Source organism: Ostrea edulis, chromosome 4 (assembly GCF_947568905.1).
Source record: "Ostrea edulis chromosome 4, xbOstEdul1.1, whole genome shotgun sequence".
Taxonomy (NCBI): domain Eukaryota; kingdom Metazoa; phylum Mollusca; class Bivalvia; order Ostreida; family Ostreidae; genus Ostrea; species Ostrea edulis.
The window spans coordinates 92,583,307-92,639,863 of record NC_079167.1 but is presented as its reverse complement, the minus strand read 5'-3'; the positions used below and the strand labels follow the sequence as shown (position 1 = coordinate 92,639,863).

At 36.0% G+C, this 56,557-nt stretch overlaps 4 protein-coding genes and 1 long non-coding RNA gene across 7 annotated transcripts; all 5 read left to right on the top strand.

Annotated features, from left to right (window-relative positions):
* The first annotated feature begins 4,100 nt into the window (after positions 1–4,100).
* Positions 4,101–8,612, top strand: LOC130054451 (hematopoietic prostaglandin D synthase-like). Its single transcript, XM_056164355.1, has 5 exons — positions 4,101–4,481; positions 4,591–4,683; positions 7,852–7,967; positions 8,164–8,268; positions 8,391–8,612. Exons 1-5 carry the CDS (start codon positions 4,349–4,351, stop codon positions 8,553–8,555), a joined length of 612 nt encoding a protein of 203 aa, XP_056020330.1. The 5' UTR covers positions 4,101–4,348; the 3' UTR covers positions 8,556–8,612.
* A 6,124-nt stretch (positions 8,613–14,736) lies between these two features.
* LOC130054452 (glutathione S-transferase-like) lies at positions 14,737–20,215 on the top strand. The gene is made up of 7 exons (XM_056164356.1): positions 14,737–15,111; position 15,576; positions 15,967–16,050; positions 16,295–16,387; positions 19,495–19,610; positions 19,819–19,920; positions 20,051–20,215. Exons 1-7 carry the CDS (start codon positions 15,064–15,066, stop codon positions 20,213–20,215), a joined length of 609 nt encoding a protein of 202 aa, XP_056020331.1. The 5' UTR covers positions 14,737–15,063.
* Positions 20,216–26,525: 6,310 nt separating this feature from the next.
* On the top strand, positions 26,526–30,763 carry LOC125668705 (hematopoietic prostaglandin D synthase-like). The gene is made up of 5 exons (XM_056164354.1): positions 26,526–26,724; positions 26,835–26,927; positions 30,003–30,118; positions 30,315–30,419; positions 30,542–30,763. Exons 1-5 carry the CDS (start codon positions 26,592–26,594, stop codon positions 30,704–30,706), a joined length of 612 nt encoding a protein of 203 aa, XP_056020329.1. The 5' UTR covers positions 26,526–26,591; the 3' UTR covers positions 30,707–30,763.
* Positions 30,764–30,975: 212 nt separating this feature from the next.
* Positions 30,976–33,759, top strand: LOC125664577 (uncharacterized). Of its 3 annotated transcripts, none has more exons than XR_008802770.1 (5): positions 30,976–31,099; positions 31,645–31,743; positions 32,553–32,689; positions 32,963–33,076; positions 33,334–33,759. It is a non-coding gene; the product is annotated as an uncharacterized LOC125664577 (long non-coding RNA). The 3 variants fall into 3 exon arrangements; XR_008802771.1 differs by having other exon boundaries at positions 31,042–31,114; XR_007365997.2 differs by lacking the exon at positions 30,976–31,099 and adding an exon at positions 31,127–31,263.
* Positions 33,760–40,732: 6,973 nt separating this feature from the next.
* On the top strand, positions 40,733–46,371 carry LOC125668704 (hematopoietic prostaglandin D synthase-like). Its single transcript, XM_048903056.2, is given in 8 exon segments — positions 40,733–41,377; position 41,831; positions 42,224–42,307; positions 42,552–42,644; positions 45,664–45,720; positions 45,723–45,763; positions 45,972–46,076; positions 46,207–46,371. Coding segments are annotated over 8 exon segments (594 nt in total). The 5' UTR covers positions 40,733–41,329.
* Positions 46,372–56,557: the final 10,186 nt, after the last annotated feature.

Genomic DNA, 56,557 nt, shown 5'->3' with positions numbered 1-56,557 from the left:
ATTTTAACACTGTGTAATGCATGGTCTTGGCAATGGCATTTCCTATTCATGTGTTTTTATTAAAATAGCTGAGTATTTTTTGATGAATTATGGATTGAAATAACATATCAATATTATTGATCAATTGACAAGAATAAATCTAGTATTCTATTGGGAAGCACATGAGACAGATTAAAATGGAAGGGTTTTAGCCTCTCTCCACAGCAGTGTAAGAGGGGCTAAGACATTACTTGAATTTTGTTTTTCAATTTATCTTATTTCTTTGGCTAGTTATGCTGCATAATTATCATGGCCATAATTCAAGTGCAATTATTCTATGCAAATACATGTAGTCAAAGTACGCAAATGCTATATTAATCATTTCTATTTTTAAAGTAAAATCCGCCAGGGTCTTTTAAATCACCGGAATCTTCGCCTAGAACAACTGCCAGTATCACTACACTTATCCTGGTTATGTCACTGATTATGTAATACTCAGTAATTAAATTTCAAACAAAGGGTTACTGGTTATAAAGAGTTACAAAATCATGGCCAGTTTCTTCCTTCAGTAATGCATGTTCTTTTGTTTTATTTGTTAGCATTTCTATCAAATTTCTGTGTTGTGGTTTGTAAATGTATATTTTATACATGATAAACATGAAGTTTATTCATAGACTCCACTCCACCACTCCACTCCATAAATTACCCCAAGCCCAGCTGAACAATGGCAGGGCCAAGGTGACTCAGGTAAACGATGTGGCCCTTGAGCCTTGTACTGCCTTCCATAAACACAATATGGATTACAGTCAGTTTTTAAAATCATTCTTTAAATTGGATTAAAACTCTATTGTAGAATTTTTTAAATTTTAACTTTTATATTGCACATTGGAAATTTCCCTATATTTCCTTTGCAATTACGACTACTTCATAACCAACTTTTGAAACACCCCCCCCCCCCCACTGAAAATCAAATACGATTTTCATTTTTTCTTCTTCATTCATTTTAACTCTTTAATGCATGCTTACCTTATATCAAAATTTGAATAAAATCTCTATTGTAGAAACGAATTAGGTCTGTCACCCTTAAGTTACATTGGTACTAAAATTAGATGCATGTAAATTAACACAAGTGAACTTTACCATGGTATTCAAATCGTAGCACTAAAAACAAAGATATCAGAATTTGTAAAACTCCTATCGTGATCGGTCACTGGTTTCTCTAAATTATAACGTTCAATTCGAACAGTTGAGAGTCTATTACAGGAGTGGATTGTGTACGTGAAAATCACACATAAACAGTCAAACTCACACAGGAACCCGCATCGTTTCATAATTAAAATAAATATCAAAATGGAGACCCTACCCAAGTTGAATAAACGTGACACAGCAAATTTGACTTTAACATAAATAGCAGATGCGAGTTAATGGTCAGAAACTAAATTCAAGCATAAGAATATTATTATGAAAACAACACAAACAAAGAAAACTTGACATATATATCTACTTTATATATATATATATATATATATATATATATATATTCGTTTATTTATTCATTATTTGCGTTTTATCTATATGAAATAGAAGTGTGGATTAAAAAATATGTATGTGCAAACATTTAAGTATATTTAGTATAGTCTAGTTTAAGATTGGGTCGAAATTTTGGCCTTACAAAATTACAAAATCACGCACAAAACTTTTCTATTTTCTCACATTTGTAAAAGTCAGCTGTGAGTGATCAAAAAAAGAATTCAATTGTTGAGAGTCATGTTCTAGATCTTCACTCCATGAATGATCAAGGTGTCAGAGATCAATCAATCTAATATTGAGAGAGAGAGAGAGAGAGAGAGAGAGAGAGAGAGAGAGAGAGAGAGAAAAGAGGTATTTATATTTACAAAATCTTCTACTTATTCATATAAAATCTTTCACATTTAGAAATAATAGATTTTGCCACTCTATTCATTTCACTACTTTATTCAACATTGACATAAGTAGTTATTGCGATACACAAAGGGACTTCCTAAAGAGCCTGGGGGGGGGGGGGGGGGGGGACCAAGGTTACTATGATAGGTTTGATATGAAGCATTTCTTAAGAATCCGTTCTTCTAAAGATCCATTTTTCTAATGAATTTGACCTTCACTAGTACTACATTTATCACGTTTCGTATTTCTTGTTCTACAATTCAACCTTCACTCTGTAAATATTTTGCAATTAAGCTAAAGTATGGCCACCTGAACGTGTCATACTTAAACCGGTAAATGGGTCACTGAATCCTACGTGTTTTGAACGTTTCAAAACAAAATGTAGGACCTTATATTATGACTTAATCGTTAATATCTTGATATTAAGTGAGATTCATGATCAATAATTTAATTATGGTGAATTTTAATTTATTACGAGACAAAGTGACGAGATCGTACAATGAATGTTTCAAAATAAGCTTTCTGATGTCATTAATTAACTCTACAGGTGTCATGTTAACCCAGAGGTTAGAACGCTTGCTTCGTAACTTAGGGGTCTCTTGGCTGTTCCTTTCCTACGCGCCCGGCATTAAATAAAAATAGAAATGAAAGTAGCGGTTCTTTCGGAAATCCACATGTTTATGAAGTTATAGTTGATATTATAGCGATTCGGTTAAGTAATGATAAATGTGTAGTTTTCAACTTCTCGGGAACTATGCAATAAAATAGAACCATGTTTTCCTTGCTATAAACTTTTTAAAAATACAGTAAAAAGCAAAGGTAAATAAGAGTAAAAGTGTTACAGTAGGTGGTGTAGACCCCTCCTAAATGTCCCATCTATTGAGATTAAAACGGCATCCTATCGTTATAGCTTTTATTACTCTGCAGATTGTCAGAAAGGGATAGGGCTGATATAGCAACTGACGGTAGAAATGCCCACTGCAGATTACCAACTCAAACAACGAAAGTTTATTTGATAGATCCGAAATCTTCCACACTACTTTGAATTTCACTGTTGTGACCAGCGAGAAGTCAGTCGGTGACTTGGACCGCTAAATGTCCGAGTAAAACTGAGCAGGTTAAATCGAGAGAACGATGACGTACATCTTATAACGATTTTATGTAAGCCATTTCCAGTGACAGTGTTAATATTCTTTTTTATGAAACCTTTTTGTATGTATTTTCTGTAGTTTAATCATGATTTTGTGTAAACCAGTGCTAGAATTCATATTCCTTTAATGAAACGAATATATATATATTTTTTTACACTGTTTTAGATATGTTCAATTTTTAATTGTAGTTTATTGTTGTTTTCATGTAAAGCGCTTAGAGAATTTTTTATATATTATATAATGCGCTTTATAAATACTGTAAATAATAATAATAATAATAATCTGTTTTTTTTTAAAGCACGTGTGGCTTAGATTTTGGCGTATAAGTAGTTAAAACATTAATCTATGCACGAAGACCGGTAAATTACGCATGTCGCACCTAGTTTCTGATTATTATTTTTTTTTTTTTAGACATTTGAAGCAAGTGGTTAGTTTTTCATTTATCTGAGTCAGAGTTAGACCCCTTTCAATATTTATGGTATCACAGAGCTCGGGCCCAAAGCGGGCTTAGCCCCTGTGGTTTATAAGAAAGTCACAAAGTAGTAAACTAAACTGGTTCCCCGTTCATTGGTGCTACACACAAACAAAGGGTAAGCGGTACTTTGATTAGCCGAAATGAGCCAATTTCATTGGCCAATTGATTTTCATATCGCACTGAAGAGATTCCGAAAGGTAGCACCGCAATCTAATTCAATTCAGACCTCTTAGATCCGCGTCGTATACTCTTACGCAGAGTATAATGCGAGGATCTAAGAAGTCTAATTTGAATTTGATTGGGTAGCGCCGTTGTAGCTTTCTCGAACAGCCCAAATCCTGCCATTCGGCAAACTTTGGCAGATTACGGTAACCTACATCTAGATGGAATCGACCGAGGTGATCCGAGTGAAATCCTGGCTGTCAAAAATTGGCGCTTACCTGTTGTACACGAGAGAAGCGAGGTCAACAGGGTACCAGTTTAGTAGTAAACACACCGACCCTAACAGGTGCGTGGTCACAACTAAGTTTTGACGCTTAACGCGCTCCATACTAAGTCGATATTTCCAAATATCGTCAAAGTTCACCCAACCGAAAATGTCCTATTTCGAGGCCTCGTGTTTATTGTCCAGAAGCATTGAATGAAGTTTCACACCAGGTTATGTGTTGCAAAAGTCTTTTGAGATATTCCCCTGTGGGTCAGTTTAAATCTATATAAGTATTTAAACAAAGCATTTGGACTCACATTTAAAAGTCGAGCAGTCCGATTCACATTAGCAGTTAATAAAGCTACGTGTAATAGAAGATATTAGGAATTCAACATGACGAAATATACTTATCATTACTTCAATATTAAAGGACGTGGGGAAGTTGTGCGCTTAGTATTTGTGGCTGCTGGTGTAGATTTCGATGATCGCAGGATTGAATTTCAGGATTGGCCAAAGGTGAAACCAAGTAAGAAAAGTATTCTTTAATTTTTTATTTAATTTTGAAGACACAAAAATAAGTTTGCGTCTGAAAAGAGCTATCTAAGGTGTTTTAGTTTTGGATATTTTTTTTTCAGCCACACCCACTGGTCAGTTGCCAATTTTAGAAATTGATGGTAAAAAATATTTCCAGAGTATGTCTCTCGCCCGATACATAGCAAAGAAAAATGGTAAGTTTTCGATACCTACTAGCAATGAACAAAACAAAAATTCTATTTTTTAAATAATGTTTTATTTCTCGGCTACATGTACATGTTAACATTGAAATGTAAATATTTTGCACAGAAATTTTCTCAATAACTTGCACATTTAGCTCACGAACACAGATTTAACCAAAAAATTGTTAATTTTACATCCCACGAAAAAGAAACATACAGATGCATTCCCCGTATCTAGACATGTACTATATTATATATATACAAAGTCATAATACTGGCAATCGTCCGATACATAGCTAGGGGAAATGGTAAGTCTAGAATACATACTAATATCGACCGAAAAATTCTTAGACATTTTTTACATACTTCAGAATTACGTTTTTCTATCGTTACTTTGTGGTTTAATCTATCGTGCTGATCAAGCTTTAGCAGTTGGTAACGGACAAGATGTCTTTAAATCACCTCCATCTGCCTTTGGGAAATGACCTTCAAAATCAGTTGTTTGATTGTTTGGGATATGACCTTCAAAATCAGTTGTTTGATTGTTTGGGAAATGACTTCAAAATCAGTTGTTTGATTGTTTGGGAAATGACCTTCAAAATCAGTTGTTTGATTGTTTGCTTTACGTCCTTCGAGACTTTTTCACTCATATTAAGACGTCACCAGCTGTAGGTGAAGTACCACAAATTTAGACCTACACGTATGCTTAGCGCTAGGAGCCGTGGTAGTAAGGATTCTTTAACGTGTTAACGCCGTCGTGACACGGGACCTCCGTTTTTAAGGTAATATCCAAAAGACCCATAATTCTCTTTTATAAATATCGAGTGTTTGACGAAGGAGAGGGACTCGAACTCACGACTTCCCGGTTACGAAGCGAACGCTCTACCACTGGGCTTAAAATCGAAATTCCTGTGTTAATAAGATAATGGCTATTGGCATCATGTAAAGGTCAAACTTTGTGACCTTTCACTCAAACTTGCTGATCAGGACGCTTCTACATGGGGAAAAAATTCACGAATCGGACGTAAAACAATCTGCAAACATTTCGTGAAACTAACTTCTCGTCACACAATGGGGAACATTTTCGTCAAATTGACTTTCAAGAAATACATATCTAGTTTTGATTTCTTTGTTTCGAAGGAAATAGGCTCAGGTGCCTAAGAGGAGTAAGTGTCCTCTATTGATCGGTCAGACCCGTCGTGAGCCATCTATCTTGATCAGCTAAAGTAATACGGCCTAACAATCGATATGAAACACGGCAGGCAGCATTTGACCTAATGACAGGTTATATTGGTAAATTAGATTGTTATAACGACGAAAGAATTTGCGAAATGTTGAATTTAAAGCAGACTTTTGAAACCCTGTAACATAAACTTATTTGTCAATAGCCTACCTCGATTTAAAAGCTTGGACGACCGTGTTTAGTTTTGTCTTCCCTTCATACTTCTCTCCTTCCACCGCGGGATGAAGCGTGTGTAAGAGCCCTTGAAAAAAGTACTTATCGCGTTTTCTCGTTATGGTGATAATTCCTCCTGTATTTTCATTGAAAAGGACATGTTTTTAGGCTTTGAAGAAAGGTGATGACGTTTTACACAACCTCACCCACATTAAAATACTGTAGACATATTTGATTCCACAGAATCATAATTTTGCGGATTATCATCTTTGGTTTGTCCGCTGGTACCAGATTTCACCGTGTTGCATATGGTTTACATGGACATAGATTACATACTACAATAATTCCGCGGATTTTTGTTTTGGCCGCGGACTTGGCGGAAATAAGTAAATGTTAAATTATACCTATGCAGTAAGTTAAATTCTTTTTTTTTTGGAAGAAAAATTCCAGGTCATGCAGCTTTTAATTACAGTCTCATTAACAATGGTTAAATCCCTAACTAAATTAATTAAAGTAAATTTGCTGTCTGCAAAGAAAAATACCAGAAATTCTGATCATTCACATTTTAAAAGACATACAAAGATTTTCATTACTGAATCACAATTAAAATGATCACTAAAAATAAGTTAAAGAAAATAATCAGCCAAATTAAGATTACGTAAATAAAACCTACAGTTTGATTACTACATTGGTTGTTTAATCAATAAAAACAAATAAATTCTTGATCAGCGTTCCCTAGGCATGAAAATGTGTTGGGCCGTTTTACCGGTGCAACAGTACGCTTCAGGGTCGGTATATAGTACTGCCCTGGCCCAACATATTTTCATGCATGCCTTTCGTGGACAGTAAAACCACTGGGTTTTGAGAATCACGGTTTTTAAATACACACTCGAGACTCACCTTGGTCATGTTGCTTGCCCTTTAAAAGAACGAGAGCTTGTAAAGCTGTGCGGTGCTCTTTCGCCATTATCATTATCGGCCAAATCTTCCGCACATTTTCGTTCTATGTGTTTTCGACCTTTTTGTCCTGATTATGGACACCTTTCCTATGATTCTTCATAGTGAATGTTTTTGTGTGTTCCTAGTGTGTCAGGGCAATATAGGGTATAAGTGTCAGGTCAATATATGGAATTAAGTGTCAGGTCAATATATGGAATTAAGTGTGACCATGCAATGTAAAACAACCTGAATTCAGAGATACAGACCGTTGAAAACCCAACACTCAAACATACATACGGTATATGTTAAAGTATATTTTTTTTTGCATTTCGTTTAGTTGTGTAACTTGTGCGTTTTTTTAAACATATTATATTGTTTGTTTTGTGGTTTGAAATCTTTTATACATCCACGAATGACCGGTCATGGCAGTTCAGTGGTAGAGCGTTCACTTCGTCACCGAGAGGTCGTGGATTCGAGCCCCGCTCCTGCCATGGTCGCGTCAAAACTAAGACGTTAAAATAGGTAGTGATTGCTCCTTCGCCAAATGCTCGGCAGTTAGAAATGATAATCACGGTTCTTTCGGGTATGAACTTAAAAATGGAGGTCCCGTGTCACAACAGGCGTTGGTACGATAAAGGAACCTCACTGCTACGGCCCTGAACGCTAAGCATAGGTCTAAATTTGTGGTACTTCACCTACAGCTGGTGACGTCTCAATACGAGTGAAAAATTCTCGACGGGACGTAAAAAATAAATAAATAAACACACATCCATGAATGGGACTTCAAAATTGTCTTTAAGAGCTGGTATACACTCCAATAATTTTGTTTACTTTTAACTATACAGGTTTGGCTGGAACGAATGACCTGGAACAACTTCAGATTGACCAGGTGGTAGATAATGTTCACGATCTTCACGAGGAAATGATCGTTCCGATTTTTGAAAAAGACGAGAAAAAAAAGGTAAATATAAACTGTTTGTCTGTAAACACCGATTTCCTGTCATTTGAATAATACATATTTGTATATATGAAAGATAGTATATGTATCCGAATACTTAACACCAAAAATTTCTGCAATATATTTGGTTGTCGTGCATGAAGCTGATGTTATGATTCAGTTTCCATAGTATTCCTCAAGCAATCACGTGTTATTTCAGGCGGAACAGACTAAAAAACTAATGGAAGAAAGCATCCCGCGTGGGATGGGGTTTTTGTCGAAAACTCTGAAGGATAATGGCGGGCAGTATTTTGTAGGAAAAAAGGTAATTCAGATGAAGATCGCAGCTATCATGTAATTTATTGACTATAAGTAGGACGACCTACCATTATTCTAATACACTACATTGTACAATATACTCTAGCGAAAATGATGTTTCTCTTTCAGCTCAGCTTAGCAGACATATATTTCTTTGATGTAGTATCTCGATTTTTGGAGAAGGATGACAAAGTATTAGATAAGTTCCCCGAATTAAAAGCTAACCTTAATAAAACAAAGTCTCTACCCAAGATCGCAGATTACCTCACCAAACGACCCAAAACAGATCTCTAGAAACCAACACGGCAGCGTCATTTTGTTGTAACTTGTAAATAAATATTCAATGTATTATTTCAAGTGTCTTTTTCATTCAGGCCATTTAAGGCTTTTCCGACATTGCTCAGGTCAAACCGTACTGATTGTTTTCTCTTCGAAAATCGTCAAATATTTCTACCCAGAGAAGCCATTCGTACCTCACCTACAACAACCCGAAGCACACTCACGGATCACGGAAATGACCATGTACTTATAGTTGTCTCCCATAGGTATGGTACGAACGAGAACTCCGGGTATATAATTTTACTTAAAGTATACTGGAATCAAAGTACAGAAAGTATCAACACGGGGATTATCATGCGCATATGTTATATTATGTAAAAATGGTTGTATTGATGACATTAAAGTATCTGTCATGTTGTGGTACTCCTGCTACGTTAATCACAGATCTAGATAGGGTCCAGACCTCGTCCCCGCGGATCTAGGGGAATCCAGACCTCGCCCCTGGAATTTGCGAAGTTTAAACCATATCATAAGTCATTAAAAAAAATAACTATTGCAATTGTGGGCTATAGTAATGAGCACTGAACCAAAGCACAAAATTATCACGCAGCAAGTGTGTACAGACTTTTAAAGTGATGACTTAACAACGATGCTGATTGGATGAAAAATTTGTTTCTTAGTCATTAAAAATTTCGTCCGGAGTTCATCTGCTCTAAGCACGTGGGACTACTTTTCTCTGAAAAGCGTCTTCCCCGTTCTAATTTTAGCGCTATTTATAGAACGGGGATTGTAAACGAAATGTATTCGTTTTTTTTTTTTGTTTTTTGTTGTTGTTGTTGCAATTGCTACCAAAAATAAACACAACCAAGATATTCATAAAATACATATTTAAAGAAACAACACAAGTCATACAGTGATGACGTGGCAGAATTGTAGAAGTAGACAGATTACACGAGTTCCCGGGTATGTATCGTCTGCTTAACGAGTTCGATCACATGATGGAGCAAGCGGCGACTTTTAATCTGGTAAATATTAATGAAATTGAAATGCGTTATATCGGGCGTAACAAGGGCGATTTAGATGAAAAGGTGTTGACCTTTGTACTTGATATTGAAATGGAGCCGAGTCGCATTCCACCATTCCTACTTCACAGCCAGTGTTCAACGTCTCCTCCGACACAATGCAGCATATATTCAGTCGTCGCTTGTTCTCTTTCTTTATATCTAATTCAGCTTTTAACCACTAGGTTAGAGCGTTCGCCCCGCATGCGGTAGGTCGGGGTTCGAATCCCGGCCGCGACAGACCCAAGTCGTTAAAACGGGTAGTGATAGTTCCATCGCCAAACGCTCGGCATCAGGTGTGAATGTCACGGGTCCTCGGAGATGACCTTAAAAACGGATGACCCGTGTCACAGTAGGTGTTGCACGTTAAAGAACCCTCACTGCTCAATGGATGTAAGCGCCGAGCTATAGGTCTAAATTTGAAGCCCTTCACCGGTCTTGGTGACGTCTCCATATGAGTGAAAAATTCTCGAGCGAGACGTTAAGCAAGATACAATCAATCAATTAAACACTGTACCTTTAATTTGGCGTATAATTCATTTAATTCTGTCCAGTAACTCTACCTGACCCAAACGCACAGCCAGTTTTGTTGTTTTCATTGTTACTTATGTGTATTCCTACGCGCCATTTCAAAAACGTTCATCCATTTTTTGACGAGAGAAACTATATGTTTTTCTATTTTAAAAACATAATTAAATAATAATAAAGAAAACTTATAATTCAGTAGAGCATTGATTAAGTTTTCTATCCAAATTCTGTTTGATGCATGCATAAAAAAAAAGAATTATAAGTTTAAAGACGTTCGCACCTGAGATTTGGAGTAATGTCATTTTGGGGGGGGGGGGAAGTGTATTTTTGATTTCTACATTAAAGGAGAATTAGGAAATTTAAAAGAAACACAGGGGTTGTCCCGCAACGCTTGTTATTGAGCTACAGTGTACTAAACTTCTAACACTGCAGATAAAAAAAAGTTTAATACGTCTAGTAATGGAAATAAATAATGACATTTTTGCACTTGATATTAAAAAAATCCATGAGTTTGAAAGGACATATTAGGAGTAATGTCAATTTCTAAAATTTCCCATAATTTTCAAGGTCTTGTCTTAAAATTTAAAATAGAACTAAAAGGAATCCGGGTTAGAGACGAAATTTTTAAATTATTGGCAAAAATACTGAATTTTTAAACAAAGTTTTTGGTAAATTTAATTTTAAACGTTTTTAAGAATCGGTGTTCTGTTTGGAAAAATAGATCAACCAAATTAATAAAATCGAGTGCAGTTCACATGTGCAATCATAATTTCTTTTGCAAACGTTTTTTCAAACCCAATTTTGGTCCTGCCCACAGGCCTTCCAAACGTTTGGGTAACCTTGATATTTATGATAAGAGAAACTATTGCTGCTCATTTTACAGGTTACCAAATTTTTGGTGATTAAAAAATAATTTAGAAAGACATTGTACATCGCGTTCTTCAGCTTTCGACTTGCATGTGACTCATCTAAATTGTCACTAAATTTCAGTATTTCAAACTAGTTCCAAGTCTCAACTACTTATATCATAAATCATAAAACTGAAATATACGCATAGTAGTATAAAAATCGAAGATATATAGGATGAAAACAGATACGGTAATATCACGCAGATTTAGAACTTTTTAATTAATCAATCCTTCCGCCACAAAATATAATCCCTGCAAAACCCTTTCAATATTTAAATTGACACAAATTTTTCAACTGGATAGGGTTCAATGATAGATATGTAATATGTTCGCACCTATGGGATCAGTATTGAACCAGTAAATACTTAGTTGTAGCATCCTGCGCAGGTGTGCTCAAAAGCTCAGGAGCTAACTTCCTTAAATCAAATAAATGTGTACTGGAACGATTTGCTTGATATCCTTCATTCATTTACAATATTTGCATAATGACCGGTGATTGATGTAACAATTTTGTTCCTACTGAGTTTTTACCATGGGTTAGGATTCGGCCAATTAATACTTTATACCTTTCAACAATTTCGACAATTACAAACGTTTGGACAATTTAAACCTTTGACTGACAGTACTATAGGATCCATATACTACTACATTGTCATAAAGTCATTGAATTTAGTACATTTTAGACCGTCCCTACTTCGTTCATTATCAGAAATCTCCCCCTCCCCCCACAGTAGTTGTACAATTATCATGTACGAAACCGAATATCATTTCAATGAAATCTCAGTCACGTGGTAAACCTGATACAAACTAAGCTTCATTGCTTAAATGAACTGAATTCTTACTTAATTTTTTTAAATTTGCAAGATACCTTTCTGACATAGTGCAGATTTAAGTTTGTCAAAATGATAGCCCTGGCCCCAGGATCATGTAACAAACTCAGACTTAAGTCAAAATTTCAATCACCTGTAAAATGTTCATTACTTTTGAACTGAAACTCTTAATTTGCGGACACTAGAAATTCAATGAAACAATATTGAATAGCAATTTTATTTTGGAATGATTGACTTCTGAATCATTTTATCACAATATTCAGATTTTGACTTAAGCTTAAGATGTTTCATGATCCTGGGGCCAGGGGTAGATTGGGGCCACAATAGGGAATCAAAGTTTTACATGCGAATATATATGAAAAAATCTTCTCAAGAACCATTGGGCCTTACAATTTCAAAGTTATATAATTCCAATGTTATTTATTACAATTGTTTTGATTGGACAAAAATAAAGCTGAACAAGAGTTTATACATCAATAAACCCGAAAATGCGATGTATTCATACTCGCCTGAAAACAAATAACATAGTGCGGGGAAACTATTCAAATTTTTGCAATTGTTAATAAAGTGAATGAATTGGAATTATAAGAATCAAACATTCTTTTTGAAGAATTTATCGATGTGTAAACTCCGGACATTTTACTCACAAACTTAACATAAAAGTGCTTCGCACTTTTATTCAGTTTGTGAGTAAAATGTCCGGAGTTTACACATCGATAAATTCTTCAAAAAGAATGTTTAATCCTATAATAACAGCTTTTTGGCATAGTGCAGATGAAAGTATGTTAAAATCATGATCCCCGGGGGTAGGGTAGGGCCACAATAGGGGATCAAAGTTGTACATGCGAATATGATAGGAATTTTTAAAAATATAATTTCTTAAATCACTGGGCCAGATAATGAATCTACGTGGAATCTTCCAGCCGCAGTGCAGAATTGAGGAGGGGGGGGGGGGGGGGGGGCTCCGTGGCCGAGTGGTTAGAGCATCGCGCTCAAAATCACACGGCCTCTCACATCTGTCGGCGCCGGTAAGGGTGAAAGTTTCCCAGTTTAGTTTCGGAAGGTCGGTGGTCTCTTCCCAGGTACATTGTATCTGGGTTCTCTCTTCCACCAATAAAAACTGGGCGCCACCAGATAACTGAAAAATTGTTTAGTGTGGCGGAAAACATCTATCAATCTATCAATCAAAAGTCGTAAAAAGATTTTTTTTAAAATTGTCAGTGTATTTTCGCTTTTATCTCCCCTTGGAGAAGAGCATTGCCCCTTATTTGAACAAACCTAAATTCCCTTTACCCAAGAATGATTTGTGCTTAATTTGGTTGAAATTGGCCAAGTGGTTCTGAAGAAGATGAAAATGTGAAAGGTTTATGACGACAGACAACGGAAGTTTTGATCAGGAAAGCTCACTTGAGCATTCGGCTAAAATGTTCTTGGAAAACTGAAACTATAAAAATCAATTTATTGTCCATGTAGTCAATAATACAAATTGCGTTTTGAGTACGCATATCGAAAGCGACTTAGAACCGCTTACATTTATTATGCTTCATTCTCCACAAAACACCAATGAAAGGTGAAGATAACGAACAGTGATCAATGAAAGGTGAAGATAACGAACAGTGATCAATCTCATAACTCCTACAAGCAATACAAAATAGATAGTTGGGCAAACACGGACCCCTGGACACACCAGAGATGGGATGAGGTGCCTAGGAGGAGTAAGCAACCCCTGTCGACCGGTCACACCGCCGTGAGCCCTATATCCTGATCAGGTAAATGGAGTTGATGATATCCCTACAGCTTCTTTTAGCCTTGTTGAAATTATAAATCTGATAACACTCAAAAGTTTTGATATCAAAATTCTATATCGAAAAATATTTATGCCCCATGAAATTGGAAAAATAAACCTCGCCTTACCGACCATTTGCAAGAGAAGGGTGAAAATAACGGAGATCAATATCAAGAATATGGAATTAAGAAGCAGGCATGGATTCAGATACTTGTGAGGAGTATGCCTCAGATCTCTACACTATTATGATCAGATTGATAGTGTTTAACGTCCCTTTCGAAAATCTTTCACTCATACGGAAACGTCATGATGAGGTAAATGGATTGATTGATTGAATAGTGTTTAACATTCCTCTCGAGAATATTTCTTTCATATGGAGACGTCACCACTGCCGGTGAAGGGCTGCAAAATTTTGGCCTATGCTCGGCGCTTGAGCAGGGAGGGGTCTTTATCGTGCAACACCTGCTGTGACACGGAACCTCGATTTTTGCGGTCTTATCCGAAGGACCGCCCCATTTAGTCACCTTCTACGAGCGACGTAACACCTGGCATGAAACACATCAGACTGCAATCGACATAATGACAGGCTATATTTCCAAATGAGATCACCATAGCGATCATGGTCCTTCGGATGAGACCGTAAAAACCGAGGTTCTGTGGCCCACAGCAGGTTTGGCACGATAAAGATACCTCCCTGCTCAAAGGCCGTAAGCGCAAAGCATAGGCCTAAATTTTGCAGCCCTTCATCGGCAATAGTGACATCTTCATATGAGTGAAAAACTCTCGAGTGGGACGATAAACAATATAAAATCAATCAATCATAACGATCATGGAATTTAAGATATGCTTACTTTAAACGAGATTGTTCTAAACCCCTGGAACATCAACTTTTGTGTCAATAACCTACCTCGACCACAGGTGCTATATGATCCGTGATATGACATTTTTAAAAACGGTTTCTATGCGAGATTTGTGTATTCCATTGAAATATATAAACTTTGAAGTTACATATTTTATGAAAAATACGTCCGAAATACCCAAGGAAATGAACATTTAAAAATACAAGAAGGAGGGTACCGGAAGTCCTGTCCACAAGCACCTGTGGCCTCGACTTAAGAATTGATAATACGCAGAACATGCTTTTGTGTATTGAATCTGTTAAGAGATATAACCACAATATGCAGGTGATAATAAGACATCCCTATCCCTTTTTATTGTCCAGATGCATTTGAATGAAATTTAACAACAGGTAGTGTGTTGCAAAAGTCTTTTGAAACATTCCCCTGTGTGTCAGTTTAAATCTATATAAGTATTTAAACAAACCATTTGGACTCACATTAAAAAGTCGAACAGTCCGAGTCTCATTAGCAGTTGATAAAGCTACGTGTAATAGAAGACTGGGAATTCAACATGACGAAATATACTTACCATTACTTCAATGTAAAAGGACGTGGGGAAGTAGCTGCAATAATGTAGCCCTCTCTGATTTTTTTATTTTTATTTTTTTTTTTTTTTTTTTTTTAGGGAGAGGGCTACAACTTCTTAGGATCTCCGTAATGGTGCAAATGCGGGCGTGATTCACCCCCGCAACATTTGCGCTCATTCTAAACATTTCCTGACTTTCTTTACGTAAATAGAATGATATTCTATGTTTCTTAGTCAATATATAAATTTACTACCTGCAACTTAAGATTTGTGAGGCTCTATTCTACCGTTTTCAACAATTTCGATAAATTCCAATTTCTCGATTTATATTTGTGCGCCATGTTTGATGTACTGAAGTTTCAACTTCCGATTGCCAAGTCATTTGCATATGCCATATAAGGTAGTATTTACATCAATGGACAAGTATGGAGGCGAAAGCTATTTCGTCGGTATTGAAAAGGTTTGAATTTAATATCAAGTTAAAAACCGAACAGCAGAGTGTAAATTCTTTCTGCAACAATATGATTTTCCTTTAATTGTCGAAGTGGCTCGAGTAACTACATTTTCGCGCTGATTGTCAATGTTTAGGTTTTTCATTAGATCCACCTACGAGATCTCGCGATAACAAGCATGGCGGAGCAGACGAAGAATTTTGCATGCTGTACATTATATTTAATGAAAAACACCTTTATTAGACATGCCCGAGCTCAAAGTTGGTACTCCTTTTGGTGTAAACAACATTTGGGACTAATGCACAGAGTTTATTATCGGTTATTCATAAAATTATTTTGCACCATTACGGAGATCCTATGGAATTGTAGCCCTATCCCGAAAACGTCAGAATAAAAAAAAATGAATAGGGCTACATTATTGCAGCTAGTGGGGAAGTTGTTCGCTTAATATTTGTGGCTGCTGGTGTAGATTTCGATGATCGCAGGATTGAATTTCAGGATTGGCCAAAGGTCAAACCAAGTAAGAAAATGATTCTTTAATTCTTTATTTCATTTCGATTTAAATATTTATTTTATTGTATAATTTATAAATACATACATACGTGTATATAGATACAAATGTAGATAAATAGACACACAGTTAGATAAATAGATAGGCACACAAAAAAACCCTGTGCCCGAAAAGACCTTTCTGAGGTGTTTAAATTTTTGTTATTGTTTCATTGTTTGATTGTTTAACGTCCCTCTCTGGTTATTGTTTTCAGCCACACCCACTGGTCAGTTGCCAGTATTAGAGATTGATGGTAAAAAGCATTTCCAACGTATGGCAATCGCCCGATACATAGCAAGAGAATATGGTAAGTTAAGAATATTATTAGTATTGAATGAAGACCATTTTGTATGTATTTATGTATTTTAGAATTACAAGTTCCTCTCGTTCCTTTGTGATCTAAGCTATCATACAAAGCAAGCTAACCACATTGCTAACGGACGAGGTTATGTTTGTAAATTACCAAAAGTAACTATAGAATGCGTTAGCCCAGAGGTCAGGGCGTTTGTTTCTCCATTGAGAGGACCGGGATTGATTCTAAGTCCCGGTGCGGCATCCATCCTCTGACGTCTAACGTAGGTTGTGAATATTCCTTTACCAAGCGCCCGGCATTTGAAGTGAAGGCCATCCGTCTTTGGGATATGACCTTACAAAGGAAGGTACTGTGTTAGTACAACATTTGTGACGCTTCAATAAACTTGCTGACGCTTCTACACGAGTGAAGGATTCTCTGATGTGACGTAAAACAGTATGCAAATAATAGAACCCCAATTTACTCAAATCAACTTCTCATCACGCAATGGAAACTTTTCGTCGAATTGAATTATAACGTATAGTTTTGAAATATTTCCTTCGAAGGAAACAAAACTAGTATCAAGCAATATTCAAGTTGATAAGTGAATATTTACATTCCTAATCAATACTGTCCCTTTAAAGAACATTCGATTCTATTGTAATATCAAATCAACTTGCATGTACACGAATGGACACTAGGTATTAATCTCTCACAGCAAAAGCCAATAAAAGCAGTACTATCATACGGCTGTAATGTAACACAAGCATAGCAACGCGTGTCACCAATCTTCTTCAGCATATACGGTCATGTCGTTAAGTATGCGGATCTATGCATGGTTAGTAGATCACATGACAAATGTTTTATACCCTCATTCAAATTATGAGTAATCAAATTCTTCATAAATAGTAAACATAATTATATTTATCAACTAAATTCGCACACGTGATTATGTATTTACATAGCACCATGAGACAAGAAAGTGGTATGTAGAACGGAAGTAACTCATTAGTTATATTGAATTTACGACATAGAGAGTTGTATAATAAAAGTACGACTCTGGTTAACTATGCTATTAAACACATGATTCAATGATATATTGTGAACTACTTTCAATGAACCTTATAAATCATATAAATAATATTCCTATTTCTTGATCGGGTGAACGGAGTAATCTGTAGTCAAAATGAGTATGCAAAGAACGGCTTGGCAATTGATATGAAACAGGTCAGACAGCATTCTATCCAACGACGTCAACAGACATGAATACTGAAATACGAACACCGATGTCCTTAACGAAGAGTGATCAATCTCATAACTCCTATAAAGGTGAAGATAACGAAGAGTGATCAATGTCATAACTCCTATAAAGGTGAAGATAACGAAGAGTGATCAATCTCATAACTCCTATAAAGGTGAAGATAACGAAGAGTGATCAATCTCATAACTCCTATAAAGGTGAAGATAACGAAGAGTGATCAATCTCATAACTCCTATAAAGATGAAGATAACGAAGAGTGATCAATCTCATAACTCCTATAAAGGTGAAGATAACGAAGAGTGATCAATCTCATAACTCCTATAAAGGTGAAGATAACGAAGAGTGATCAATCTCATAACTCCTATAAAGGTGAAGATAACGAACAGTGATCAATTTCATAACTCCTATAAAGGTGAAGATAACGAACAGTGATCAATCTCATAACTCCTCTAAAGGTGAAGATAGCGAAGAGTGATCAATCTCATAACTCCTCTAAAGGTGAAGATAACGAACAGTGATCAATTTCATAACTCCTATAAATGTGAAGATAACGAAGAGTGATCAATCTCATAACTCCTATAAAGGTGAAGATAACGAACAGTGATCAATTTCATAACTCCTATAAAAAAAAAATACAAAATAGGGGAAATACGGAAGCCTGGATATACCAGAGGTGGGATTTGTCGCTAGATTTCGTTGAGTTACGCCTGGCTAACATGAACATAAATTACATTTATGTATAACTGATATGAAAGTACGCAACTTTTTTGTTGCAGCGGACTATGTGGAAATAAGTACTGCATGCAAAAATATACTTGTACATCAAGTAATATTCTTTGTGTTTTGTCTCATTTCCGATGGTTAAATCCCTAACTAAATTAATCAAATTTGCCGCCTGCAAAGAAAAAACAACATATATTATTTTTATTCAAATTCTAAAATACTTACAAACATTTTCATTACTGAGTCACAATTAAAATGATCACAAAGAAAATAAATAAATAGAAAAATATGAGCCCAATTAAAATCACATAAATAAAATAGCTTACAGTCTGATTGCTGCATTGGAAAATATAAAATGAAATCCAATCAGCGTTAGTTCATCCATGTAATAGTACGCTTCAGTGTTTGTGTATAGTACTACGCTTTCCTACATTATTACCTAAAATATTTTCATGTGTGCCTTTCGTGGAAAGCAAACACATTTGTTATTATGAAACATGATGGAAAGTGTTTAAATACACATTCAACACATAAGTTAAGTTACCCTTTCAAAGAACGAAATCTAGTAAAGATGTGCTGCTATTTCGCCATTTTGGTTTATCGATTATTCCGGAAATTCACGCTCCATGTGTTTGTTTAACTTTTTCTGATTTGAATTACAATTTCATACAATTATTCATGGTGTGTGATCATGTGATGTAAAGCAACACAAATCATTGAACGCTCAACACTTCAATATAGTCCTATACTGGGGAATCGTTTTAATTCGTGGAGGCCAATGTTCGTGGGGAAGCAAAATTTTTCTGGTTCGTGGGGACGTAATTTCGTGGATAAGCGATACGATGTCACTAGGAGAGATAACACTGCTTGGTTTTTAAAAAAGTTTTCGAGGACACGTAAATTCGTGGGTAAGAGTGACCCACGGAATCCACGAGCATCAATCCCCCACGAACAATGATGATTCCACGGTATGTATTTACATTTCGTTTGGTTGGCTTCCTTATGTTTGTTTTAACGTTTTGTGGTTCGAAATTCGTTTTGATACATTCAGCTATATTCAGACTAAAAACAACTGTCTGTAGCACTTTAAAAGATCTGATATACACTGCGATAATTTGGTTTATGTCCAACTATACAGGTTTGGCTGGAAAAACAAACATGGATCGGCTTCTGATTGAGCAGGTGGTAGATATTGTTCACGATCTTCATGAGGAAATGATTAAGTCGATGTTTGAAAAAGATGAGGCAAGAAAGGTAGGTATAAAAGATAAAGGGTCATTTATTGTTACATGAATAATACATAATTATATATTCTGATATTCATTTGCATATATGAAAGATGCTAGATGTATCCGAATACTTATCAACAAAAATTCCCCCAACGTGATTGGTTGTTGTGTATGAAGCTGATGTTGCAATCCAGTCACCATAGTATTCCTTAAGCAATCACATGTTATTTCAGGCTGAACAGACTAAACAACTAAAGGAAGAAAGCATCCCGCGTGCGATGGGGATTTTGTCGAAAACTCTGAAGGATAATGGCGGGCAGTTTGTAGGAGTAAATGTAATTCAGATGACAATTTTAACTACCATCGATTTCCTTCATGTAATTTATTGACCACGAGTAAGACGATCTACCATTATCTTTATATACTTGTTGACATACTCTAGCAAAAATGACATTTTTCTTTTAGCTCAGCTTAGCAGACATTTATTTCATGGATATAGTATCTCGATTTTTGAAGAAGGATGACAAAGTGTTAGATAAGTTCCTTGAATTAAAAGCTAACCTTGACAAAACAATGTCTGAACCCAAGATCAAAAAGTACCTCACCAAACGACCCAAAACAGAGGTCTAGGAATCCGCAAGGCAGAGTCATTTGGTTGTAATTTGTAAATAAATATTCAATGCCTTTCAAGTGTATTTTATTCAGGCCATTTAAGGCTTTTCCTACATTGCTCAGGTCAAACCGTACTGATTGTTTTCTCTTCGAAAATCGTCAAATATTTCTACCCAGAGTAGCCGTTCATACCTCACCTACAAAAACCAGAAGCACGCTCACAGATCACGGAAATGGCCTCTTACTTATAGTTGTCTCCACTAAGTATGGTACGAACGAGAAATCCGGGTAGAATTTTACTTTAAAAAGTATACTGGAATGAAAGTATTGGTACGAGGTAAGTTATAACACTAAATTAGTATGCGCACGTTTTAAGAATAACCTATTAATGACCTTAAACCTTAAAGTATCTGCAATATTCTGCCACACTTTTAACGTACCCGGTAGTCATTCGTCATGAGCTGATGAAAGGTGAAGATAACGAACAGTGATCTATCTCCCAACTCTCATTTAAGCAATACAAAATAGACAGCTGGGCAAATACGGACCCCTTTTGCACACCAGAGATGAAACCCAGTGCCCAGGAGGAGCACGTATCACCTGTCGACCGGTCACACCTGCCCTGAGCCCTATATCTTGATTAAGTTAAACAGAGTTATCCGTAGTCAAAATCAGTGTGCCAAAAAAGATCTAACAATCGATATGAAACACGTCAGACAGCACTTGACCCATTGATAGGTTGTATTGAACTAAATTTGGTAAACTAGATCGTTATAACGACCATAAAACTAGCGAAATGCTGACTTTAAACGAGATCGTTGCAACCCATGTACCATCAATCTGTTTGTCAGCAGCTTGCCTCGATTTAAAAACTGACCATACTCAGAACAAGCTCTTGTGTATCGAATCAGCCAAGAGATATAAACACCATATACAGGGGACAATGGAACACCGCCACACAAATACCGGTATGGGAAGCCGACGACAAAGAAGCCGAAATCACCACGCCTGCCACAAAGCCGAGCCGCCAGTCTGCCGCCAACATCTATTTTCAACAAAATATCTAAGTATGAAGCAGACGTGAACGACTCTGTGGTGTCTTTTATTTCGAGCTCACAGGGAAACATGTATATTGAATGGACATATGAATGAAAGTTATCATTGTTAATAGATAAAACGTCGTCAATGTATCTAAATATCAAATTGAAGGCCACAGCAAGACATCTTTTCTTCCCACGTAGATGTTTTTGAATAAAGTCTGCTTCATATGAATATAAAAATAGGCCAGCCAACAAAGGAGCACAACCTGCACCCATGTGAAACCCAACAGACTGCCGGAAGAGCCGATCATCACAGACCACGAAGATATTGTCAATGAGGAACTGTAGCATATTTTTTTTATTTCAACTTCAGAGTGGAATCAGAGTGATGTTTAACAATATAATTTTTTGGATGACTGGCCACCAGATACGAACACCTCCGCTTTTCATTTTTGCTTAAGAAGCAACTGTCTATGATATCAAAAAGCTCAATCTTTAATTTGTCGTGAGGAATTGTCGTGTAAAGTGCTGAAAAGTCATACGTTTTGATGTTGTTGATTTGAGAAAAGTTTTGCAATTTCAAGTTCACTAAAAGTTCTTTGGAATTTGTAGAATCCACAATTGATTTACACCACTTTTGGCAAATGTAGTGGGACAGTAAGTTTGGAGTTTCTCTTTCACAACTGTTAATATTTTCGTGAGGAGGGGAAATAGGGGCTTGGTAGAGCACTTACTGGGTCCAGCAATGTATCTAGAGGAGGTGGGGATGTCTGGATCTCGCCTCTGGAATTAACATAAACCATCATAATTCATGAAAAATAAACTATTGCAATTGTGCGCTATGTAATGAGGACTGAACCAACTCACAAAATTATCACGCAGTAAGTGTGTGCAAGTTCTGAAATGGATTTGTTTGATATCTTTCATTCATTTACAAAATTGGCATAATTACCGGTGATTGATGCAACAATTTTATTCCTACTCAGTGTTAAGTCATGGATTAGGATTCTGCCTATTAATACTTTAAACATAAAAGGTGAAGATAACGAACAGTGATCAATCTCATAACTCCTATAAGCAATAGAAAATAGAGAGTTGGGTAAACACCGGCCCCTGGACACACCAGAAGTGGGATCAGGTGCCTAGGAAGAGTAAACATCCCCACCCGACCGGTCACACCCGCCGTGAGCCCCACATCCTGATCAGGTAAACGGACTTATCCATAGTCAAAATCAGTGTGCAAAGAACGGTCGTAAAATCGATATGAAACACGCTAGACAGCATTTGACCCAATGACAGGTCACATTGGCAAACTAATTTGTTATAACGACCATAGGACTTGCGAAATGCTTACTTTAATCGAGACTCTTGAAACCCCTGTACCATCAACTTGTTTGTCAGTAGCTTGCCTCGATTTAAAAACTGATCATACGCAGAACAAGCTCTTGCGTATCGAGTCAGTTGAGATATAAACACCATATGCAGGTGATTATGGAATATTGCTACATGAATATGGGAAGTTGACGATGGGGAAGCTGAAATACAGTTGAGTTGTCAGTTTGCCGTTAATGTCTACTTTCAACAAAATATATATGTATGAAGTAGAAGTGGACGACTCCGGGGTGTCTTTTATTTCGAGCTCGAGGGGATATATCGAATCGGCATATGAATGAAAATTATTGTTCTTAGACAAAACGTCGATATATCTAAATGTCAAATTGAAGGCCACAGCAAGAGATTTTTTTCTTGTCATGTAGAAGTTTTTGAATAAATTCTGCTTCATATGAATATCAAAACAGGTCAGCTAGCAAAGGAGCACAATTCATGCCCATGGTAATTCCAATAGACTGTTGGAAGACCTGGTCACCAAAGGATATTTTTTATTTCAACTTTAGAGTACTTGTGCATGGAATAAGAGTGGTGTTTAACAAAATAATTTTTTGAATGATTGATCACTAAGTATGAATATTTCTGTTTCTATTTATGTTGAAGATCCATTTTTCTAATGAATTTGACCTTCACTAGTACTACATTTATCATTTTTCTAATGAATTTGACCTTCACTAGTACTACATTTACCACGCTTCGTATTTCTTGTTCTACAATTCAACCTTCACTCTATAAATATTTTGCAATTAAGCTAAAGTATGGCCACCTGAACGTGTCATACTTAAACCGGTAAATGGTTCACTGAATCCTACATATTTTGAACGTTTCAAAACAAAATGTAGGACCTTATATTATGACTTAATCGTTAATATCTTGATATTAAGTGAGATTCATGATCAATAATTTAATTATGGTGAATTTTAATTTATTACGAGACAAAGTGACGAGATCGTACAATGAATGTTTCAAAATAAGCTTTCTGATGTCATTAATTAACTCTACAGGTGTCATGTTAACCCAGAGGTTAGAACGCCTGCTTCGTAACTTAGGGGTCTCTTGGCTGTTCCTTTCCTACGCGCCCGGCATTAAATAAAAATAGAAATGAAAGAAGCGGTTCTTTCGGAAATCCACATGTTTATGAAGTTATAGTCGATATTAGAGCGATTCGGTTAAGTAATGATAAATAAATGTGTAGTTTTCAACTTCTCGGGAACTATGAAATAAAATAGAACCATGTTTTCCTTGCTATAAACTTTTTAAAAATACAGTAAAAAGTAAAGGTAAATAAGAGTAAAAGTGTTACAGTAGGTGGTGTAGACCCCTCCTAAATGTCCCATCTATTGAGATTAAAACGGCATCCTATCGTTATAGCTTTTATGTCTCATACTATTTCCTTTTCAAGAGGACAGCTCACCGAAGCTTGTTTTTGCTTTAAAAATCAACACTGTAAAACTGTATGAGAATGAAATATGTCTTTATTTTAGACAACAAATGACGAAGATAAAGGTTCATACAAAGAAGGGGGAAAATCAGCGATCCATGAACACTGTCATAATCTTGCACAATATATCAACCCATCATTTGTGATTTCCCCCATATAGATAATTTCACAAATAAATATGGTACTGACCAGTTCAAACAGGGGAAAATCAGTAGATACATACAATGTAATTACATAGGATTTCAACACATCTGTCCTGATTTTCCCCATACATGATTATCACAAATAACAAACAATGACCAGTTAAAATATAGACCTTGGAAACTTGTTCCAAAGTGTACAACAAGCAAAAAGATGGCGAACAAAAAGGGCCATAATAAGATGACGAATAATTAAGCTACATTTTTATATATAGGTGGGATTTAAGATGGGGAGGTGGTGGGTTACTGGATTTCTCAAATTTCAACACACTTTCTACAAGTCCAAACAGTCAAAACTTTCTAACAGAAGTAGACACGTGATCTATACACACGTTTTCATTGGTTCAGATACAAACTGTGATAATGTTGAATAGGGGTTCCCGACGGGGTTTAATGTTCAGAGGTACAATACGGCTTACCCGGTACTAACTAATATAAATAATATAAGGAAAAAGTTTCGCCATAAATGTTATTATATACATAATAGATATTTTATGTCTCATACTATTTCCTTTTCAAGAGGACAGCTCACCGAAGCTTGTTTTTGCTTTAAAAATCAACACTGTAAAACTGTATGAGAATGAAATATGTCATTTATTTTAGACAACAAATGACGAAGATAAAGGTTCATACAAAGAAGGGGGGGGAAAATCAGATTGTCAGAGAGGGATAGGACTGATATAGCAACTGGTGGTAGAAATGTCCACTGCAGATTACCAGCTCAAACAACGAAAGTTTATTTGATAGGTCCGAAATCTTCCACACTACTCTGAATTTCGCTGTTGTGACCAGCGAGAAGTCAGCCGGTGACCTGGACCGCTAAATGTCCGAGTAAAAATGAACAGGTTAAATCGAGAGAACGATGACGTATATCTTATCATGATTTTATGTAAGCCATTTCCAGAGACAGTGTTAATATTCTTTTTTATGAAACCTTTTTGTATGTATTTTCTGTAGTTTAATCATGATTTTGTGTAAGCTAGTGCTAGAATTCATATTCTTTTAATGAAACGAATATATATATATATATATATATATATATATATATATATTATATATATATATATATATATATATATATATTACACTGTTTTAGATATGTTGAATTTTTAATTGTAGTTTATTGTTGTTTTAATGTAAAGCGCTTAGAGTAATTTTTTATATTATATAATGCGCTATATAAATACTGTAAATATTAATAATAATAATCTGGGTTTTTTTAAAGCACGTGTGGCTTAGATTTTGGCATATAAGTAGTTAAAACATTAATCTATGCACGGAGACCGGTAAATTACGCATGTCACACCTAGTTTCTGATTTTTTTTTTTTTTTTTTTTAGACATTTGAAGCGATTGGTTAGTTTTTCATTTGTCAGAGTTAGACCCTTTTTAATATTTATGGTATCACAGAGCTCGGGCCCCAAACGGGCTTAGCTGCTGTGGTTTATAAGAAAGTTACAAGTAGTAAACTAAACTGGTTCCCCGTTGATTGGTGCTACACACAAACAAAGGGTAAGCGGTACTTTGATTAGCCGAAATGAGCCAATTTCATTGTCCAATTGATTTTCATATCGCACTGAAGAGATTCCGAATGGTAGCACCGCAATCTAATTCAATTCAGACCTCTTAGATCCGCGTCGTATACTCTTACGCAGAGTATAATGCGCGGATCTAAGAAGTCTAATTTTAATTAGATTGGGTAGCGCCGTTGTAGCTTTCTCGAATATCGCGATTCATACTTCACCGCAACGTAATGTAGTCGACTGTGATGTCATCGCTAGCGTCGTTGTTGTTTTGAAATGAACTCTCGTCATACGCGTGAGATAACGATACAGCCCAAATCCTGGCATTCGGCAAACTTCAGCATATTCCGGTAACCTACATCTAGATGGAATCGACCGAGGTGATCCGAGTGAAATCCTGGCTGTCAAAAATTGGCGTTTACCTGTTGTACACGAGAGAAGCGAGGTCAACAGGGTACCAGTTTAGTAGTAAACACACCGATCCTAACAGGTGCGTGGTCACAACTAAGTTTTGACGCTTAACGCGCTCCATACTAAGTCGATATTTCCAAATATGGTCAAAGTTCACCCAACCGAAAATGTCCTATTTCGAGGCCTCGTGTTTATTGTCCAGAAGCATTGAATGAAATTTCACACCAGGTTGTGTGTTGCAAAAGTCTTTTGAGATATTCCCCTGTGGGTCAGTTTAAATCTATATAAGTATTTAAACAAAGCATTTGGACTCACATTAAAAAGTCGAGCAGTCCGATTCACATTAGCAGTTAATAAAGCTACGTGTAATAGAAGATATTAGGAATTCAACATGACGAAATATACTTATCATTACTTCAATGTTAAAGGACGTGGGGAAGTTGTTCGCTTAGTATTTGTGGCTGCTGGTGTAGATTTCGATGATCGCAGGATTGAATTTCAGGATTGGCCAAAGGTCAAACCAAGTAAGAAAAGTATTCTTTAATTCTTTATTTAATTTTGAAGACACAAAAATAAGTTTGCGTCTGAAAAGAGCTATCTAAGGTGTTTTAGTTTTGGATATTTTTTTTTCCAGCCACACCCACTGGTCAGTTGCCAATTTTAGAAATTGATGGTAAAAAATATTTCCAGAGTATATCTCTCGCCCGATACATAGCAAAGAAAAATGGTAAGTTTTCGATACCTACTAGCAATGAACAAAACAAAAATTCTATTTTTTAAGTAATGTTTTATTTCTTGGCTACATGTACATGTTAACATTGAAATGTAAATATTTTGCACAGAAATTTTCTCAATAACTTGCACATTTAGCTCACGAACACAGATTTAACCAAAAAATTGTTAATTTTACATCCCACGAAAAAGAAACCATACAGATGCAGTCCCCGTATCTAGACATGTACTATATTATATATATACAAAGTCATAATACTGTCAATCGTCCGATACATAGCTAGGGGAAATGGTAAGTCTAGAATACATACTAATATCGACCGAAAAATTCTTAGACATTTTTTACATACTTCAGAATTACGTTTTTCTATCGTTACTTTGTGATCTAATCTGTCGTGCTGATCAAGCTTTAGCAGTTGGTAACGGACAAGATGTCTTTAAATCACCTCCATCTGCCTTTGGAAAATGACCTTCAAAATCAGTTGTTTGATTGTTTGCTTTACGTCCTTCGAGACTTTTTCACTCATATTGAAACGTCACCAGCTGTAGGTGAAGTACCACAAATTTAGACCTACAGGTATGCCTAGCGCTAGGAGCCGTGGTAGTAAGGATTCTTTAACGTGTTAACGCCGTCGTGACACGGGACCTCCGTTTTTAAGGTAATATCCAAAAGACCCATAGTTCTCTTTTATAAATATCGAGTGTTTGACGAAGGAGAGGGACTCGAACTCACGACTTCCCGGTTACGAAGCGAACGCTCTACCACTGGGCTTAAAATCGAAATTCCTGTGTTAATAAGATAATGGCTCTTGGCATCATGTAAAGGTCAAACTTTGTGACATTATACTCAAACTTGCTGATCATGACGCTTCTACATGGTTGAAAAACATTTCGTGAAACTGACTTCTCGTCACACAATGGGGAACATTTTCGTCAAATTGACTTTCAAGAAATACATATCTAGTTTTGATTTCTTTGTTTCGAAGGAAATAGGCTCGTGTGCCTAAGAGGAGTAAGTGTCCTCTATTGATCGGTCATACCCGCATTTGACCTAATGACAGGTTATATTGGTAAATTAGATTGTTATAACGACGAAAGAATTTGCGAAATGTTGAATTTAAAGCAGACTTTTGAAACCCTGTAACATAAACTTATTTGTCAATAGCCTACCTCGATTTAAAAGCTTGGACGACCGTGTTTAGTTTTGTCTTCCCTTCATACTTCTCTCCTTCCACCGCGGGATGAAGCGTGTGTAAGAGCCCTTGAAAAAAAGTACTTATCGCGTTTTCTCGTTATGGTGATAATTCCTCCTGTATTTTCATTGAAAAGGACATGTTTTTAGGCGGGATGAAGCGTGTGTAAGAGCCCTTGAAAAAAAGTACTTATCGCGTTTTCTCGTTATGGTGATAATTCCTCCTGTATTTTCATTGAAAAGGACATGTTTTTAGGCTTTGGAGAAAGGTGATGACTTTTTACACAACCTCACCCACATTAAAATACTGTAGACATATTTGATTCCACAGAATCATAATTTTGCGGATTATCATCTTTGGTTTGTCCGCTGGTACCAGATTTCGCCGTGTTGCATATGGTTTACATGGACATAGATTACATACTACAATAAGTCCGGGGATTTTTGTTTTGGCCGCGGACTTGGCGGAAATAAGTAAATGTTAAATTATACCTATGCAGGAAGTTAAATTTTTTTTGGGAAGAAAAATTCCAGGTCATGCAGCTTTTAATTACAGTCTCATTAAAAATGGTTAAATCCCTAACTAAATTAATTAAAGTAAATTTGCTGTCTGCAAAGAAAAATACCAGAAATTCTGTTCATTCACATTTTAAAAGACATACAAAGATTTTCATTACTGAATCACAATTAAAATGATCACTAAAAATAAGTTAAAGAAAATAATCAGCCAAATTAAGATTACGTAAATAAAACCTACAGTTTGATTACTACATTGGTTGTTTAATCAATAAAAACAAATAAATTCTTGATCAGCGTTCCCTAGGCATGAAAATGTGTTGGGTCGTTTTACCGGTGCAACAGTACGCTTCAGGGTCGGTATATAGTACTGCCCTGGCCCAACACATTTTCATGCATGCCTTTCGTGGACAGTAAAACCACTGGGTTTTGGGAATCACGGTGTTTAAATACACACTCGACACTCACCTTGGTCATGTTGCTTGCCCTTTAAAAGAACGAGAGCTCTTTCGCCATTATCATTATCGGCCAAATCTTCCGCACATTTTCGTTCTATGTGTTTTCGACCTTTTTGTCCTGATTATGGACACCTTTCCTATGATTCTTCATAGTGAATGTTTTTGTGTGTTCCTCGTGTGTCAGGGCAATATAGGGTATAAGTGTCAGGTCAATATATGGAATTAAGTGTCAGGTCAATATAGGGTATAAGTGTCAGGTCAATATATGGAATTAAGTGTGACCATGCAATGTAAAACAACCTGAATTCAGAGATACAGATCGTTGAAAACCCAACACTCAAACATACATACGGTATATGTTAAAGTATATATATTTTTTGCATTTCGTTTAGTTGTGTAACTTGTGCGTTTTTTTAAACATATGATATTGTTTGTTTTGTGGTTTGAAATCTTTTATACATCCACGAATGACCGGTCATGGCAGTTCAGTGGTAGAGAGTTCACTTCGTCACCGAGAGGTCGTGGATTCGAGCCCCGCTCCTGCCATGGTCGCGTCAAAACTAAGACGTTAAAATAGGTAGTGATTGCTCCTTCGCCAAATGCTCGGCAGTTAGAAATGATAATCACGGTTCTTTCGGGTATGAACTCAAAAACGGAGGTCCCGTGTCACAACAGGCGTTGGTACGATAAAGGAACCTCATGCACTGCTACGGCCCTGAACGCTAAGCATAGGTCTAAATTTGTGGTACTTCACCTACAGCTGGTGACGTCTCAATACGAGTGAAAAATTCTCGACGGGACGTAAAAAATAAATAAACAAACACACATCCATGAATGGGACTTCAAAATTGTCTTTAAGAGCTGGTATACACTCCAATAATTTTGTTTACTTTTAACTATACAGGTTTGGCTGGAACGAATGACCTGGAACAACTTCAGATTGACCAGGTGGTAGATAATGTTCACGATCTTCACGAGGAAATGATCGTTCCGATTTTTGAAAAAGACGAAAAAAGAAAGGTAAATATAAACTGTTTGTCTGTAAACACCGATTTCCTGTCATTTGAATAATACATATTTGTATATATGAAAGATAGTATATGTATCCGAATACTTAACACCAAAAATTTCTGCAATATATTTGGTTGTCGTGCATGAAGCTGATGTTATGATTCAGTTTCCATAGTATTCCTCAAGCAATCACGTGTTATTTCAGGCGGAACAGACTAAAAAACTAATGGAAGAAAGCATCCCGCGTGGGATGGGGTTTTTGTCGAAAACTCTGAAGGATAATGGCGGGCAGTATTTTGTAGGAAAAAAGGTAATTCAGATGAAGATCGCAGCTATCATGTAATTTATTGACTATAAGTAGGACGACCTACCATTATTCTAATACACTACATTGTACAATATACTCTAGCGAAAATGATGTTTCTCTTTCAGCTCAGCTTAGCAGACATATATTTCTTTGATGTAGTATCTCGATTTTTGGAGAAGGATGACAAAGTATTAGATAAGTTCCCCGAATTAAAAGCTAACCTTAATAAAACAAAGTCTCTACCCAAGATCGCAGATTACCTCACCAAACGACCCAAAACAGATCTCTAGAAACCAACACGGCAGCGTCATTTTGTTGTAACTTGTAAATAAATATTCAATGTATTATTTCAAGTGTCTTTTTCATTCAGGCCATTCAAGGCTTTTCCGACATTGCTCAGGTCAAACCGTACTGATTGTTTTCTCTTCGAAAATCGTCAAATATTTCTACCCAGAGAAGCCATTCGTACCTCACCTACAACAACCAGAAGCACGCTCACGGATCACGGAAATGGCCATGTACTTATAGTTGTCTCCCATAGGTATGGTACGAACGAGAACTCCGAGTATATAATTTTACTAGCCTGGTACCCGAGGCCTTCCGATGTTCAAAGAACGAAGGCCAGGCATCGGATGTCGAATGGATTCTTCCACTGATCAAAATCCAATATGGCGGACTCAATGGTAAGTAATGGGAATGTACGTAAATGAGCGTATCATGGCTTAATTAGCTGTGTCACTTTCGATTTTATGTCATTAATTGCCAGAGACAGACCTTAGGAAATGTATAATACTTGGTTTTCCATGTGACACGCTTGTTTGATATAGTCTTATCCCTTTGTTTTCAAGTAAGTAGGTGATGATCAACTCGCATATTTTTCACGTGTGTTAAATTAAATCTAACCGTGTCACTTCGTTTTTTCTACTATTGATGGGTTGTATTGGGTTGCTGGCGAAGATACATACTGAGTTTTATAGATGACACGCACCAGTTTTCTTATTTTAAACTGACAATTTCAGATCGAATTTCCTCGACTCATTTTTGGATAAGTTTTTATTACATATAGATCTAATGACGTGCTTTACTTTGATAAGACTATAGGCTATAGCTGAAGTTTATATGATGACTTTCTTGTACGATGATAGGGGTGTTTTAAGCTTTTATTGGACTTATAGTGTACAATTTTACAGATTCTCAATATTATGTATATTAATCGTTTTAATTTCAGATGAATTTCCATACATATGGAAAGAAGAAACACTTGATAGTAGATGAAAAAACACCCTCATATATAATGCTTCATGAATATGCAAAACCATGCCAACAGGTATAATAAGATATATATATTGCTTGTGTAGCAGATAAGGCTATTTATGCATTTTATAATTCAGTAACAATGGTGTCTGACAATGTAATTATTTAATTCTTATGTTGACCTGCCAACTTTATGCTTGATCCAATAGGCTTGATTTAAAGTTTCTGTTGTTACTTTGGTTTACTGTGAATATTCTTCAGATTTCAGAAGGGGTTACTAACAATTTCATTGTCAACAGTTACTATTCCTCACTGATTCACTGTCCTGTTTGTCTAAAATTATATTTGTGGGTCGGTCCACAATTTTTATATTTGCCAAAAGTTATACATTGAGGTATTCTATTTTTGTGTTAGCATTATATTTTGCATTTGTTTGTAATTCAAATTCTTTGTCTTCTTTATGAGAGAACTGAGTTCATACACTTCAATTTAAAACTCTTAGGCTGTATTAGCCAGGAATTTTGTATCACAACAAAAACAAATTTTACATAATGTGAAGTACACAATATGGCACTATAGTAACATTTCATTGTTATGCTTTTGCACAAACTCATTGTACTGCTTGGATTTGATAATAAAATCACACCTGCTAAAGCTTCAAAGAAAAAATGTAGAAGATCACAATCTGGAGAAACCCAAGACATTCATCCCCAAAAACAAAGTTTTGCATTTCTGTTTCTCTCACTGTATTGCAAATTTCAAGATAGTTTTCAATACATTAAATTTGTGGTACTTGTGTACCAAATTAATGACTCTTAATATAGTTTTGTGGAAAAAGGAAAAGAAAGATAACCAGATTGATCTCTTTATTTTACCATGTAGTCTACAGACTCCAGATGGAAAAAGACAGAGAAAGAAATTCTAAAGGGGTATTCAAGGACCCATCCTCCTCGAAACCAATTCATATCGGAAGGAATTAACATCCAACTTGAATGAAGAATTACAGACTTCCAGAACAGGTTAACAACTAAATCAATTTGTTACAGTCTGTTATTTCAAGTTTCCCACCTCTTACAGCAATAACAAAAACAATTATTTCTGGCATCTAAAGGTGTGAGAAGTTTATCATATTCTAAAATATGTTCTATTTGTTAGTGGAAGAAATTTAATCCCAAATTGATTATATTAGATACTGACAATTTCTGTATTGATAAAACACAATAGTGAAAAATGCATGATTTTTTGTATGGAATGAACTGACCTACCTTGTTTTATTTCATGTGATCATGCAGACCCTTTAAAAAAGGAGAAGCCAGATCTTCAGAAGACTTCCTTGAAAATGAGAATTTTTTGAGTGGAAGTGAAGAATATGGCATGCATACAAGCATTCCCTCCCTCTTGTTTGTGTAAGTAAAACCTGCATGAATATAAAACTTTAGATGAAAAGGGAAATATATTGACATTCAAAATTCACAGTTGGTTGTTCATCTTCTGCAAAAATTACAGACTTGTTTCATTATTTATCTATAGTAAAATACATGTAACGACATAATTAATATTTATGATGTATGTGCATTGTGTATTTACTACTATTCCTGATCCATATCAATGCAAATCTTTACTGATTATACTGATGTTTTGTGACATTGTTTTTAATTTTTAGATCAGAGGTGAGCTTTTTGAGAAAGACTTATGGAGGAACTTTGAGAGTGTCAGTTCTCAGATCAAGAAGTTAGCTGACAGTAGGAGGAGTAGTAATTCATTCCACTGTATGGCCAGAGAAATATATGACATAAAAGACCTGAAAAAGGAGATTTGGCATTGTTTCATGTGGAAATTGAAGAATCTTTGAAATGGATACATGCAACACAGACATGTTTCAGTTACTTGGGGATAAAACTTATGAGGAATTTTGCTAACTTTCAGATGGGAATGTGTTGCACAAGAAATGCTTGATCACAACCTTCTTTTATTAGAAACCTTTTCTATGCAAATAATTATTTTAAATGAAATTTAGCTATTTCATTAGACTAGTAAACATGTTTTCTGTGCAAGTGTGTGTCATTGACATTAAATGCTATGATATATTGAAGTATTCTTAAACAATGGAAGATCTCTACTAGTTCTTTCAAAGGAAAGCCAACAACAGGAATCGAACCTGTTCCTCCATCGTACAGATACGAAAGTGTGCACCAGTACACCATGTTGGCATATATTAAGAACTAGTAGCCTTGGAGGGTAAATATTGTATTATTCTTGTACAGTTGATGTGATATATATATATATATATATATATATATATATATATATATATATATGTGTGTATATAATATACATACAGCTTAGTGTATATATGTATGCCTCATGTTTGCTAGTCGTCAATAAAGCATTTGAATTGAATATATTCCTTGTTCATGAAGAAAGTCTAATATCCTGAAATTTAGATAAATCTAGCATTTCTGTTTGTGAAATACCTTTAAATCTAGCTGAGAGAAATGTCTTTGTAACCCAGTGATTATCTGGGTCAGAATAGGTCCTCTGCACCTGATTGCATATTATGAGAAAAGAGTTAAGATAGAGTGATCATTGAATAAGATTGTTAACTGAAATATTGTGGCACAATTAATTAGGAACAGTCTGATCCTCACTGCTCAAAAGGCCAAAGTATCAAGTATAGGTCTAAATACAGGCAATTGATGGTGGCCCTTGAATATGAATGAATTTTAAACAATAGAGAATCAAACAATGACTGTAACTGACATATATACATTGAAATATTCTCGAGAGGGACGTTAAACAATATACAACTATACAGGCAATCGATCTTGAGGCCAAAACTTATTTCCACATTGTGTTTACATAATTAGTGCATGTAGGTTTAACTTGTATCTTTCTAGAATAAAATGTTATCTTTCTTAATATCAATTATTTACAAAATGCAAGGGTGGCTCATAAACAGCTAGCAGTTGCAATAATATTTATACTGCTTAACAAGAATAACCTGTCAAAATTAGTCGAGGAAATTCGATCTGAAATTGTCAGTTTAAAATAAGAAAACTGGTGCGTGTCATCTATAAAACTCAGTATATATCTTCGCCAGCAACCCATCAATAGTAGAAAAAACGAAGTGACACGGTTAGATTTAATTTAACACACGTGAAAAATATGCGAGTTGATCATCACCTACTTACTTGAAAACAAAGGGATAAGACTATATCAAACAAGCGTGTCACATGGAAAACCAAGTATTATACATTTCCTAAGGTCTGTCTCTGGCAATTAATGACATAAAATCGAAAGTGACACAGCTAATTAAGCCATGATACGCTCATTTACGTACATTCCCATTACTTACCATTGAGTCCGCCATATTGGATTTTGATCAGTGGAAGAATCCATTCGACATCCGATGCCTGGCCTTCGTTCTTTGAACATCGGAAGGCCTCGGGTACCAGGCTAATAATTTTACTTAAAGTATACTGGAATCAAAGTACAGAAAGTATCAACACGGGGATTATCATGCGCATATGTTATATTATGTAAAAATGGTTGTATTGATGACATTAAAGTATCTGTCATGTTGTGGTACTCCTGCTACGTTAATCACAGATCTAGATAGGGTCCAGACCTCGCCCCCGCGGATCTAGGGGGATCCAGACCTCGCCCCTGGAATTTTCGAAGTTTAAACCATATCATAATTCATTAAAAAAAATAACTATTGCAATTGTGGGCTATAGTAATGAGCACTGAACCAAAGCACAAAATTATCACGCAGCAAGTGTGTACAGACTTTTAAAGTGATGACTTAACAACGATGCTGATTGGATGAAAAATTTGTTTCTTAGTCATTAAAAATTTCGTCCGGAGTTCATCTGCTCTAAGCACGTGGGACTACTTTTCTCTGAAAAGCGTCTTCCCCGTTCTAATTTTAGCGCTATTTATAGAACGGGGATTGTAAACGAAATGTATTCGTTTTTTTTTATGTTTTTTTTTTTTTGTTGTTGTTGTTGCAATTGCTACCAAAAATAAACACAACCAAGATATTAATAAAATACATATTTAAAGAAACAACACAAGTCATATAGTGATGACGTGGCAGAATTGTAGAAGTAGACAGATTACACGAGTTCCCGGGTATGTATCGTCTGCTTAACGAGTTCGATCACATGATGGAGCAAGCGGCGACTTTTAATCTGGTAAATATTAATGAAATTGAAATGCGTTATATCGGGCGTAACAAGGGCGATTTAGATGAAAAGGTGTTGACCTTTGTACTTGATATTGAAATGGAGCCGAGTCGCATTCCACCATTCCTACTTCACAGCCAGTGTTCAACGTCTCCTCCGACACAATGTTCTCTTTCTTTATATCTAATTCAGCTTTTAACCACTAGGTTAGAGCGTTCGCCCCGCATGCGGTAGGTCGGGGTTCGAATCCCGGCCGCGACAGACCGAAGTCGTTAAAACGGGTAGTGATAGTTCCATCGCCAAACGCTCGGCATCAGGTGTGAATGTCACGGGTCCTCGAAGATGACCTTAAAAACGGATGACCCGTGTCACAGTAGGTGTTGCACGCTAAAGAACCCTCACTGCTCAATGGCTGTAAGCGCCGAGCTATAGGTCTAAATTTAAAGCCCTTCACCGGTCTTGGTGACGTCTCCATATGAGTGAAAAATTCTCGAGCGAGACGTTAAGCAAGATACAATCAATTAAACACTGTACCTTTAATTTGGCGTATAATTCATTTAATTCTGTCCAGTAACTCTACCTGACCCAAACGCACAGCCAGTTTTGTTGTTTTCATTGTTACTTATGTGTATTCCTACGCGCCATTTCAAAAACGTTCATCCATTTTTTGACGAGAGAAACTATATGTTTTTCTATTTTAAAAACATAATTAAATAATAATAAAGAAAACTTATAATTCAGTAGAGCATTGATTAAGTTTTCTATCCAAATTCTGTTTGATGCATGCATAAAAAAAAAAGAATTATAAGTTTAAAGACGTTCGCACCTGAGATTTGGAGTAATGTCATTTTTTTTGGGGGGAAGTGTATTTTTGATTTCTACATTAAAGGAGAATTAGGAAATTTAAAAGAAACACAGGGGTTGTCCCGCAACGCTTGTTATTGAGCTACAGTGTACTAAACTTCTAACACTGCAGATAAAAAAAAGTTTAATACGTCTAGTAATGGAAATAAATAATGACATTTTTGCACTTGATATTAAAAAATTCCATGAGTTTGAAAGGACATATTAGGAGTAATGTCAATTTCTAAAATTTCCCATAATTTTCAAGGTCTTGTCTTAAAATTTAAAATAGAACTAAAAGGAATCCGGGTTAGAGACGAAATTTTTAAATTATTGGCAAAAATACTGAATTTTTAAACAAAGTTTTTGGTAAATTTAATTTTAAACGTTTTTAAGAATCGGTGTTCTGTTTGGAAAAATAGATCAACCAAATTAATAAAATCGAGTGCAGTTCACATGTGCAATCATAATTTCTTTTGCAAACGTTTTTTCAAACCCAATTTTGGTCCTGCCCACAGGCCTTCCAAACGTTTGGGTAACCTTGATATTTATGATAAGAGAAACTATTGCTGCTCATTTTACAGGTTACCAAATTTTTGGTGATTAAAAAATAATTTAGAAAGACATTGTACATCGCGTTCTTCAGCTTTCGACTTGCATGTGACTCATCTAAATTGTCACTAAATTTCAGTATTTCAAACTAGTTCCAAGTCTCAACTACTTATAGCATAAATCATAAAACTGAAATATACGCATAGTAGTATAAAAATCGAAGATGAAAACAGATACTGTAATATCACGCAGATTTAGAACTTTTTAATTAATCAATCCTTCCGCCACAAAATATAATCCCTGCAAAACCCTTTCAATATTTAAATTGACACAAATTTTTCAACTGGATAGGGTTCAATGATAGATATGTAATATGTTCGCACCTATGGGATCAGTATTGAACCAGTAAATATTTAGTTGTAGCATCCTGCGCAGTTGTGCTCAAAAGCTCAGGAGCTAACTTCCTTAAATCAAATAAATGTGTACTGGAACGATTTGCTTGATATCCTTCATTCATTTACAATATTTGCATAATGACCGGTGATTGATGTAACAATTTTGTTCCTACTGAGTTTTTAACCATGGATTAGGATTCGGCCTATTAAATACTTTATACCTTTCAACAATTTCGACAATTACAAACGTTTGGACAATTTAAACCTTTGACTGACAGTACTATAGGATCCATATACTACTACATTGTCATAAAGTCATTGAATTTAGTACATTTTAGACTGTCCCTACTTCGTTCATTATCAGAAATCTCCCCCTCCCCCCACAGTAGTTGTACAATTATCATGTACGAAACCGAATATCATTTCAATGAAATCTCAGTCACGTGGTAAACCTGATACAAACTAAGCTTCATTGCTTAAATGAACTGAATTCTTACTTAATTTTTTTAAATTTGCAAGATACCTTTCTGACATAGTGCAGATTTAAGTTTGTCAAAATGATAGTCCTGGCCCCAGGATCATGTAACAAACTCAGACTTAAGTCAAAATTTCAATCACCTGTAAAATGTTCATTACTTTTGAACTGAAACTCTTAATTTGCGGACACTAGAAATTCAATGAAACAATATTGAATAGCAATTTTATTTTGGAATGATTGACTTCTGAATCATTTTATCACAATATTCAGATTTTGACTTAAGCTTAAGATGTTTCATGATCCTGGGGCCAGGGGTAGATTGGGGCCACAATAGGGAATCAAAGTTTTACATGCGAATATATATGAAAAAATCTTCTCAAGAACCATTGGGCCTTACAATTTCAAAGTTATATAATTCCAATGTTATTTATTACAATTGTTTTGATTGCACAAAAATAAAGCTGAACAAGAGTTTATACATCAATAAACCCGAAAATGCGATGTATTCATACTCGCCTGAAAACAAATAATATAGTGCGGGGAAACTATTCAAATTTTTGCAATTGTTAATAAAGTGAATGAATTGGAATTATAAGAATCAAACATTCTTTTTGAAGAATTTATCGATGTGTAAACTCCGGACATTTTACTCACAAACTTAACATAAAAGTGCTTCGCACTTTTATTCAGTTTGTGAGTAAAATGTCCGGAGTTTACACATCGATAAATTCTTCAAAAAGAATGTTTAATCCTATAATAACAGCTTTTTGGCATAGTGCAGATGAAAGTATGTTAAAATCATGATCCCCGGGGGTAGGGTAGGGCCACAATAGGGGATCAAAGTTGTACATGCGAATATGATAGGAATTTTTAAAAATATAATTTCTTAAATCACTGGGCCAGATAATGAATCTACGTGGAATCTTCCAGCCGCAGTGCAGAATTGAGGGGGGGGGGGGGGGGGGGGGGGCTCCGTGGCCGAGTGGTTAGAGCATCGCGCTCAAAATCACACGGCCTCTCACATCTGTCGGCGCCGGTAAGGGTGAAAGTTTCCCAGTTTAGTTTCGGAAGGTCGGTGGTCTCTTCCCAGGTACATTGTATCTGGGTTCTCTCTTCCACCAATAAAAACTGGGCGCCACCAGATAACTGAAAAATTGTTTAGTGTGGCGGAAAACATCTATCAATCTATCAATCAAAAGTCGTAAAAAGATTTTTTTTTAAATTGTCAGTGTATTTTCGCTTTTATCTCCCCTTGGAGAAGAGCATTGCCCCTTATTTGAACAAACCTAAATTCCCTTTACCCAAGAATGATTTGTGCTTAATTTGGTTGAAATTGGCCAAGTGGTTCTGAAGAAGATGAAAATGTGAAAGGTTTATGACGACAGACAACGGAAGTTTTGATCAGGAAAGCTCACTTGAGCATTCGGCTAAAATGTTCTTGGAAAACTGAAACTATAAAAATCAATTTATTGTCCATGTAGTCAATAATACAAATTGCGTTTTGAGTACGCATATCGAAAGCGACTTAGAACCGCTTACATTTATTATGCTTCATTTTCCACAAAACACCAATGAAAGGTGAAGATAACGAACAGTGATCAATGAAAGGTGAAGATAACGAACAGTGATCAATCTCATAACTCCTACAAGCAATACAAAATAGATAGTTGGGCAAACACGGACCCCTGGACACACCAGAGATGGGATGAAGTGCCTAGGAGGAGTAAGCAACCCCTGTCGACCGGTCACACCGCCGTGAGCCCTATATCCTGATCAGGTAAATGGAGTTGATGATATCCCTACAGCTTCTTTTAGCCTTGTTAAAATTATAAATCTGATAACACTCAAAAGTTTTGATATCAAAATTCTATATCGAAAAATATTTATGCCCCATGAAATTGGAAAAATAAACCTCGCCTTACCGACCATTTGCAAGAGAAGGGTGAAAATAACGGAGATCAATATCAAGAATATGGAATTAAGAAGCAGGCATGGATTCAGATACTTGTGAGGAGTATGCCTCAGATCTCTACATTATTATGATCAGATTGATAGTGTTTAACGTCCCTTTCGAAAATCTTTCACTCATACGGAAACGTCATGATGAGGTAAATGGATTGATTGATTGAATAGTGTTTAACATTCCTCTCGAGAATATTTCTTTCATATGGAGACGTCACCACTGCCGGTGAAGGGCTGCAAAATTTTGGCCTATGCTCGTCGCTTGAGCAGGGAGGGGTTTTTATCGTGCAACACCTGCTGTGACACGGAACCTCGATTTTTGCGGTCTTATCCGAAGGACCGCCCCATTTAGTCACCTTCTACGAGCGACGTAACACCTGGCATGAAACACATCACACTGCAATCGACATAATGACAGGCTATATTTCCAAATGAGATCACCATATCGATCATGGTCCTTCGGATGACACCGTAAAAACCGAGGTTCTGTGGCCCACAGCAGGTTTGGCACGATAAAGATACCTCCCTGCTCAAAGGCCGTAAGCGCAAAGCATAGGCCTAAATTTTGCAGCCCTTCATCGGCAATAGTGACATCTTCATATGAGTGAAAAACTCTCGAGTGGGACGATAAACAATATAAAATCAATCAATCATAACGATCATGGAATTTAAGATATGCTTACTTTAAACGAGATTGTTCTAAACCCCTAGAACATCAACTTTTGTGTCAATAACCTGCCTCGACCACAGGTGCTATATGATCCGTGATATGACATTTTTAAAAACGGTTTCTATGCGAGATTTGTGTATTCCATTGAAATATATAAACTTTGAAGTTACATATTTTATCAAAAATACGTCCGAAATACCCAAGGAAATGAACATTTAAAAATACAAGAAGGGGGGTACCGGAAGTCCTGTCCACAAGCACCTGTGGCCTCGACTTAAGAATTGATAATACGCAGAACATGCTTTTGTGTATTGAATCTGTTAAGAGATATAACCACAATATGCAGGTGATAATAAGACATCCCTATCCCTTTTTATTGTCCAGATGCATTTGAATGAAATTTAACAACAGGTAGTGTGTTGCAAAAGTCTTTTGAAACATTCCCCTGTGTGTCAGTTTAAATCTATATAAGTATTTAAACAAACCATTTGGACTCACATTAAAAAGTCGAACAGTCCGAGTCTCATTAGCAGTTGATAAAGCTACGTGTAATAGAAGACTGGGAATTCAACATGACGAAATATACTTACCATTACTTCAATGTAAAAGGACGTGGGGAAGTAGCTGCAATAATGTAGCCCTCTCTGATTTTTTTTATTTTTTATTTTTTTTTAGGGAGAGGGCTACAACTCCTTAGGATCTCCGTAATGGTGCAAATGCGGGCGTGATTCACCCCCGCAACATTTGCGCTCATTCTAAACATTTCCTGACTTTCTTTACGTAAATAAAATGATATTCTATGTTTCTTAGTCAATATATAAATTTACTACCTGCAACTTAAGATTTGTGAGGCTCTATTCTACCGTTTTCAACAATTTCGATAAATTCCAATTTCTCGATTTATATTTGTGCGCCATGTTTGATGCACTGAAGTTTCAACTTCCGATTGCCAAGTCATTTGCATATGCCATATAAGGTAGTATTTACATCAATGGAGAAGTATGGAGGCGAAAGCTATTTCGTCGGTATTGAAAAGGTTTGAATTTAATATCAAGTTAAAAACCGAACAGCAGAGTGTAAATTCTTTCTGCAACAATATGATTTTCCTTTAATTGTCGAAGTGGCTCGAGTAACTACATTTTCGCGCTGATTGTCAATGTTTAGGTTTTTCATTAGATCCACCTACGAGATCTCGCGATAACAAGCATGGCGGAGCAGACGAAGAATTTTGCATGCTGTACATTATATTTAATGAAAAACACCTTTATTAGACATGCCCGAGCTCAAAGTTGGTACTCCTTTTGGTGTAAACAACATTTGGGACTAATGCACAGAGTTTATTATCGGTTATTCATAAAATTATTTTGCACCATTACGGAGATCCTATGGAATTGTAGCCCTATCCCGAAAACGTCAGAATAAAAAAAAAATTGAATAGGGCTACATTATTGCAGCTAGTGGGGAAGTTGTTCGCTTAATATTTGTAGCTGCTGGTGTAGATTTCGATGATCGCAGGATTGAATTTCAGGATTGGCCAAAGGTCAAACCAAGTAAGAAAATGATTCTTTAATTCTTTATTTCATTTCGATTTAATCATTTATTTTATTGTATAATTTATAAATACATACATACATGTATATAGATACAAATGTAGATAAATAGACACACAGTTAGATAAATAGATAGGCACACAAAAAAACCCTGTGCCCGAAAAGACCTTTCTGAGGTGTTTAAATTTTTGTTATTGTTTCATTGTTTAATTGTTTAACGCCCCTCTCTGGTTATTGTTTTCAGCCACACCCACTGGTCAGTTGCCAGTATTAGAGATTGATGGTAAAAAGCATTTCCAAAGTATGGCAATCGCCCGATACATAGCAAGAGAATATGGTAAGTTAAGAATATTATTAGTATTGAATGAAGACCATCTTGTATGTATTTATGTATTTTAGAATTACAAGTTCCTCTCGTTCCTTTGTGATCTAAGCTATCATACAAAGCAAGCTAACCACATTGCTAATGGACGAGGTTATGTTTGTAAATTACCAAAAGTAACTATAGAATGCGTTAGCCCAGAGGTCAGGGCGTTTGTTTCTCCATTGAGAGGACCGGGATTGATTCTAAGTCCCGGTGCGGCATCCATCCTCTGACGTCTAACGTAGGTTGTGAATATTCCTTTACCAAGCGCCCGGCATTTGAAGTGAAGGCCATCCGTCTTTGGGATATGACCTTACAAAGGAAGGTACTGCGTTAGTACAACATTTGTGACGCTTCAATAAACTTGCTGACGCTTCTACACGAGTGAAGGATTCTCTGATGTGACGTAAAACAATATGCAAATAATAGAACCCCAATTTCCTCAAATCAACTTCTCATCACGCAATGGAAACTTTTCGTCGAATTGAATTATAACGTATAGTTTTGAAATATTTCCTTCGAAGGAAACAAAACTAGTATCAACCAATATTCAAGTTGATAAGTGAATATTTACATTCCTAATCAATACTGTCCCTTTAAAGAACATTCGATTCTATTGTAATATCAAATCAACTTGCATGTACACGAATGGACACTAGGTATTAATCTCTCACAGTAAAAGCCAATAAAAGCAGTACTATCATACGGCTGTAATGTAACACAAGCATAGCAACGCGTGTCACCAATCTTCTTCAGCATATACAGTCATGTCGTTAAGTATGCGGATCTATGCATGGTTAGTAGATCACATGACAAATGTTTTATACCCTCATTCAAATTATGAGTAATCAAATTCTTCATAAATAGTAAACATAATTATATTTATTAACTAAATTCGCACACGTGATTATGTATTTACATAGCACCATGAGACAAGAAAGTGGTATGTAGAACGGAAGTAACTCATTAGTTATATTGAATTTACGACATAGAGAGTTGTATAATAAAAGTACGACTCTGGTTAACTATGCTATTAAACACATGATTCAATGATATATTGTGAACTACTTTCAATGAACCTTATAAATCATATAAATAATATTCCTATTTCTTGATCGGGTGAACGGAGTAATCTGTAGTCAAAATGAGTATGCAAAGAACGGCTTAGCAATTGATATGAAACACGTCAGACAGCATTCTATCCAACGACGTCAACAGACATGAATACTGAAATACGAACATCGATGTCTTTAACGAAGAGTGATCAATCTCATAACTCCTATAAAGGTGAAGATAACGAAGAGTGATCAATGTCATAACTCCTATAAAGGTGAAGATAACGAAGAGTGATCAATCTCATAACTCCTATAACGGTGAAGATAACGAAGAGTGATCAATCTCATAACTTCTATAAAGGTGAAGATAACGAAGAGTGATCAATCTCATAACTCCTCTAAAGGTGAAGATAACGAACAGTGGTCAAGCTCATAACTTCTATAAAGGTGAAGATAACGAAGAGTGATCAATCTCATAACTCCTATAAAGGTGAAGATAATGAAGAGTGATCAATCTCATAACTCCTCTAAAGGTGAAGATAACGAAGAGTGATCAATCTCATAACTTCTATAAAGGTGAAGATAACGAAGAGTGATCAATCTCATAACTCCTATAAAGGTGAAGATAACGAAGAGTGATCAATCTCATAACTCCTATAAAGGTGAAGATAACGAACAGTGATCAATTTCATAACTCCTATAAAAAAAATACAAAATAGGGGAAATACGGAAGCCTGTATATACCAAAGGTGGGATTTGTCGCTAGATTTCGTTGAGTTACGCCTGGCTAACATGAACATAAATTACATTTATGTATAACTGATATGAAAGTACGCAACTTTTTTGTTGCAGCGGACTATGTGGAAATAAGTGTTGCATGCAAAAATATACTTGTACATCAAGTAAAATTCTTTGTGTTTTGTCTCATTTCCGATGGCTAAATCCCTAACTAAATTAATCAAATTTGCCGCCTGCAAAGAAAAAACAACATATATTATTTTTATTCAAATTCTAAAATACTTACAAACATTTTCATTACTGAGTCACAATTAAAATGATCACAAAGAAAATAAATAAATAGAAAAATATGAGCCCAATTAAAATCACATAAATAAAATAGCTTACAGTCTGATTGCTGCATTGGAAAATATAAAATGAAATCCAATCAGCGTTAGTTCATCCATGTAATAGTACGCTTCAGTGTTTGTGTATAGTACTACGCTTTCCTACATTATTACCTAAAATATTTTCATGTGTGCCTTTCGTGGAAAGCAAACCCACTTGTTATTATGAAACATGATGGAAAGTGTTTAAATACACATTCAACACATAAGTTAAGTTACCCTTTCAAAGAACGAAATCTAGTAAAGATGTGCTGCTATTTCGCCATTTTGGTTTATCGATTATTCCGGAAATTCACGCTCCATGTGTTTGTTTAACTTTTTCTGATTTGAATTACAATTTCATACAATTATTCATGGTGTGTGATCATGTGATGTAAAGCAACACAAATCATTGAACGCTCAACACTTCAATATAGTCCTATACTGGGGAATCGTTTTAGTTCGTGGGGGCCAATGTTCGTGGGGAAGCAAAATTTTTCTGGTTCGTGGGGACGTAATTTCGTGGATAAGCGATACGATGTCACTAGGAGAGATAACACTGCTTGGTATTTAAAAAAGTTTTCGAGGACACGTAAATTCGTGGGTAAGAGTGACCCACGGAATCCACGAGCATCAATCCCCCACGAATAATGATGATTCCACAGTTTGTGTTTACATTTCGTTTGGTTGGCTTCCTTATGTTTTTTTTAACGTTTTGTGGTTCGAAATTCTTTTTGATACATTCAGCTATATTCAGACTAAAAACAACTGTCTGTAGCACTTTAAAAGAGCTGATATACACTGCGATAATTTGGGTTATGTCCAACTATACAGGTTTGGCTGGAAAAACAAACATGGATCAGCTTCTGATTGAGCAGGTGGTAGATATTGTTCACTGATTAAGTCGATGTTTGAAAAAGATGAGGCAAGAAAGGTAGGTATAAAAGATAAAGGGTCATTTATTGTTACATGAATAATACATAATTATATATTCTGATATTCATTTGCATATATGAAAGATGCTAGATGTATCCGAATACTTATCAACAAAAATTCCCCCAACGTGATTGGTTGTTGTGTATGAAGCTGATGTTGCAATCCAGTCTCCATAGTATTCCTTAAGCAATCACATGTTATTTCAGGCTGAACAGACTAAAAAACTAAAGGAAGAAAGCATCCCGCGTGTGATGGATATTTTGTCGAAAACTCTGAAGGGTAGTGGCGGGCAGTATTTTGTAGGAAAAAAGGTAATTCAGATGACAATTGTAGCTACCATCAATTTCCTTCATGTAATTTATTGACCACGAGTAAGACGATCTACCATTATCTTTATATACTTGTTAACATACTCTAGGAAAAATGACATTTTTCTTTTAGCTCAGCTTAGCAGACATTTATTTCATGGATATAGTATCTCGATTTTTGGAGAAGGATGACAAAGTGTTAGATAAGTTCCCTGAATTAAAAGCTAACCTTGACAAAACAATGTCTGAACCCAAGATCAAAAAGTACCTCACCAAACGACCCAAAACAGAGGTCTAGGAATCCGCAAGGCAGAGTCATTTGGTTGCAATTTGTAAATAAATATTCAATGCCTTTCAAGTGTATTTTATTCAGGCCATTTAAAGCTTTTCCTACATTGCTCAGGTCAAACCGTACTGATTGTTTTCTCTTCGAAAATCGTCAAATATTTCTACCCAGAGTAGCCGTTCGTACCTCACCTACAAAAACCAGAAGTACGCTCACAGATCACGGAAATGGCCTCGTACTTATAGTTGTCTCCACTAAGTATGGTACGAACGAGAAATCCGGGTAGAATTTTACTTTAAAAAGTATACTGGAATGAAAGTATTGGTAGGAGGTAAGTTATAACACTAAATTAGTATGCGCACGTTTTAAGAATAACCTATTAATGACCTTAAACCTTAAAGTATCTGCAATATTCTGACACACTTTTAACGTACCCGGTAGTCATTCGTCATGAGCTGATGAAAGGTGAAGATAACGAACAGTGATCTATCTCCCAACTCTCATTTAAGCAATACAAAATAGACAGCTGGGCAAATACGGACCCCTTGGCACACCAGAGATGAAACCCAGTGTCCAGGAGGAGCACGTATCACCTGTCGACCGGTCACACCTGCCCTGAGCCTTATATCTTGATTAAGTTAAACAGAGTTATTCGTAGTCAAAATCAGTGTGCCACAAAAGATCTAACAATCGATATGAAACACGTCAGACAGCACTTGACCCAATGATAGGTTGTATTGAACTAAATTTGGTAAACTAGATCGAAATCACCACGCCTGCCACAAAGCCGAGCCGCCAGTCTGCCGCCAACATCTATTTTCAACAAAATATCTAAGTATGAAGCAGACGTGAACGACTCTGTGGTGTCTTTTATTTCGAGCTCACAGGGAAACATGTATATTGAATGGACATATGAATGAAAGTTATCATTGTTAATAGATAAAACGTCGTCAATGTGTCTAAATATCAAATTGAAGGCCACAGCAAGACATCTTTTCTTCCCACGTAGATGTTTTTGAATAAAGTCTGCTTCATATGAATATAAAAATAGGCCAGCCAACAAAGGAGCACAACCTGCACCCATGTGAAACCCAACAGACTGCCGGAAGAGCAACTATTTGGAAAAATCATAAACATACAAACTGGCCCTGTTTGTTAATTCCTTCTTCTCTCCTCCTCTTTCTTCTTCTGTGGTTCATCTATGCCCACAAAAGGTTCTCTGGACCCTATAAGCAGGACATTTTATTCTTCTACGTCGTCTTTTACTTGTTCTGTTATATAATTTTTAAAAAGATTTATTATGATCACAGTATTTCTTATTGTTGTTTTGGTTGGTAGTGGTTTTGTTACTGTTGAAAGAGTTTTATTTGTTGTCATTGGTAGTAGTGGTGGTGTCATTTTTATATGATTTTTTCCGTTCAGTTCTCCAGAGAGAGAGAGAGAGAGAGAGAGAGAGAGAGAGAGAGAGAAAGAGAGAGAGAGATGTATCCGACAATAAATCATATAGCCGTTTTGGTGTACGGTCATTCTGCTGATCATGAGGTTGTTAGGTCTTGTGCACTGCAGATTTGTTAGTGACCTCAGATTATATTAGATTACACCTGGTAGCCACCGTTTGGACACTCTCCCGCCGTTTGGACACTCGTGAAAACCTCGAGAAACACCCACCCTTCCTCTTTAATTTTCAATATTTTTTATTTGATTCGTTGCTCTTTCTCTCTCAGTAAATGAAAAAACAATCAAGCAAATAAATAAAGGACACCTATGTGCTTAGTCCCGTATAACCTACATACAAATTTCAGCTAAATCGGTTCACAAACACCAGAAAGACAGTAGGAAATAGTTCGCTATGATTACAGCTCGCGGCGCATTGAGCTCGCGATCAAGATATATTTTATGTTACGGGAAGCAGATGCCAGGAACACATGTAACCCACATATCGGTTCACAAACACCAGATATATTGCAGTGTTGCTGGAAATTGTGCACAACTCGCGGCGCTTTAAGCTCTCATTCCATAATTCTCATTTTTGGGGAGGCATGTCAGAGGGTTACTTGTAATCTACATGTACATACAATATTTCAGCCCGGTCGACAAACACCAGAGACATGAGTGCGAACAGACAGACAAACAGACCAAGTGAAACCTATGTACCCCCATATAAGAGGGGATACAATAAAATAACGTCTTTGTAATATATCCTAAAAACTCAATAAAATATTGGCGGGCGACGATTTAGGACGGGCGACGATTTGGGGTTTACTATAGTACATCCCAAATCGTCGCCCCTAATGATAGTGCAATCTTGTCCCAAATCGTCGCCGGGACGACGATTTGGGACGGGGCAACGATTTGGGGTGTAACAAGATACATGTAAAAGTGAATCAAACGTGACATCATTTATACATGTACTTGGTCTTTTATATGAACATTTCAAAATTTTGACAATAACACAGGTTTGGACAATGTAACCCTTTGACTGACAGTACTATAGGATCCATATACTACTACATTGTCACAAAGTCATTGAATTTAGCACATTTTAGACCGTCCCTACTTCGTTCATCATATTATATATTGCAGAGTTTCATTCAGATGTTGTCTGCCACCCCCTACCCCCACCCCCGGCTTTTTATGGTAATTAGTAGAAGGTAGTGGAAATAATAGTATGAACCAGTGAATAGAATTCATGCACTGAAGGATCACACCCACCCAACTCTTACACCCATGATTTAGAATTGTGTGTTTTGGGTTGAATTTGTTTTTTTTTTAATTTTTTTTGAGAGAGTTGTCGTATTCTCACCAAATGTTTGATACCATGAAAAATATCCTAGATCCGCACATTTTCATGCACATGTACTATCCGAATGACTCATGGCTTCATATTCAGTTTCCAAGTCATCAATGATGGTAAACGTGTATGAATGCATGTTAAGTCAAATAGGGTGAATAGTTCTGTGACATTAAAATACAAAATACTATAATCTTTTAGATCATTCGAGAATGTTTCACTCATATTGAGACATCACCAGCGCTAGGTGAAGTATTACAAATTTAGGCTGATGCTCGGTGATCAGGGAAGGTACTTAATCATCTCAACGCCTACCCCGGTTTTAAAATTCTTATCCAAAACACCCGTGACTCTCACTTTTAATTGCCATGCGTTTGGCAATACTGGCAAAAGGACTACTTCAAAGTTCAAAATCATTATGAACTGAATTCTCACAATCCTTTAATGATCTAAATGTATATATAAAAGGAATTAAAAAAAAATATCAGTCAGTTCTATGCATCTTAAAAATTAATGTAATATATCTTCACATATTATGTTTAAACATTAAGGACAGAAATTTGAATCAATTTTTCATGCACTCTTCTATAACTAAGGAATGACAATATCTTTTTCCCATTTCATTCGATATAACATACATGTAAGATGGGGGCAGTTGACGCATTATAAATCGCGAAGAACGTTATCATCGAGTTATTCACCAATAACCTCAATGGTACATATATTCTTTTTTTTAAAAACTTCTATTAACTATCCTCATACCATAGGATGATTCGGTTCGAGTTAGACTTCTGAAAAAGTAATTGGATTACTATTCAAATGAAGAATCTGAAATGAATTTTGATCTTCATTGTATGAAAGGTGAAGATAACGAACAGTGATCAATCCCTTAAATAGAAAGTTGGGCAAACACGGATCCCTGGACACACCAGAGGTGGGATCAGACAAACACGGATCCCTGGACACACCAGAGGTGGGATCAGACAAACACGGATCCCTGGACACACCAGAGGTGGGATCAGACAAACACGGATCCCTGGACACACCAGAGGTGGGATCAGACAAACATGGATCCCTGGACACACCAGAGGTGGGATCAGGGGCGCGTTTTACAAAAGAACTTACTACTTACGACCAACTTTACATGCTGGAATTTTCCAGTTTATTGTGAGATCATTCACTCCAAATGAAAATATCTATCTTAAGATGTTGTAAATTAGCCCTTAGAAAAGTTTTACTTCATTCATTCAAAGTAATAACTGTGTAATACAATTGAAGACTTGCAACTTTGTAGTAAGTTGTTTTGTAAAACGGGCCCCAGGTGATTAGGAGCAGTAAGCATCCCCTGTCGACCGGTCACATCGGTATGTGTTGCTATTCTTAACGATGATCATGGATTTTACAGAGGACAGAACAAAAGAAACAATCACTGTCCCCTGCAACAAACTTCGTGAAAAGTCCACATACTGAAAAGACATTCATCCTACTGAGTCCATTCAAGTCTAAAATAGCAAACTATTTGTAAATACACTTCGTTATTTATGTTTTTGTCAATACGCAAGATCGCGACTACTTTTTCTGTCTTGGTTTTAAATTTTACTTTCCCCTTTCAAAGTCTCGCGAGACTCAGAGTTTGCGAGAATTTGGGCATGTTGGTAAATAATACCAGTTCTGCAACTTTTGCCGTGATCGATTCACCCGATTTTAACAATGGCGTACTGTCATTGCACTGCAGTAGACTGTAGTTAATGATTCAAGAAAGAAATATAATACGCAGAAATATCCACAACTGATATATTTTAATGGAAATGTGGTGGATTTTTTCCCACTGCTGTCAGCAAGGAAATTCCCAAAGCTGAGAAGAGCTTGCGTCAAAATATATAGCTTCGCGAGCTAAATTCAGAAGTTCATTTTTCCTGTATCCAGACGCGTTTACACACATTTCATCTAAAAATGCTTTTAATAGTGGAAAGCACGTGGAGGTTAAATCGTCTTCCGATGCCATGTTTTGAATAAACAAAAAATGCCCAAGATCGACACGCTTTTCCGGACTTCTTTACAAGAGAGTTCCACTAACTTGGTATTTACGATTTTGCGTATTGATTATCTAACAATTTCTGCAATCTACAAAAATGTCGCATATTTGTTAGAAAAATATGCATTGATATTACATAAAATAGTAAAATAATATAATTCATTGTTTAAATAGAAATAGTTAAATGGATATCCATACTTTATCATCTTTCAGAGAGAAAAATATTCAAATATTTAAATCAGCTAGTACCATAAAGTGAATGCCTTATTTTGGATGCGCGTTTTCCGCCTATAGATAGGTGTTGTAGATACTGCAATTTGTAACGGTTGACCTCATATGCCAATGGTGATTGTATTCCTCGATCCTCCAAAAACATATTAATCATAATTGGTAAAGCATATAAAACATACATGCACTTGAATCTCGATCTTATTTTCTGCTATACCAGTCACACCACGCCTACACATCTATAACCACCTGTTTACATTGTCATGCAATCTCCTCATTTAATAATAAATGGTTTCACACGAAAGCCCTAAAATTTACTATAAATGAAGCATCAAATACTTTACATTAGTTTCTCTTCCTAAACCTCGTCAATTCATTTTTATTCCCCCCTTTGGAAAAGAGGGGGCATATTGTTTTGCAACTGTCGGTCGGTCGGTCTGTCGGTCGGTCGGTCTGTAGACCATGTGTTGTCCGCTCAATATCTTTCGAGCCCTTTGCTTGATAACAACCAAACTTGGTACAGGGGTTGCCCCTGGAGAATAGATGATCCTTATTGATTTTCAGGTCACATGGTCAAAGGTCAAGGTCAAACTGCTGGTCTTTACCCCATGTGGTAGACCATGTGTTGTCCACTCAATAACTTTTGACCCCTATGCATGATAACTACCAAACTTGGTACAAGGATTGCCCTTGAAGAGTAGATGATCCCTATTGACCTTCATGTCACATGGTCAAAGTTCAAACCTCTGGTCTTAAGCCCATGTGTTGTCCGCTCAATATCTTTTGACCCCTTTGCTTGATAATAGCCAAAATTGATACAGAGGCTTTCTTTAGAGAGTAGATGATACCTATGGATTTTCAGGTCACGTGATCAAAGGTGAAGGTCAAACTGCTGGTCTTAACCCCATGTGGTAGACCATAAGTTGTCCGCTCAATATCTTGAGAACCATTCACTTGATTGTAATATTTCATATGTGGGTTGGTTATAAAAAGAAGAGGACCCCTATTGTTTTTCAGGTCAAAAAGTTAAAGGTCAAGGGTCAATCTACTCTGGACATAGGAATATACTGTCCGCTTAATATCTTGAGAACCCTTTGCTTGACAGACATCAGACTTGGTACACTGGTACATCATCAGGGAAAGATGACTACTAACAAATTTGAGGTCACATGGTCAAAGATCAAGGGTCAAACTGGACATAGGAATATATTGACCACTGAATGTCTCAAGAATCCTTTGCTTGACAGACATCAAACTTGGTACACTGGTATATCTTTAAAAGAAGATGATCCATATTGATTTTGAGGTCACATGGTCAAAGGTCAAGGGTCAAACTGGACATAGGAATATACTGTCCGGTCAATATCTTGAGAACCCTTTGCTTTACAGACATTGACCTTGGTACACTGGTACATCTTCAGGAAAAGATGACCCCTAATGATTTTGAGGTCACATGGTCAAAGGTCAAGGGTCAAACTGGACATAGGAATATACTGTCCGGTCAATATCTTGAGAACTCTTTGCTTGACAGACTGCAAACTTGGTACACTGGTACATCTTCAGAAAAAGATGACCCCTATTGAATTTGAGGTCACATGGTCAAAGGTTAAGGGTCAAACTGGACATAGGAATATACTGTCCCTTCAATATCTTCAGAACCCTTTGCTTGACAGACATCAAACTTGGTACACTGGTACATCTTCAGGAGTTGATGACCTCTATTGATTTTTAGGTCACATGGTTAATCCACTCTTGACGTAGGAAGATATTGTCTGCTCAATATTTTGAATTGATGATACTACTCTCAATTAAATGATGTGTGTGTGTATAACCCTTTTCAATTTTGCACAATGGGGGCATATGTGTTTTACAAACATCTCTTGTTTAAAAATGAGCTGTTCTTTAATTTGTCTGTATGTTGTAACCATTCTTCTTCCAATAGACGCTACATTTCTAACACAGACACATGATGAATTTGCGGACTACAAGAAAAACCTGTATGGTCTTCATCTACAGTTTCATCAATCAGCCAAAGCAAATGGTTATTTGTTGACGGTAATTTACGGATTTTTAAAAAATAATTTTTCATATAATTTGTCATGATAGAAGATGAGATAAGAAATTGTTTTAAAACGATTCTACTGTTTCTGTTAGCAATACAAGATCATTGTCATCAAGTTAGCTTTTCTTGTCATATTATGATTTTATAGGAGACGCATTTTCGAACAAAAGTGAGAACCACTTGTACAAATTCAGGATGTTCGTCATCTGCAAAAGAAAAGGATAATGTCTTTATTAAAAATAGAACTCATTATAACACAAAGAATTATCGTATGTAAACGGATACTTTCTACGGTAGGAATTTTCTACGATTTGATCTCAAAAGGTAACAAATTATATACTAGGTTTCTAATTTTTGCGGACACACACACGCTCTCTCTCTCTCTCTCTCTCTCTCTCTCTCTCTCTCTCTCTCTCCTATTCCGGATAGACAACCGCAGAATATACCCGTCACACGGTATGTTATTTGACCAATAAAATGCTTTCTTTGTTGTTTCATCGGGTGATGAAGGTGGCTAGCATCGCAGGAAAAAAAAAGCATAACCCGACGAAACAATAAGAAAATATAGATCTTATTGTTTATATATGTATATTTATATTTCTTATGCATTGTTCTAAAATATCATAGGGTTGACCCATTCCTTACTGTTCCAGTCAATGTACCCTTGATGACGCTCCTTATTTGGTGATGATTACACAGACGTGTGTTACTAAAGAAACCGGATCGAACAAGTTTGCAACAAACATGCATTCATTGTCACAAATGAAAGCAATGTCAATTTCAATAGAAATGTAGGAGAAAAGTTCAGGGAATATAAATACATGTATATTTACATCTAAACACACAATACACGCTAGCAATTGTAAAGCATGTACATGTATTTTAATCGCCAAATTTGAAAAATTTTCCATGATGTAGAGACGTCACCAGTTTTAGGTGAATTAAGACGTCACCAGTTTTAGGTGAATTAAGACGTCACCAGTTTTAGGTGAATTAAGACGTCACCAGTTTTAGGTGAATTAAGACGTCACCGGCTTTAGGTGAAGTGAGACGTCACCAGTTTTAGGTGAATATTGCTACAATTTGTACGTATCTATGGCGTTCAGGGCTGGAACGGTGCGATATTCCCTTTGGTATTACGTCTACCGGGTCACTACACCTCCGTTTTCAAAGTCATATCCAAAAGTCCTTTGATTGATATAATGATGTTTGCACGGCGAAGGAACGGTTATTCCCATGCAACGCAGGGATCGAGGATTCCGCGACTAGAAAAAATGTTAAAAATTAAATAAATAAAATAAGATTATAAGGATAGATAGAAGCTTTTTGATTTGTAAATATGATAGAGTTATGTACCAGGTCGAAATATAAAATTAAATATTTAAAATGAAAAGGACTTTAATACATCTAAGATGTTTTAAAAAACCATTCATTGCGATTTACGACTATAAGATTTCAGAAAAGAATTATACCATTATGTATTTTCATACACAAAATGAAATGCTGGTGTATGAAAAGTGAATGTCATAATTTATCACAAAATTTCATAGAATGCCCTAAGGATTGGAAAAGTTTTGGAGAAAACTGCTATATGCTTCTGTCTAAAAACCGGAATCGGGATTCAGCACAGGTAATACACTATATATAATAAATATATATATAGCATCAATATTGATACATGTTAGAAAAGTTTATCTTTGACAATAATATATATCATAAACAATGCTATATCATTAAATAAAGTGATATTTACATAGGTATCAAAAGTAACGTTCAGTTCTGATTTAACTTTATTTTTGAATCAAGTCTTTACAACTTTTCTTAGAGTCAGCACTTATAGACTATTACGGATATTGTTAAGGAACACGTGTTATAATATTCATTCATTTTATTTATTTAATAACTATTTTTTGTCATGTCCAAAGAAAGTGCCATTGTATCCAAGAATCCTTATACATAGTCGACATACATGAACTAGGGTGTGTGTGTGTGATGTTTTCCTTGGTGGTCATTGATTATGTCACGTGGGAGAAAGCGGATGAAATATCACACTCTCTGAAATGAAAACCGTAGTTTTGATTATTGGTAAGTAATCTTTGGAATAATGTCTACGTATAATAACTTATTTTCGCTTTATATTCCATCAAAAGAGGGCATGCGAATCACTGAATGCAGATTTGGCCGACATAACATCGAAAAATGAAAACATCTGGGCGCATAAGACATTTGGCGGTATTTGTATATATATTTCCATTCAAATATGATCGATTATCTCTCCAATTTCATGCAGTACTTCATGCTCAAGAAAAACATGCATTTAAATCAAAGTGTCACTTCTCAGCATTAATGGGTTTAATATTCTGACTGATATCAATACCATATTTGCATTAAAAATACGTATGCATGTGTTACATGTTCATTGTATAGACTTAAACGTGAGCAATTGGCTGTAGCAATTAGATAAAGTGAAAGAGACAATAGTTTACCTTAACAGGTATGTACATTTAGAATACACATGCCGGTTTTGAAGGACATGCTTGGATCGGAGCTACAGACAAAAACAAGGAAGGAGAGTGGCGGTGGTCTCCCTCTGGGACACTAATGGCGTACAGCGCTTGGCGTCAAGGACAACCCGACAACTATAGTGGGAATGATAATTGTGCTGTTGCTTACATGTTTAGAGGATAATTTATTTGGGGTGATGTACCATGCGGTAGCAACTTCGAGGCCTGTTTGTGCAAGAAAAACAAATCATAAACAAGGTAATTTCCTTTTTTCAATTGAAAGTTTGTTAGAAATACCTATTTTGACAACATTTTAGCACTGGAATTGGCTCATTATTGAACATTAATTCTAGAATATGAACAACATCATCAGCATATTAATTAAGCAACGTCAACATACCAAATCTAGAATACTACATTATTAAACAGCAACAGCAAAAACATATCCGAACATTAACAATAACAACGACAACAACAAAAATGGCAACAGTAACAGCACAATCTCTGTGTATGTGTGTTAAAGAAGGACAAAAAGATGTAAGAGTAGTAAACAAGAGCAACAACAAAAATCGGAGTAT

Excerpts from the sequence above, each read along its gene's own strand:
- LOC125668705 (XM_056164354.1), top strand. The coding sequence starts at position 26,592 with ATGACGAAATATACTTATCATTACTTCAATGTTAAAGGACGTGGGGAA. Across the intron at positions 26,725-26,834 it reads TTGGCCAAAGGTCAAACCAA|CCACACCCACTGGTCAGTTG; the intron begins GTAAGAAAAGTA and ends TTTTTTTTCCAG. Across the intron at positions 30,119-30,314 it reads AAAAAGACGAAAAAAGAAAG|GCGGAACAGACTAAAAAACT; the intron begins GTAAATATAAAC and ends GTGTTATTTCAG.
- LOC130054451 (XM_056164355.1), top strand. The coding sequence starts at position 4,349 with ATGACGAAATATACTTATCATTACTTCAATATTAAAGGACGTGGGGAA. Across the intron at positions 4,482-4,590 it reads TTGGCCAAAGGTGAAACCAA|CCACACCCACTGGTCAGTTG; the intron begins GTAAGAAAAGTA and ends TTTTTTTTTCAG. Across the intron at positions 4,684-7,851 it reads ATACATAGCAAAGAAAAATG|GTTTGGCTGGAACGAATGAC; the intron begins GTAAGTTTTCGA and ends TTAACTATACAG.
- LOC130054452 (XM_056164356.1), top strand. The coding sequence starts at position 15,064 with ATGACGAAATATACTTACCATTACTTCAATGTAAAAGGACGTGGGGAA. Across the intron at positions 16,388-19,494 it reads ATACATAGCAAGAGAATATG|GTTTGGCTGGAAAAACAAAC; the intron begins GTAAGTTAAGAA and ends CCAACTATACAG. Across the intron at positions 19,921-20,050 it reads GGCAGTTTGTAGGAGTAAAT|CTCAGCTTAGCAGACATTTA; the intron begins GTAATTCAGATG and ends TTTTTCTTTTAG.